At 43.6% G+C, this 72,089-nt stretch overlaps 3 protein-coding genes across 3 annotated transcripts; all 3 read right to left on the minus strand.

The window, feature by feature from the left end:
• Positions 1-23,701: 23,701 nt before the first annotated feature.
• LOC136525540 (uncharacterized) lies at positions 23,702-26,637 on the minus strand. Its single transcript, XM_066518491.1, is given in 9 exon segments — positions 23,702-23,860; positions 23,954-24,066; positions 24,699-24,797; positions 24,800-24,899; positions 24,985-25,055; positions 25,153-25,226; positions 25,454-25,676; positions 25,679-26,463; positions 26,465-26,637. Coding segments are annotated over 9 exon segments (1,662 nt in total). The 5' UTR covers positions 26,503-26,637.
• Positions 26,638-27,017: 380 nt separating this feature from the next.
• LOC136525541 (uncharacterized) lies at positions 27,018-27,861 on the minus strand. The gene is made up of 2 exons (XM_066518492.1): positions 27,252-27,861; positions 27,018-27,136 (listed from the first exon to the last, which is right to left on the minus strand). Exons 1-2 carry the CDS (start codon positions 27,859-27,861, stop codon positions 27,018-27,020), a joined length of 729 nt encoding a protein of 242 aa, XP_066374589.1.
• A 12,401-nt stretch (positions 27,862-40,262) lies between these two features.
• On the minus strand, positions 40,263-51,249 carry LOC136527493 (kinesin-like protein KIN-UB). Its single transcript, XM_066520250.1, has 19 exons — positions 51,056-51,249; positions 49,336-49,436; positions 49,136-49,258; positions 47,112-47,297; positions 46,796-47,017; positions 46,532-46,697; positions 46,270-46,419; positions 45,340-45,428; positions 44,987-45,190; positions 44,345-44,437; positions 44,118-44,255; positions 43,893-44,024; positions 43,604-43,745; positions 42,931-43,023; positions 42,374-42,499; positions 42,136-42,261; positions 41,532-41,675; positions 40,964-41,092; positions 40,263-40,879 (listed from the first exon to the last, which is right to left on the minus strand). The coding sequence occupies exons 1-19, from the start codon at positions 51,243-51,245 to the stop codon at positions 40,719-40,721; spliced, it is 2,715 nt and encodes a 904-aa protein (XP_066376347.1). The 5' UTR covers positions 51,246-51,249; the 3' UTR covers positions 40,263-40,718.
• Between the last annotated feature and the right edge of the window lie 20,840 nt (positions 51,250-72,089).

Genomic DNA, 72,089 nt, shown 5'->3' on the forward strand with positions numbered 1-72,089 from the left:
TCCGTCCTTGTACTGTGACGCAGTAGTCGCATGCATGCAGACAGCAGACGTCGTCGTCGACGTCGCGTCTTGTCGTCCCGAGTGACCGCCATCGCACGGAACTGATGATCGATAGCTAGGCTACTTGGGATCGGCCGGACACGCTAGAGATCATTCCTCAGAGAAAGCATGCTAGCTTTGTGCCTTGTGGCCGGCGCCTGGATGCCTGAATTGAAGCCCTGAACCCAGCAGTCTGCACGCACGTACGACGGACGGCCCGGTCAGGTCTACCTAGCTAGCCATAGAGGTATAGGCTCGTAGCCTCCTCCTCTACGGCTCTTCTACTGTTGCGTGCAGGTAAAGTGGACCGAGAGACGGTCTTGATCATCCATTGGTGCAGCGTCGTTGACTAACCATTAGTCCATTACTACTTAATCTCAACGCGCGCGGGCTGTGCGACCAGCGTTTCACGTCGCTTTCGTCGATCAGAGCAGGCGACGAAGCAAGCGCACCGCTGCGCCGCTCGCTGCTGGGTTGTTTGTCGCTACCTGCCTGCTCTGGGCGCGCGCGAGCGTGGAAACAGTGGTGGCCACGCCATATCATGCATCGTGGCGGTGATCGAGATACAGGTGGCTGGCCGGCCGGCCGGCCGAGAGCCAGCCTGCCGGATCGGATACACAGCAGGCGCGGCGGCGGTCGTCGTCGTACACAAGCATGCGCGCGGTTGCCCATTGACCCGCCGGCGGCCAGCGCACCCGCACCCCACGTCGTCGTCCGATCGATCGACCCCAGCGCGTGGCCGCGTGGGCGATCGATGTAGATCACGGTGGATCTCGGTTACACGTACGAGGTCGTTAATTGGGCGCCGGGCCTGCTGCAGGGCGACGATCGCGGGCTGCTGACGGAAGCCGAAGCCTCGTGCGAGCGAGATTACGGGGCCGTGTCATGGGACATGGGCAGGTGATCTGATGAGTGATGAGCCGCCGGCGCGACGCCGTGACGTGACGTCTCCACCGCCCGGCCGCCGGCCCCGCGCGGGTAGCCCTCGTCAGGAGGTTACTGGTTGACGCGGCGCGCCCACCACCACGAATGTAAACGCGGACGACGCGAGGCCCCGGGACGTGCCGACAACACCCGCGGGGTGTGTGAACCAGCTCAGCCTCAGGGTCGTGGTCGTGTCTCTTGGGTGGGCGTGAGCGGTGGAGCCGATCCGCGCATCCGCGTGCGCCCAGGGCGGCGGTTGCGGACTTGCGGGACGCGCCGCGCCGCAACACCTGTAGGTCGCCCGCCTGCCGGCGCCGAGAGTGCGAGAGCACTCCCTGGAGGTTCCTTGATTGACAGAGGAAAGCAAATACTTACTCCGTAAGAGTTTGTTCAGACTAACACACCTTGGGATTGCCAGCTTACAGAGTATTAATTAGCACTAGCTAGCTAGCTACTTCCTAAAACCCGATCGAGGAGTTCGACGACGACACAGAGAGCTAGCTAGCTCCAAACACTAGCACCAACCGGAGAAAGACAAGGCGAACGGATTCCCTGAACGACCAATAGGGCAACAACATACATGAACTCATCAAGTCTTCAACGGCTTCCTGCATGCTCGATCAATCCAGTTTGCCCGGCCCACAGCTGAAAGCTAGGAGACTGCCGTCTATATATCATCGTCATCGGTAAGCACCGTCTGAAAGGAAACTTTGAACCATGTACGCTTCTGAGGAGATGTGTTCTAGCCTAGGAAACTTTTGTTTTTCAGTCAGCATTTTGTTTCTAGTGGTCCAAACAACCTCACCGAACATATATGAGCACTACACTCTTTGCGACCCAGAGGAATCCAACACTATATTTAAGCAGTTGATGCAAGTTTACTGGAATTTTATCCCAGACCAACGCTTCCCCTAAAATAAAATTACTGCCAAGTGCATGTTGATTCGGTCCTGTGGCGTGGCAAATGCGTCGATGTTCACTCGATCCAGCGAACGAACGTCCTCCTCTCCATCACTGCTGGGCCTGGGCCACGGTGAAGCTGCCGCTGCAACTGCAACAAGGTAGCAGGGACCCGCGTCCACTCCAGCTGCAAGCCCATATGAGAGCTGATGCAGCAGCCCACGTCTTGCCGCTACCTTGTTGTGGGTTCGAGCGGCAGCCCATATAATGAGGCACCCAAACCAATAGAGCACGTTTGCTGGAATATGCTCGTGTCCGCTGGCCACCAGAGACACCAGACACAATGCTTGCAAATTCACTCACGTCTAGTCACTTCGTACTAAAAAACTTGCACTATCTCACCAACTTTAGCAAAATCCTAAAATCAGGAAAAAAAAATCTATGTACGAATCCACTGACACAAAAGTATTTTTGCAATGTACACCCATGCAACAATATATATGTACATACCAAATGTTCCAATAAGTGGCATCTCAACTGAATTTATACACCTATGCTCCTAATTAAGTACTAGCGAATTGATGTTCCCGTCTGGCGTCTGGCTCAGACTACTTTAGGTTCTGTTCCAGGACATTAAAATGTTCTGTTTACTTAATGGAACACTGATGTATTAAGCTTAGTATGTTTGTTTTGGATATCTTAATTAGGCATTTTCTATATTTCCTTAACGAAAATTCATCACATCTCGCTACTCACAAACATGTTGTACCTATTACACACACAAACAAGATGGTTTTCAGCAAACAGAATCTTACCTTCTTACCTTAAAGCAATCCTTCCTACGGAGGATGCGGAGGACTGGCCACCTAGGTTCGGGCCAACCAAGTACCAGGCGGACGCTAAGGCATACGAGGTGGATCTGACTGCTTCCAATGTCGAAGCGTTGCGCGTCCTATTTCAAGATAGCGGGGCAGGGACGAGCAAGAAGCAGCGTCGACGGAAGGCCGTTTCCTAAGTCGAAGTGCCGCCCGTCTTTTAGTTGTTTAGCTTCTAAGCAATACAATATTTGTATCAGTGCATAGGCCAGTCTGGCCTTGCGCTGCTACTTCTAGACCTCCTAGGGAGCTCATTTGAAGCGTGATGTTTGTATGTTTAAACTCTTCTACCTTAATACAAAAAATACGCAAATCTTTTGCGTATTCGAGAAAAACTTTAAAAGAGTCCATATATACCTAACACACCGCTTGAGGGGCTGTTTCTCTATTCTTAAAACACAAAGTCTTCTCATGAGGGTTTTCGCCTTCTTGTAAGTATTTCCCACACCAACCTCAGGATGCCTAATCTTTTTTAGCTTTTCATAATTCTTGTTGTTGGGTGCAAAGCCAAAGTTATGTGCCTAACACCACGTGTGAGGGGTTTGCTTCATGATTCCCACACAATTTCAGAGATGCACAATGCGCCTAATGTAACAACTTAACATACCCAAAGAGTAAAACCCACCATGTAAGCACATTCATTTATTTCAAGCTCTAGTCAATCAGCGCAAAGAGTTTGTCTTGTCGTGATCTTATCTCACCTTTCGCTTGGCCTTATTTGTGACGTATGAAATTTTTACTTTTTCTTAAAGTAAAGTCGCCAAGGTAATCGAAGTACCTGCAACGGTTTTAGATGATGATTAAAAATTGCCCAAAAAGTTCTCCCTTAACCCTAGAGGCCTTTCTGAAATGAGCATATTTTGCATTTTATAATTTTCTCTCCAAAATGCAGGAGTCCACCATTGTAAGTATCTCTCACCCTTTCTCAGCTAATCCATTTATGTAGAATGTTTGTTCCTCAAATGTAGGATTATACACAAGTTATATTGCTCCCCATCTAGTACGGGTTTTCATAAAGTCATTAACCTACTTTGGCATCATCGACTACCCCCCTTCGCCATCGACTCTAGTGTCATCGACAATGCTTTCACCAACGTTTAGGAAAGGGGCTTCACCACTTACTTTAGCGTCATCGACTATGCCTTCGCCAATGTTTCGGCAAGGGGTTCCCACCTACTTTGGCATCATTAATGCCTTCGTCAGAATTTCGGCAAGGGGCTTCACCCCCAACTTCAACGTCATCGACTATGCCTTCGCCAACATTTCGACAAGGGACTTTGCCACCTACTTTGCCATCATTGACGACGCATTCGTCAAAATTCCAGCGAGGGGCTTACCCACTAACTTCGGCATCATCGACTATGCCTTCGTCAAAATTTTGGCGAGGGGCTTCGACTTTGACTTTGGCATCATCAACTATGCCTTTTCCAAGGGGCTTTACCACCTACTTTAGCAAGGGGCTTCGACTTTTACTTTGGCGTCATCGACTATGCCTTCACCAACATTTTGGCAAAGGGCTTTGCCACCTACTTTGGCGTCATCACTATGCCTTCATCAAAATTTTGGTGAGGGGTTTCGACTTCGGCGCCATCGACTTTGCCTTCGCCAAAGTTTCGGTAAGTGGCTTCACCACTGACTTTGGCGTCATCGATATGCCTTCGTCAAAATTCTGGTGAGGGTCTTCAACTTTGCCCTTGCCGTCAATTTGGATCGGTAGGATTCTCCATCGGCATCTTTGACTTCACCCTCGCCGACAATTTAGAGCGAGTGAGGGGATCGCCATCAGCATTTTTGACTTAACCTTCACCAACAGTTTGGAGCGGGGAGTCCACTATCGGCATCTTCGACTTCACCTTTACCATCAATTTGGAGTGAAGGGAAGGGGTAGCCATCTATGACATATGTCACAACAACCACACCTATGTCGTCTGCTTCAAGCACTCGAAGGGAATAGAAGTGCCAACTAAGAAGGGCTAGCGAGGAGCACATTGGACAAGCAATCCGCTGGAAGACACAAGACTTGCCTGGTGTCGTGAGCAAAAGATTGAAGACGTGCCATGACCATTGTCTACATTGCCTACATCGACTACATGCCATCAAGGACTCAAGGCTAGGCAAAGGAACAAGCTACCAAAGGCGAAGCCTTGGAGGTTTGAGCAAAGTTTCACCAAAGATAAAAAATATTTGTAGATGATCTCTATATGGACAAGTGCCGCCGTGTGTGTGTGCTCTTTTCTCCATCCCCTTTTTTCCACTGGGTTTTTGGGATGGTGTTTTTAGTGAGGCACACATGTATAGGTTGTGAAGGACGATCCTTGCAACCAGGTATTGTTGATGCAAAAGTGGATCTGCAAACACAAAGGGCTAATACCCGAATCAATATCCAAAGCGTGCCAGTCGATTTGACCTGTTAATCGACAAGGATGAAGATACGAGCACTTTGGTCCTGACAACAACGATACGCCCGGAAGTCACGGCCAAGAGGTACTCACACGGAACTCGAGAATCGTCGAAGGTCGCACTGAAGCTATGCAACTCGCCGAATCAATGAGAACTCGTAAAAAGGAAAAATATGCAAATTGACGAAGTCGCCGAAAAGTAAGTAGATGCAAATAGGAGTAAAAATTGGTTTTGATATTGATTCTTTTTTTATTACATTGCCCCTCAATCTATATTTATACCCTGATCTAAAGAGACATAACCAAATACAACTAGGACACCAAGTCCATATCTAAGGAAACACGTGACTCTTACATGAATCATACTCTAATAAATATAGAAAAGGAAATCAACTCCTATCTATTTCCCTGTCCGTCTCAATTACGATGGAAATCTCACCGACCTCCTTTCCATCGGCATACTTCCTGTTTCATCGGCAGTAGTCTTCAAGCCTTCCTTCATCGGCATCGACAATAACATCTCCAACCTTATCGGCAACGCCCAAGTCTAAATCAACCTTTCCATCGATCACCATCATTCATCGGCAACCATCTTTACAAGCTGATTTTCATCGGCTGTTAGCATATACAGTAACTTTCCTCCTGTCGATTAGCCCACTCTGATCATTTTGACATGTGCAAAAAACGGTGTCAACACATGCCCCCCAATTTCGGAGTATAAAACCATTAATGCTCCGAAATTTACTCCAGATAACGTTTGCCTTCGCCCAATTACCGTAACTCATCCTTCAAGCCAAAACTTGATCTGTTATCAAATCTAATCAAATCTAATCCTGATTCACGCACCTCAGTAAATATCGCACAATTGCCAACCACTCTTGCCCTGATTATGGTTAAAATACCGAAACAATAATCCATCGGTAAGATCCTAACATAATAGTGCCGCCATTTTCAGAATTAAAATATCCTGTACCGAGATCTCTTCCAAGTCATGATTACTTGCCATCAAATCATCTGTACAATCCCTTGATTATCGTGCGAACAGTTACCATATCCATCTGAACCACCTCGACCTACATGCGCGCGGCATAGAGATAAGTCTAGAATACCCCTACTCCAAGCGGCTTATAAATAGATTTCTCCGGAACGCTCGTCTTCTACCCTCAGACTCCAATCTTTGACATTCTCTCTTTCCGGCGGCGACTCCGACGAACAACTGCGCGACCTCAACCAACAAAAACTTTTCTCCAGCGTCAACCTCGAGTCTCCGGCTCATGCCCCCATCTACCTCAAGATAATGGCAATCAACTTTGACGTCCCTGCGGTTCGTTTCACTTCCGTTACCTTTTACCTCGATTCCTCTGGTCTTTGCGAGTTCATACAGTTGGTAATTTTTTCTCTTTTCTTTTGTTCTTCGGATCCTCTAAACTTAGGAACTGCGCAACAAATTAGTTATTCCAACCGATCAGCCGCATATCCAATGCCTAGGACCAATGGGCAACCCAGATCCAACGGATTTGATTAATGCAGAGGTTAACAGAATCCCTTTTAGAGCCCAAAATTTCTCTATGAATTTATGGAAAGATACATTCCGATCTTGGCCCAAAACCACCAAAGGGTGGAAAGATTGGTACTTGAGGGTCAATAGGTCGATGCAAGTACACTGGGCAGAACGGAAGCTAGACCAATGCATTAGGCTATCCATTGCCGATATGCAAAAGAACAAGTCAATGATGATTGTAGCTGCTTACTTCTGGTCAGACACAACAAACACTTTTATGTTTGGACATGGCCCAGCTACTCCCACACTTGCCGATGTCTACATGCTCACTGGCTTGGATATTTCAACTGCCGATGAAGGCTCCATCTATGGCAGAAAATCTGAATATAGGATGAATACCCGCAACATCGGCGGTTGGACGGGATACATTCAAGAATGCCAGAGAACCGGGACAGTTAACCAGAGGGAACATGCCACATTCTTGAATATGTGGCTAGAAAAATTTATCTTCTGTGGTCGATCAGTAGGACCAACCAACGCCTTCCTCCCCGTGGCTGAACTCTTGGCTAATGGTGTAAGGTTCCCTCTTGGCCGATACCTTCTGAGCTCCACTTATCATCTTCTTCATCAAGTGTCTCAGAAACTTTTGCTTGGCGAACCCATCGGCAACTTAGGAGGCCCGTGGTGGTTTATCAACATGTGGCTGAATGCCCATATGCACAAACGTTTGCAATGGGACTTCTTTGCCCAACAATTCCCACGAGAAATTGCTGAAGACCATGTGCTTGGGGATGAGGAATCGGCAACACGCTCACCCCTCAATTTTGGTGAAGCCATAATTGTCCTCCCTAGAACAGAGGCCAATGAAGACCAGATCAGCAGATTCTTCCAAAGCTTCTACAATGGTCTTTCTCGTGATCATAGGGCCTGGGTACCTTATATTGACGAAGAAAACAGATTCCCCCTTCTTTTCAACTTTGCCGATGACACTCTGAATTAGGATAATGAACTCATGATGGCCATCATTACTCCCAGGGCAATCCCAGTAAACACATTCGGTAGCGGGAAAAAACACCAATATCACATATGAATTTTACAACCCATCGGCAGTATCCCGTCAATTGGCTTTTGGGCAACTGTCAATCAAACTTTGTTTTGCCGATATGATCAAACCTAGAGAAACAATCACCTGCGGAATAGATTGGAGCAGGGTAGTGCGACTCTCCCCCGATACCGATACTACAGATATCGATATATCCGTCTGGACGCCAGTATCTTTCATCACCGAATCATATAAGCAATGGTGGCAAGAGTGGAGGGAACAACTGTTTGCAACATCTGCTCACACATATCGGCACATGATCGACCCTGAATACACCATTCCTGATGATGCAGTAAGTTTCTTTTAACTCCCTTCTGCTTTTTCCTTTCATATATCGGTAACTAACTTTCTCGTGACAGGTTAACAACCCAGCACCATCTATGAGCAAAAGTGGAAAACCCTTCGATCTTCGACCTGTTTCCCCGATATCACCGATCGGCTACAACGCCCCCACCTTAGCTGCTTTGACTCACCAAAAGACCCGTGCCAAGACCATCACCTCCAAGTCCAAATTGGCTACAGCTAGGGCCACTCCATTGGCTACTGCTACAACCCTGATCAAGGCATTCAAGGTAACAACCCTGTTTATTTCTACTCATGCCGATCATAAACTGTATTAACATTAATCATCAGGGTGTAAGAGCCGCTGCTGGATCGTCATCGGCAATTCCTCCGACATCAAGCACCACTACTTCTGACAAACCTTCAGAGGTATTCCTTCGATTTTATATTTTATCTGTTAAATATCATACCTTACACTTATTTTGCAGCAACAAATGGGTACATCGGCAAGCATACCAGATGTCCAAGCTCCACAACCAACAAGTGCCGATGCCCCCCAGCCAACCGTTGCTGAGGCCCAAGCAAAGCGCAAAGCCTTAACAAATGCCGAGGCACAGCCAAAACGACAGAAGTCCATACCGATCCCCACATCTGCCCCAATGTCTGCAATTCGACCAGAATCAGTCGATGCAACCGAGCAAGCAGTTAATCCTCCTGTACAGGACATACCATCGGTCATCATACCCCAAGAGCCAACCACCGATGAGGCCACAGAGGATATCCCATCGGCAAGCTCAGCCGATCCTCCACATGGCATACTCCAGGCTGCTTCCTCCAGCCAAGTACAGGAAATTGCCTTAAAACAGGTAAGCTGATTGACCTAGTCGATTTATAATATTCATACTTATCCTTAACTGACCTCTTTTTCTTTTTCTCAGGAACAAGACTCCCCAAACAGCCTATTTTCCTTTGCTATTGACGTTTCTGACAATGATGGAGAGGAAACAAGTTCTTCCCTTGCACTGGGAACAATATCGGCAGAAATTAAGTCCAAGTTGGAAGCTCTCCTGAACTTGTTACAGCAGGATACCACCCAACTGGTAGATGACTCGGACCCCACAAAGGCAATTTTCAAAACAATCCGTGGCCAGGTCCCTGCCGATGTTGAAGAAGTACTCTTCCCAGCAGCCCATTTAGAAAGCCATCAACTGCAATATCAACGGGCTGCTCAACGCATTGCCGATAGAGCAGCTCAGGCTCAACTCAAAGAAGAGATGCTACAATTGAAACAGATTGCCGATGAGAAGCACAAGGGCATCGACAACTTGTAAACTTCGAGCGCTGAACTTAAGCAGAAAATGTTAGACTTATCGGCAAAGATGATGGCTCTATTGGCTGAATTGAAAGAAGTCGAGGCAGCCTTAACTCATGCCCAACAAGAAGAAAGCCGGCTACCCAATGCCATCAAGGCCCTTCAGCAAGAAAGAGACATCCAGGCTCACAAAGCCTTGGCCATGAAGAAAAAACTCAAGCCTATGGAGGGTGCTGCCGATGAAGACATCAAAGAAATGAAGGAAGCCGACCAGATTCACCTGCGTGCGATATTGGCTATCCAATCCTTGTTAAACTTGTAAATCTTGTCTATTGCATTGGCACTTTATGAGACATTGACATCCTTATATAATTCTAGCCGATAGGACTGTTATCGGCACTTATACTTTTATGCATCCATCTAGATACTAGGGTAATATTTCTTTAAATATTTTTTATTTAATGCTCTGGGAAACACAACCCCTTCGAGGGTTTCTAGAATATATGTGTTACCAGGAACAGACTAATTTATCCGATATGGACCTTCCCAATTAGGAGACCACTTTCCAAACTTTGAACTTTTAGTTCCAATCGGTAAAATCAATTTCCAGACTAGATCTCCATCGGCAAACTCCTTTACCTTCACCTTCTTGTCATACCATCTGGCTACTCTTTTCTTATTTTCTTCGATGCTAACTAAAGCCCTTAACCGATGACCCGCCACATCTTCCAACTCATCCTTCATAAGAGTATCATAATCATCGGCTGTCAGCTGATTTTGAGAACGTATTCGCCTAGAGCCAATTTTAATTTCCCAAGGTAATACTGCGTCGTGTCCATATACTAACTGATAAGGCATTACTTTGGTTGCACCATGACATGACATCCGATATGACCACAAGGCTTCATTTAATACTGTATGCCACCTCTTAGGATTTTCTTTAATTTTGCGCTTAATGAGTTTGATGATCCCTTTGTTAGAAGCCTCAACCTAACCATTAGCTTGAGCATAATATGGAGAAGAATTTAAAACTTTAATTCTCATACCTACAGCAAACTCATCAAATTCTCCCGATGTAAACATAGTACCCTGATCGGTAGTGATAGTTTGAGGAATACCAAATCGGTAAATAATATGCTCTTTCACAAAATCGATCATATTAGCCGATGTCACCTTTTTTAAAGGAATTGCCTCAACCCATTTTGTGAAATAATCGGTAGCAACCAGAATAAATTTATGTCCTTTGCTCGATGGCGGATAAATTTGACCGATGAGATCGATAGCCCATCCCCGGAACGGCCAAGGTTTAATTATAGGGTTCATAGCCGATGCAGGCACTCTTTGAACATTACCAAACTTTTGACACCCCTCACATCCTTTAAAATACTTAAAACAATCTTCAAGAATAGTCGGCCAATAGTATTCATTCCTTCTTATCATCCACTTCATCTTGAAAGCCGATTGATGCGCTCCACACACTCCTTCATGAATTTCACCCATCAAGCTTTTTGATTCATCACTGCTAACACATCTGAGTAAAACTCCATCTATAGTTCGATAATATAATTCATCATCGAGGAGCACATACTTGGTAGCTTGGAACCTTATACGTCTTTCAACCTTTTTATATGGATCCTTTAAATAATCGACAATCTCCTTTCTCCAGTCATCGGTATCGACCGCCGATGTTAGCACTTCCTGAATAGGCTGATACCCTGAAGCATGCTGAGCTAGTCGATTAGCCTCTTCATTATACAGTCGAGAAATATGTTCAAGATGAAAATCTCTAAACCCTTTCAACAATTGCAAACATCTTTCATAATACGAAATTAAAACTTCACTTCAGCATTCATAAAGCCCAGCCAATTGATTTATAACTAGCATAGAATCACCAAAGATTTCAACAGCATCGGCACGTATCTCCTTCAACAATTCTAACCCTTTTATCAAGGCTTGGTATTCAGCCTGATTGTTTGTCGATGTAGCAACAATCGGCAATGAAAACTCATACTTCCTTCCTTAAGGTGAAATCAACACAATGCCGATACCTGCTCCTTCACCACATGTGGACCCATCGAAGAAAAGTGTCCAAGGAGCAACCTCCAGAGAGTCCACTGTATTACAATGCTGAGTGACAAAATCAGCCATAACCTGCCCCTTAACTGTCTTAGTCGATTCGTAACGTAGTTCAAATTCTGATAATGCTAAAATCCACTTGCCGATTCTACCACTTAATATCGGCATCGACAGCATATACTTAACTACGTTGTCTTTGCATATGACCGTACATTCGGCAGATAACAAATAATATCTTAATTTGACACAAGAAAAGTATAAACACAGACATAATTTTTCGATGGCCGAATACCTTGTCTCAGCATCCACTAATCTTCTACTCAAATAATAAATAACACGTTCTTTCCCTTCAAATTCTTGAATAAGAGCTGAACCGATAACGGTATCATCAGTTGACAAATACAACCTGAAAGGTTTCCCGTGTTGAGATGGAACTAGCATTAGAGGATTTATTAAATATTTCTTAATTTCATCTAGGGCTAACTGCTGCTCAGCTCCCCATATAAATTCCTGATCGGCTGTCAATTTAAGTAATAGACTGAAAGCCTTGATCTTACCTGACAGATTAGATATGAATCTTCTAATGAAATTAATCTTACCGATCAAAGATTGCAATTCGGTTTTATTGGCAGGAGCAACCACCTTGTTAATTGCATCAATAGACTTCTTACTGATTTCGATGCCCCGCTGATGCACCATAAAACTCAAGAATTGACCTGCTGATACACCAAATGCACATTTATTAGGATTCATCTTCAATCCATGCTTCCTTGTGCACTCCAGTATCTTTCATAGATCGGCTAGATGTTTTGTGATATCTCTAGACTTAATCACTACATCATCAATGTAGATCTCCACTAATGTGCCGATGTATTCATGAAAAATAAAGTTCATAGCTCTTTGATAAGTAGCGTCGGCATTTTTCAAACCAAACGTCATGACTATCCACTCAAACAACCCTACATGACCTGGACATCTGAAAGCAGTCTTGGGAATATCTTCTTCAGCCATGGATATTTGATTGTAACCTGCATTACTATCCATGAAGCTGATAATTTTATGTCCGGCTACAGCATCAATCAACAAATCAGTAATCGGCATTGGATAGCCATCCATCGGTGTTGCTTTGTTAAGATTCCTGAAATCAATACAAACATGAAGTTTTCCATTTTTCTTATAAACAGGAACCACATTAGAGATCCACTCTGCATATCGACACTGCCGAATAAACTTCGCCTCAATTAATTTAGTTATTTCGGCCTTAATGTCAGGAAGTATATTAGGGTTGCATCGGCGCGCTGGCTGCTGATGTGGCCGAAATCTAGATTTGATAGGTAACCGATGTTCAACTATCGATCGGTCTAATCCAGGCATCTCAGTATAATCCCAAGCAAAACAATCTTTATACTCTTTTAACAAATCAGTTATTTGCTGCTTACACTTAGAATCTAACTTAGCACTAATAAAAGTAGGTCTTGGCCTATCGCCATCACCAATATCTACTTCTACTAAATAATCTGCCGATGTGAACTCTTGACCTAATTTTCCATCATCGGCAAACCTATCCATTAAAACTCTTCTTCGGAACCGACTGCTTGGATCGGTGGAATTTCATAATCAACCACTCTAAGGAATTCTTTTTCCCAAACTTCTTCTGATATGCATTTAGTTCGCTTATAAGTATCTGATTCTGCCGATGCGATGATATAAGAAGAATCACCAGGGACAAACTTAATCTTATCCCCAATCCACTGTACGAGGCATTGATGCATTGTAGAAGGAACACAACAATTAGCATGAATCCAATCCCTCCCTAGAAGCAGATTATATGCACCCTTGTCATTAATAACAAAGAACGTCGTCGGCAAGGTTTTGCTGCTGATAGTCAATTCGACGCATACTGCCCCTTTAGCCGGTGACACATTACCTTCAAAATCCTTCAGCATCATATCGGTTTTGGCCAAGTCTTGATCTCCCTTACCAAGTTTCTGATACATCACATAAGACATAATATTAATCGCAGCCCCTCCGCCGATAAGTATCTTAGATACAGGCTGCCCATCAACTCTGCCTTTTACAAACAAAGCCTTAAGATGCTGTCTCTCATCATCAGTAGGTTTTTCAAAAATAGCCATCATTGGATCTAGTGTCAACTGAGCTACTTGATCAGAGAGAACAACTTCTTCCTCATTATCAGATAGTGCCAAAAACTCCATCGGCAACATGAATACCATATTAACATCTGTCGATGGACCTTTATTTTTGTGTTTTACCTGCCACTGCTGATGACCGGACCTCTCATTAGAGGAATTTTCCTCTCGGTATAAATCCTCTTGATGCTCATGTTGCATCCTTCTTTTCTATGTCTTTGTCAGACCCTCCGGGCACCATCGAGAAAACTTGGTCTTCCAAACCGGCTGATAACAGGTCCTAGTTGATTCTACATGGCATATATTAGGGTCCCTGTAGAATATTTCTTCATCGGGAACTCTTGCGTTTGCCATCTCCTCAAGCTCTTCTTGATTCCTTGGAAAATATCCAGCGCGTTTACCAAGCCTTTCATGTACACTAAGTCTGCCCCCAGCCGATCATGCACTGATGCTCTGCCTCTGATCGACTCATTGATAAATAAACCCTGATTGCCAGGTTGCAACCTCCTTTCTGACCGATTGACCCCATAATAACCATTGCACTCAGGGCAATTTTCAACAGTTGGCAATTTAATACCTTCTTCCCAGCAATGGATGAAAAACAGGCACCTCCAATGATTTTTATGCCGATACCATTCTTCCCGACGTCTCTCTTCTTGCTGTTGTTGATATCGGTCCTTACGCTGACGTCAACCCTCCTGCTGCCTTCGATGGGTAATCACAATGCCAGGTCGAGGAGGGTTTTTGGAACTACTGCTTTCTCCCAGCAAACCCTTACTTTTTGCATCATCGGTAGTTATCCGATGTTGGGGATCCACTGATGCATTTTTCTCAGCAGCCTCTGACGTCAATACCTTGGTCTTTCCTTTGGCCTCCAACATATTTGCTGGAAAAGGGTGTTGATCAATTTTCATCGGCTTCTGGGCCTTGGAAGTACCAAACTTAATTCTCCCAGATTCAATAGCCGATTGTAACTGTTGCCTGAACACCTTGCACTCATTTGTACTGTGTGAAGTTGCATTGTGCCATTTGCAGTATAAGATCTTCTTCAACTCTTCTGCCGATGGGATCACATGATTAGGTGCCAGCTTAATTTGGCCCTCTTGAAGCAGAAGATTGAATATCTTATCGGCCTTGGTGATATCAAAGGTAAACTTTTCTGGTTCTTTCTGACCAAAGGGACAAGATATCGGCTTTTTATTCTTAACCCACTCAGCTAAGCCGATAACTGGTTCTTCATCAGAATCAGAATCTCCTACTTTTTCAACAAATGATACTTTTTTACTCCAATTCTTTTTAGGTTCAAAAACCCTAGTATCTTGATCAGAGATCCTTTGCACAAGATGACTGAGGCTTTCAAACTCCTGAGAAGCATATATGTCTTTAAGATGTGGCAATAACCCTTGGAAAGCCAGATCGGCAAGCTGCCGATCATCCAGCACCAGACTGTAGCACTTATTTTTTACATCTCGTAGCCTTTGCACAAAGCTTTCTACCGATTCATCATTACGCTGTCTCAATTTTACTAAATTGGTAAGCTTCTTTTCATGGATTCCAGCAAAGAAATATTTATGAAATTGTTTTTCTAGATCAACCTAAGTAATAATAGAATTTGGTGGTAATGAAATGAACCATATAAATGCCGATCCAGACAAAGATGATGAAAATAATCAAACTCTTAATTCATCTCTGCTAGCTGCCTCTCCACATTGAATAATGAAGCGATTGACGTGTTCCATTGTTGATGTATCATCTTGCCCAGAGAATTTAGTGAAATCTAGTACCTTGTATCGATTTGGGAGAGGAATTAAATCATATGCAGGAGGGTATGGAGTCCGATAAGAATAAGTATTGACCTTGGGCTTTATCCCAAACTGATCCTTCATAATTTTTGCTATCTTATCGGCCCAAAAAGCATTAGCCTCCTGCTGACGAACTGACTGAATTTCTACGGGAGGTGCCTGCTGATATCCCTCCACATATCTTTGTGGCCCATGATCTCCAGCAATCGGCATATTTGCCGTTACTTGTGGTCCATTAACCTGTTGGAAAGGATTCATCGGCTGAGCTGCCGATGCTTGATTCTGAAAACCAGCTTGCATATGACCTTGTTGAATCCCTGCAACCTACTGATTTTGCTGAACTGTATGTTGAACAGGTAACTGTCCTGACCAACCATTATTAGAACTCATCGGTACAAAACTTATCGATGGCTGGTAATTTGCTGACATTGTTGGATAATTATAACCAGCTTGAGGCATGAACTGAACCCCCGTTTGACTCATAGCAGGGGCTTTCTGCTGCATCGGCAGTAAGCTTGCCGATGGACTTGAATTGGGTGTTTGAACCAAAGGCATCTGGAAACCTCCTGGAGTTGGTTGCATAGTAGTTGCTGTGGCATATTGAGGCACTTGAGCCATCGGCGAAACAGCCGATGGTATAGGAGCTTTTCCTACTGCATCAAACACTTGAGGTAACTCAGGATTGAAAGCAGATGACTCCGGAGGCATACCATATCCCCACCAATTAGCAGGAATCTGGCTATTCTGAGACACAGGGCCTGACATAGCTGATGCCGATAGATCTGTATTAAGCTGAACTCATCCTCCTGGTAGTACCGGATCTGATCGTATCGGTGTAGATTGAATATTAGGTAAGCCTACCGATACTGGACGAGAAGTAACTTCTGTACCCACAACGGTCGAGGAAGCCGATGGAGTTTTAACAGATGCCGGCTCTGGTTGGTGATAGGCAGGCCCAACATAATGCGGTGACGTTTGTCCTTCTTTGAGAGTTCGAACCACAGCATTATGAACAGTATTGGACAACACATTGGAATGATTAATCAAAGCATGATTTACTGCAGAATTAACCATCTCTTGAAGTTTACCAGGATTGGAGTCAAAGGTAACCTGCCGAGGCAACGGCAAATCTTGCTTCTGGATGACTTGTCCACTCTTGTTCAGGCTAAACGATTTCAGATAAAGCTGCCTGTATTCTTCTATAGCCTTTTCCATAGCCTGCCTCTGCTCTTCCTTAAGATCTTCTGATACCGCGATAATGTTCCCTGAATCGATCTCGGAATTGAACATATTGATCGGATTGATTGGTCCCACCAGGCGTGCTAAAAGATGTGTTGATGCAAAAGTGGATCTGCAAACACAAAGGGCTAATACCCGAATTGATATCCAAAGCGTGCCAGTCGATTTGACCTGTTAATCGACAAGGATGAAGATACGAGCACTTTGGTCCTGGCAACAGCGATACGCCCGGAAGTCACGGCCAAGAGGTACTCACACGGAACTCGAGAATCGCCGAAGGTCGCACTAAAGCTATGCAACTCGCCGAATCAATGAGAACTCGTAAAAAGGAAAATTATGTAAATTGACGAAGTCGCCGAAAAGTAAGTAGATGCAAATAGGAGTAAAAATTGGTTTTGATATTGATTCTTTTTTTATTACATTGCCCCTCAATCTATATTTATACCTTGATCTAAAGAGACATAACCAAATACAACTAGGACACCAAGTCCATATCTAAGGAAACACGTGACTCTTACATGAATCATACTCTAACAAATATAGAAAAGGAAATCAACTCCTATCTATTTCCCTGTCTGCCTCAATTACGATAGAAATCTCACCGACCTCCTTTCCATCGGCATACTTCCTGTTTCATCGGCAGTAGTCTTCAAGCCTTCCTTCATCGGCATCGACAATAACATCTCCAACCTTATCGGCAACGCCCAAGTCTAAATCAACCTTTCCATCGATCACCACCATTCATCGGCAACCATCTTTACAAGCTGATTTTCATCGGCGGTTAGCGTATACAGTAACTTTTCTCCTGCCGATTAGCCCACTCTGATCATTTTGACAGTTGTAATTGGGCCACACTTAGTTGTATTCAGCTGTTGGGTCTTGTACTTTTAATCAAAACTAAATAGCTAAGGGGCTACTATTCGGATGTATCATATGTTAGGGACCCCGTTAGTATGTTCAGAGCCCAATTACATAGCCTAAGGGCTTGTGAGATAATGTTTAGGGCCTAATATATTGTAGCCTCTAGAGATTATTTTGTAAATACAAGTCCCACCAAGAGAAATAATGAAAATCTCCATCCTACCTCTCCTATAAATCGAGAGAGTTGGAAGGTGGAGGGGTTGTTGGGCCCTTTCGACTCTCTCACTTGCTCTCTACTCTCACCTCACTATGTCTAGTCATAGATAACAGTAGTCCTCTATCTTTCTCAATATAATGTTGTGAAATATAAAGAAAACAATATGAATTTGCTGTTATTGTGATATTTTTAAACAAATGAAGATATACTTTTTGACTAACTCTTTCATATGATTGACCCTAAATATGTTAGATCAAGTTTAAGGGTTGTGTTTAGCTCTTGTATAGAACAGCGAGTCATTGGCAAACTTTAGAAAATTCAACACGCTCACAAATACAACAGAAGTCTTATATCAACACAACATGAGATTTCACAGAATTCAAAGTCTCACGAATCCATACTCGAGCACAAGTCATACATAGAATTGCACAAATTCATGTTCACAGAATTCAAAGTCTCATGAATCCATACTTGAGGACAAGTCATACATAGAATTGCACAAATTCATGTTAAAGCTTATTTGATATGCCTAAAACCGAAACCTAATTCTAAATTTGAGCAGAATTTCAGAGATTTGATGCCACAACTATCCACTTCTATCAAAGTTCTCTAATTCCATCAATACCCATGACATTTTCTGCACACGAAACAGAAGAATATTGGGGATGCATACCGGTTTTTCTACCAAGTTTGAAAAGGATTAAAGCATGGCCAGTGTATAGTTTAGCAATGGCTGAGTTAGAGTCGATGTCCTGGGTACAAAGGTCCAATACAACCTTGAAGTCACCGTTGTTGAATGTCTCTCTCTATATCCTCAGACTCCTAACCATTTTAGAAAAAGGCGTTAGTCTCCGCAAAATCCGTAGAATACTTTGAAAAGGTATACTAGAGAGTGAGAGATCATTCAATTAAACTAGTCAATCAAATATCTCTATGTCAAGAATATCTCATCGTCAACATGCTTTTCGCATCTCTTTAACAAAAAGGCAAATGTAGAGTATTCGGATGCATAGGAAATTCCCAAAGCCAAGAACAATCGTTGCACCATGGTAATCCTCCATCTTCGTCAACACGACTCTATGAAATATAAAAAATATATGTATTTGATGTTACTGTGATACTTCTAAACAAATAAAGATATCTTTTTTTACTAATCCTTTGATAAGATAGGCTCTCGGAATGAAAGGATCAATTTCAAGGCATGTGTTTAGATCCTGTATAACATTTGCGTGGTAGTATTAAGATTAAATCAACATCAGTCATTGACGATTTTAAAAAGATTTAACACATCCAAAATGGCAACATGGGTCTCACTGAAATACATACCCAATTCAGATTTTATTCTCAGGATTCGAAGTTGCACGAATTTATGCTCGGGCACGAATCATACTTAGAATCACACGAATTCATGCTAGAGCTCGTTCACTGTGCCGAAAACCACATTTTCGTTCAAAAAATAAGAGCAGAATTTCATATATTTGATGTTGATATGGAACCTACACCTATGAGTAGAATTGCTGATATTTGATGCATTTACATTTCATTAGTATGCACAACCACCATCGGGCGGAGGAGGAAGAGGCACACATAACATATCACATCTTATTCTTACTAGCACTAAAGCGAATCAACAATTTCCATAAGCACGCTGCACACATCACATAAATCAAGACTACTCGATGAAATTAATCAGTTGACAATTCTGACTAGATTTGACCGATAAAAACAAAACAACAAGCACGTAGATGATGAGATCTGAATCGAAGGAAGGATGGGAAGCTGTTGATGGACAGAGATGAGAAAAAACGAAGATCGACGAGGCCACCCTAGGAGGAGCAAAGATCCCCTAGGGCCAAGCAGCACAAGAGAGGGAAGGGTGAAGGCTAGATCTTAACCTAGAGCTTTGATACCATGTTACGAATAAAGAGAGACTAAACTAGATGCCTAATAAGGACTATATATAGAGTACATGAGAGACATAAGAGGGAAAACCCTATACTAGAGAGATTATATGTTAATACCCTTAACTATTATCTCATGGTTGTTTCATAAAAAATGGCGAATCTTGGCGGTTTGTTGGACATGGACGCGTGCTGGCCTCCGATTCATTATATGTTACGAAAGTAGTAGTTTACATTATGTGTTCTGGTTTCTAGTTGTTATCTATTTTTTGCAGCTCGATTCCAAACTTTTTTGTGTTGATGCCTGGTTAGGCAGCTAGGGCATGTCCAACGCGGTGAGTCAACTTGTGGTCTCGTCAGACCACGTACGATCAGATGCCACTAGAAAATAAAGTGGTGGCTTGCAGAGTGTCAGTGGTTCTACTGCAGATTCCTATAGCTTAGGATTAGGAGAGATAGAGTGTGGTCTATGAAGAAAAAGTAGAGGAGCGAAAAAGAATACTTGAGATAATAAGAAAGGAATATGATGGGACGGTATAGTAAAAAAGCAAGGATCCTATGGGACTCAGGGAATATGATGGGACGGTATAGTAAAAAAGCAAGGATCCTATGGGACTCAGGGCCTGTTCGGCTGGTATTAAAGCCGACTGAAGTTGGTTTATTGTGAGAAAAAAATACTGTTCGGCTGGTGATAAGTTAGCATGAGATCATAGCTCAGGGCTAACAACAGTTGCTGCCTGGGTTGGTGGTGCCCTTAGCCTCACCAAAATACTATGAAAAGTAGGACTATTTGGGATCTGGGACCACTTTTCTGCCTATTCTAGCAGAAGCAATTCCCATTACCGTGCGGACTATTTACGAACGGGAACCGGTTTTGCACCGATTCTGGCGAAGGCAATTCCGACGACCGTGCAGCGAGACTGATTTTCAGATAGAACTTCAAAATGTTGAGAAATCGTTCGATATGTACACACGGATGCAAGTATGAGGCCTGGTTTAGTCCCAAAAAATTTCACCTCAAACAATCACATCGAATCTTGCGGCACATGCATGAAGTATTAAATATAGACGAAAAAACTAATTGTACAGTTTGGTTGAAAATCACGAGACGAATGTTTTAAGACTAATTAGTCCATGATTAGCCATAAGTACTACAGTAACTAACATGCGCTAATGATGAATTAATTAGGCTTAATAAATTCGTCTCGCAGTTTTCAGGCGAGCTATGTAATTAGTTTTTTTATTAGTATCAAAAACCCCTTCCGATATCTCTAAAACATCCGATGTGATATCCAAAAATTTTCATTTCGCGAACTAAATACAGCCTAACACAAAGAAATAGGGAGGAAACACAGGAGCTCTTTATTACTTCTGACTGCTCGGTTACAGAAGAGACGAGCACGTCTCTTTATAGAGAGACCGGACCGGCAAAGCTGTCCGGAAGCTCCTCCCGCTAATCACCCTCTTAGAGTCATTACGCATCCCATATGTTTTGTGTTTTAGTGATTAGTGAATCACACGGTTAACAGCGATTACGCATATCGAGATTGATCCACATCGAGGTAATTGTTGTTTTAATAACAGAAAAGAGCTTTTCCACATCAATGTCTGCTCCTAGCATTTTCCACGGCGTGGTTCGCTTCTTTCGCCCTGTACTTCATCACCCCCACAAGCGTCTTCCAGAGGCGGGACGCCTGCACGGAGTCACCAAGCAGCCGGCGCCGAGTTCTCTTCGCCTCTTCCTTCTTTAGGGAAGCGACTCCCAAACACTACGGTGTTGTTTAAATTCAAAGAGTAAAGTTTAGAGATATCACATTGGATGTCAGTGTCACGTATGAGTGTAATCCGCGAGACGAATTTATTAAAAGTAATTAATTCATCATTAGTACATATTTACTGTAGCACCACATTGTCAAATCATAGACTAATTAAGCTTAAAAATTCGTCTCGCAAATTAGTCGCAATTTGTACAATTAGTTATTTTTTAGTTTATATTTAATACTCCATGCATGTATCCAAACATCCGATGTGATAGGGAGTAAACTTTAAGGGATGAACTAAACAAGACATAAATTTGTTGCTGCTTTTTTTCGAGAAAATTTGTTGATGCTTTGATTCTTAGGGAATTTAGCTTAGAAAAAAAACTACAGTTTTGATTCATAGGGAATATTTATCACATCATCATCATACTATAAAAGAACGAGTTTTTTTTGGGCTATCCTCTTTTATAGCCGTTTGATCTTCACACTGTTTTATATCAGTCTTCCGTCGTCCGAGATCTTACTCTCCTTCGTTAATAACCGTTCGATCTAGACACCGTGACATATGAGCCTTCCGTTGTCTAAGATCTTATATTACCCCATGTCCCCCTCAATCCCATGGCTCGACTCCGCGCCAGCGCAACGCAGACACAAAGGGAGTCTCGGTCACGTACGCCTGCGTACGCTGCGCATCACAGCTTGACCGGCACACGCATGTCTGCCGGAAAAAACAAGCAGCCAAGCATGTTTTTTTTTTCACTGGTGATTTCCTTTACCCGCTTCGGCTACTGTTGCTGTCGCGAAGACCTGTCCCGGACGCTGGCCACACCTCTCGGGTCTGCGAGCCTTTACGTTGGTGAAGCTCAAGGCCGTCAGGCGGGAGCGCGGGGCATCTCCATCAGTAGCCTCATCCCCACTTCATCGACAACAGCGGGTTCGGCCGCGGCCGCGGCCCCGTGTTATAAGAACCTGGTTGAACTAATGGTCTACCTAATCAAATGTGAACTAATATCTTGAGGTGCTTGTTGTTAGTTCATTCTAAATAAATTTGTGTCTCAACTGTATGAATGCACCGGTGTAACTCCTGACGAGTCTTGCAATGTGCAAACTAGAGAGAGGTCTACCGTCATAATTATCGGCGAGCGGACCACTGCTACATATCGACAACTAACTCCTTGTCAACTTGAACTAAAGATTAGAATAATATTCTAGATTTTTATGAATCCTGAAACAAAGTCACGAAACTTAATATTTAAGGGTACCAAAGCATGCATAGTATGAAACTGAATTTATGATATATTTATGGCTTCTAAATTTATAAAAGGTTATATATACACATAATTTGTGTTCTCGTTTTCCATTGCAATCTGATAACTTATTTTCTCCCGCTGAACTTAATATTTAAGGGTACCAAAGCATGCATAGTATGAAACTGAATTTATGATATATTTATGGCTTCTAAATTTATAAAAGGTTATATACACACATAATTTATGTTCTCGTTTTCCATTGCAATCTGATAACTTATTTTCTCCCGCTGCAAACAAAAAAAACTAGCTTTAAATGAAAGCGTAACCAAATAAAACTGTTTCAACCAAATGCAAAGTAAACATGGTTCCCCACCAAAGTTTATCACTATTCATTGTACGGATTTTAATACAATTCAGATTTAATAAATTGGTTGTGCACCAAAGTTCGTAAACTATTCATTGTATAAGAAATTGCATGGAAGGGGGAAAAAGATAACGCTAGCTGAAATTGGTTCCCCACCCAAGTTTATCACTATTCATTGTACGGATTTTTATACAATTCAGATTTAATAAAATTGGTTGTGCACCAAAGTTCGTAAACTATTCATTGTATAAGAAATTGCATGGAAGGGGGAAAAAGATAACGCTAGCTGAAATTTAAAGATGGTAGTCCAAATTGATTATCAACATGATTTCTTTTCTTTCACATTTAGTGTACTCCAATTTTCTTTTATTACAGTTTAGTACTTACCATCGACAATACAGATCTCCTTTCGTTTGACTACTATATACATATTCACCATCAGACATACTGTTCACAATCAAAACACAGCAGCCTAACACAGCCATGACCCTGCCACTTGCAGGTGCAGCCATCCTCAACCAGCCTAGATCTTATTAAATGACTTTACCACATGCCTTTCATTTAAAAAAAAAACAAAAACAAAAAGGTCGCCACATGCCTAGATCGATTTCCCTTTCACTTTGGTGTCTCACTGTTCAGCAACAAATATTACTTGTATGGCAGCAACAGTAGTAGTTCACAGAAATACAACCGAACCAGATCAGAGAAACCCTGTTTCCCCGACTCATAACCCACTCCAAGATATGCCTATACACATACGTCTAACACAATCCTTGGCCTGTGCCCCACATTACAATCCTCTACAACGTCGTCCACCTCCTCATCATCCCCATCCTCCCCGTCGTCGTCGTCGTCATCGTCAATGTCAAAGTCGTCATCATAGTTATCATAATCGTCATCGTCATCCTATAGAATTGGGGAAGCACACGCAGTTAGCAATAAGACATCAAGTGTGAAGAGCTCCTGAAAAAACAAAACTGCAAAGTGAAGCGTGCTTACGTAATCAGACAAAATAACCCCAGGACCGTCAACAAAGTGACCTCCAGTATATGCATTAGTATTCTTGGGGTGTTGCATAGGATCCCTGTTGTTTCTACAGCCATAGTGATCACCTTCATAAGAAAAAAAAAATGCACTTGTCAAATAACTGCTAAATCATCAACCAAGCACAAGATGTTCATAACTATCAAGTAGATGGAGGTAAAGAAAAATGTACATGCAATCAATACATAGGCCTGTGCATAATAAATCGGCTTATGATAATTGTGTACAGCATGAACACTAAAATGTAACAATGGGGAAAACAACTCCTGTTTGGGAATTCTGAATAATTTCTACATTTAGCTGATATTTTTTTACATCTAACAGAAGAGTTAGCAACAAATCAGCAACCATGCACGGACAGAGGAAAATTTGTATGAACAAAGTACCTGAACTGTTGAATATAATATAAATAAACTGATCTCACTTTGATTAATAACTAGACGTCATATCCTGCATTTAGCAAAGAAAACTACAAATGCTGTTGCAACATACATTCCATGGGTGTAATGACTTGAGATGCAAAAGTGTGTGACCATGTAATATTATATGAGCATAAACACAACACCGAAGGCCATGCGTAACATATGACTTCCATATAGGATATAAATAAATTAATATTCCTCCATATTTGATGTAAAATTGTACATTAACCACTATGTTAAGCATGCAGAACATAATGTATAAACATAAGTACGAATACCATCATCTTCAGTTTCAATAATGCAGCAACAGTTGATCTCAAAGGCCTTTTCTCCTAGAAGATGTGACACTTCAGCAAAGAATAGTTTGTTGCCAGTGCATCAGCCTGTTGCTTCGTTGTGAAATTGAAATGATAATACCACCAAGGATTCTCATCAATCCAGTGCATCTTCACAAAATCTTTAAGTTCATGTGCAAGATCCTGAAACAAGAAGATCAGTAAACCATTGCATTAGTGTGTGTGTGCCATGGGCGTGTAGAGGGAGGGAGGGAAGGAGGGATCAGACCCCAAAAAGATCGTTGTCACCATTATACTGGTCCAGTAAAGCTTGAACCAAATATTGTTTTTCATCTCGCTCTTCTCAGTAATAAAGGACACCAGCTATACGTGGTCTTTTGCGGGAGGGAAAGTCTTATCCCCCTTTGGGTTGCTCCAACTGTTGGGAGTAATTAACCCCCGTTTTTCTTTAGCCTGTGCAGAGTCTCCGCGCTAGGTAGGCTGCGCCGCTCGCGCATGTAAAACTGATGTCTGATTTTCTATCCCTCTTATTAATGAAATGCCGGGAAACCGGGTCTTTCAAAAAAAAAAAAAGAAGGGGTAGTATATATCCATAACATGAAACCAATGAATAGTAACAAGGCATGACATACAAGAAAGCCTGTGCCTATCTAGTCCTTTGGGTGCATTATAACCAATAATGGTTGCTTGCAGTTTAGAAAGGAACGAGCTAGAACAAAGTAAAAAAGAAACTTTACCTTGCTCCATGCCGCAGTTCATCAATAAAGTAGATGATAGCAACGTCTGCTTCGTGTAAGCTGGGAAATGGTCCACCTTCGTCAGGGTAAGTCCAGAAACATCCCATTCGGTCCATCCTAATGTAAAATGCCTGATAGCAATCCATAGGACGTCGGATCAAAATTTTAGAGCCAATAGATGAAGCAGGTTGCTGACAGCCATTAGTGGCATTATGGGGCACTGTCGTGGACTGGCAGTGGTCGACTCTTCCAATGAACTGTCAACAAGCTCGCCGATAAGCTCATCGATAGCCCTATTTAAAAACGAAACATATCGGTCTTCCAGTGCAGGTATGGTCTCTGCAGAACCGGACACAAGCTTCCCACAACTGGATTGGAGAGTGCTAGGTGAGCCGTCAACAGTGTTATGTGACACTGTCTTTGGAACGGCAGTAATCGATTCTTCCAATGATTTAGTGTCGGGCAACTCCTTTGATGATGCAAAATGTTTATCTTGCAGTGCTTTTCCAGATGCAAACTCAGCAGCACCTGCCACAAACTTCTCACAGCTAAAGATCGAAAAGCTGGACAATCCGGTGTTGTGTGACACCGTTCCTGAACTGGCAGTAATCATGTCTTCAGATGACCCAATAGATGAAGCTGATTGCTGAAAGCCATTGCTGGTCGTAAACTCGTCAATAAACTTGTCCAAAGATGAAACATCTAGGGCTTGCAGTGCAGGTAGGGATTGTGCGCTACCCGCCACAAACTTCTCATAACAGGATGGGAAAGTGCCAGGTGAGCCGTCAATGGTGTTACGTGGCACTGTCTGTGGAACAGCAGCGATCGACTCTTCCAATGGTGTAGTGTCATGCAAGTTCTTCGAGGATGCAAAACATGGATCTTGCAGACCTTGTCCAGATGCTTGTGGCTGGCAAACCGCCCGTTCAGGAGAGGTTGGTCCATGTAGTATCGGCCTTCCTCGTAGCGAAAGACCTTCACCATTGCCGCCGAAGGGAAGCCTAATCCGAGTGCCGGTGACCTGACGCCTGACGGTGGGGGCCAGCCATCGCCGGCGGTTAGCGGAGGAAGACGGAGGATGGGAGGCTAGGGTTTGGCGAGAGATCGTGCTCGCCAAACGCAAACTCAAACTCGCGCGTTCAGGCACTCGCGCAATCTCTCCTCGCGCCCGCCGGAGAAGAAGGATCCTGGCTCGTGCTGCCCCTCCCCACGCCGCCGCCGCTGTGTCGTGTGTCATGGGCCGGAAGGCAGGTAACGGGAAGCCATGGAAAAAGTCGATATACCCCTCTCAACTATTGCACGATTCTTTCCTTAAAAAAACACTATTGCACGATATTTTTTTTAACCGTCCATTTTTTTTTGACTGTCAACGGGGGAAAAGGCTCCCCACCTGATTTTTATTTCATTGATCTAGTCCCCTTGTAGGGGGCCATCTTGTTTAAAGTACATCATCAGACATTGTTATGTCAATTACATATGGGAACTAAGTATTGACACCATGCATCTGCTACTGCCCGGTCCTTTTTTGGCAGCCTCATCACCCACAGTTTGGCATCTGCTGTTATCAGTAGGACTGTCTGCTGAATTGAGACTGCCTCCTCTCTGAATACAACCCCATTTCGTCACTTCCAGAGGTGCCAGTAGCATAGGGCCACAAAGGTACTAAAATGCTGTTTTGGGAAGCTTTGAGGACATTGAACGTTGATCATGCGTTCAGCAAGTGGCGGTTGATTTGTTTGGAATCCAAGCCGTTGCCAAAACTGTTGGGCAAACGGACAATCAAAGACAATATGTTCACCTGTTTCATCCTCAAGGCTGCAGACTTCACAGATTGAGCTATCCAGAATTGTCTTGCGGCAAAGGTTTACTCTACATTGCACCCTCCCATGAATTAGAAGCCAGACAAAGAACTGAACTCTTGGAGGAGCACGACTGTTCCAAATGAACTTGGCAGCAGGGTGTGGTGGTGCCGTTCTAGATTGTAGCAGGCGGTACAGGCTACCTGAATCAAACCTTCCTTGGCCGAGGCAGAAAGGACCCCGACGCTTGTCTCTGTTGTTGCTGAGGCTAACCATGCTCACAATATGTCCCAGTTGAGCCAGCTCGGAGTTCGCTTGTGCAGATAACCTTGGTACCAAGAAGCTTGGAGAATCCACTCCCACTGCAACTACTTGTGCCACAGAGAGTTTTTTCTTGGTGCAGCGACTGTGCAGAGCTGGAAACCTGTCGGCCAGTGCATCCTCATTGTGCCAAGCATCGTACCAGAAGGAAGTATCCTGTCCACCCCCAACATCAACCACGGTTATGGCCTGGTAGAGTGGCAGCAGAGATCCTACCACGTTCCAGTGCTCACCAAAGAGGTCCCCCTCTAAGCTTGCTAAGGAAGCGTGTTTCCTTACCCTGCCCATGCCGACTCAGAGGAGCAGTGAAGGCGGTGCAAAAGCTTCAGCAGTAAGCAAACATTTTGTAGGCCGAGGTTTTTTATGCCCAACCCGCCCTGGTCTTTGGAAAGGCATACCCGTTCCCAGGCGATCAAACTCTGAGCAGGAGAAGCAGTACTGTCCACATTCCAAAGGAAGGAGCGGCGGCGACGATCCATCTTGTGTAGCACGGTCACCGGGATAGACAGAGCACTCATAGCATATACCAACTGAGAGTCTAACACAGAGTTAACTAGGACCGCCCGTCCCATGGAGTTGAGCAGGGCTGCTTGCCACCCAGCCAGATATCTATCCGTCTTGTCAATGTAAATGTTGAACGCTGAAACCGGTAGTTTGTGTGTTGAGATTGGTAACCCGAGGTAAATTTGGGGGAAATCTTCCAATTTGCAGCCTAGCAAGGAAATACATTGCTGCGTTTTATGGTTATCCATATGAACAGGCACGGCGGTGCTCTTGTTGTAGTTGATACACAAGCCCGTTGCATCTGCAAATAGGTCCAGCAAGCGCTTGAGGGAGGCAACATCTTCCAGTTCACCTCTGACGACGATTAGAGTATCGTCTGCGTACTGAAGCACCGGGCATGGGCAGCCATCACTGATCGGGTGCCGAACCGTGTCCTAGTGACTCTTGATCAATTGCTGCAGTGTATCGGCAACCAGCAAAAATAGGAAGGGAGATAGAGGGTCTCCCTGTCGCAATCCTCGTTTACAGCTGATCCACGGACCCGGACAACCATTTACTAGCACGGCTGATTTGGAGGTTTGGAGGATATTCTGAATCCACGAGCACCAGATGTTGTTGAACCCACGGGCCACTAGAATTGTCTGCAATCCATCCCAATTGACCGTATCAAAAGCCTTTGCGAAGTCCAATTTTATAACAAGGGCAGAAACTTTCCTCTGAAGGCAGCACTGCACCATCTCAGCCGCATAGATGAATGACTCCGAAATTGATCTTCCACGCAGGAACCCTGTTTGGTGGTTATCTATCATTCCAGAGATCTCCTTCTGTAGGCGTTGAGTTAATATCTTCGAGATTATCTTCACTGAGCAGTTTTGAAAGCATATTGGCCTGAACGAGTCCACAGCCACCGATCCTGGTTTCTTTGGCAGTAACACCATATATGATCTATTTATGCGCTCAAGTTGCACTGTCCCTTGGTGAAAATTTTGCAGCAGTTCCAAGACCTGTGGTTTGACACGAGTCCAAGCAGCTCTATAGAAGCTAGGACCAAAGCCATCCGGGCCAGGTGCACTAGCTCGGTTCATGTTGTGAACTGCTATTTTGGCTTCCTGCTCCGTGAAAGCCGCAGTGAGACTAGGACTAGGTCGCTGGCATTGAAGAAGCAGCCGCTGCACATCGAAGTTCCACATGTTGGTTCCTGGACTTCCCAGAATTGAGTTGTAGTGAACACTGAACAGTCAGTGCTTTGACTTTTGCTTCATGATTTGCAACAAGTATCCCTCCAATCTCAAGTATGCCTGATGTTGTTCCATCTCATCCTTGCGGTTGCTTGAGCATGGTGGAAGGCAGTGTTGGCACCACCTTCCCTGATTGCTCGCTGTTTGCTTCTTTGTTTCCAATATGCTGCACGATCCTTGATCAGCTCCACCAGACGCGATCTGCATGTTTCCCTGACCTGCAGTTCCTCCAAAGACAGGCACCGGGATTCTTCAAAGAAGTCGAATAGTGAAATGATGAATTTGCAGTTTTGAATTAGAAGTGGAGGCGCCCTGTAACGCCGAGCCCAAACCTTTGTCGCTGCTCGTGTCGAATTGAGGCAGCCAGCAAGTCGACCCGCTGCATCATCCGTGTTGGAACCAATCGAGGGAAGGAATTGATCGTTGTGTAGCCAGCAATTTTCGAAACGGAAGATGGAAGATTTATGAATTGGGGTGGAGAGGGTGGCCAAGATAGGAGTGTGATCAGAAGTCGGTTTAGGCAGCGAGGTTAGAGTGGCAGAGGGGAAGACAAGGCTCAAACAATTGTTGATGAAGGCCCTGTCAAGGCGCGCCAAGATCGGCTGGGACTGGCCATTAGTCCATGTGTAGCTTTTGTCAAGAAGGGGGAGTTCCTGGAAAGCAAGAGAATGAATGGCATCGTTGAAAGCAGAAGTAAGGGTTGGGCTGAAGATGCTATTATTCTTGTCCGCTGAAGAGCGGACCAAGTTAAAATCTCCGGTAATCAGCCATGGTCCAGAAACCAGAGGCAACAGATCGATGACATCGTCCAAAAAGGCTTGGGAGTCACGGTCATCCGCGGCGCATAAACATTTGTGACAGTTAAGCTGATGTCAGAGGTTACAGAAGAGAACACTGTTGTAAGAGAGTACCTACGGTTGATGAAGGAGTCAAGGGAGAGGTAGGAGGGATCCCAAGCCGTGACAATCCCCCCCCCCCCCCCCCCCCCCCCCCCCCCCCCCCCCCCTAGTGCCATGTGCACTATTGAACAGAAAAGTTTCAGAGAGTTTAAAAGAGAGGAAGGTTTTCGCTTTAAAATTGGTTATGTCCTGAAGTTTGGATTCTTGCAAACAGGCCACAGCCGGGCCTGCTGCCTGAATGGAATCACGCACAACTTTGCACTTATCCGGGTCGTCCAACCCACGAACATTCCAGGACATCACAGACAAGGTTCTAACATTTGAGTTTGACATAAAACAAGTCACAACACCAACACGCCAGCTGCAGACACAAGCTTTGGAATTTCACTCGGTCCCAAAGGCAGCTTGTTCCTTGACAGAATGTTGTTTTTGGTGACATGCTTCTTAAGAGTCGCTGAACAGCCTGACAAGGAATTCAGGAGTGCCTTTCGCTGCTTAGCGATGGTGGCCATGTCCATAAATTTCGCTGGAGCCTGAGCAGCAATCCTGGCACTCTGGCGCTGTCTAACTGCAATCGCCTTCCTTCTGCGGCCAAGACGTGGAGCCACCTCCAAGGCAGAGATGGTGACAGGTGAAGGGTGTGGCGCAGGGGCGGGGGGTTCAGGCGGTAGCTGCAGAGTTTCAGGCGTTGCCAAGGCACAAACACTGGAGCAGTTGTTGGTAAGCAGTAGTGAATCATTGGGTGTATGCGCTGAAGTGAGGTTTGCTACCATTATGTGGGCAAAGGTGGTATGCTGGCCAAGCACTAGAGCCGCCGAAGGAGGGGTGGGGGGTTGTTGAGGAGTAGGCGACCTGCGGCCACGCACCGAAGGAGCAGCGAGGGAAGGAGGAGCATCCGAGGGTTCTTTCCCACGGCCATTGACAGCGGGGCGAAAGGTTTTTGCAGAGGCGAGCGCACGCGGCTGGACGGAGGGGCGAGACGGCAGCTCGAAGTTAGGCGTCGCATTGCTGGAGGACGGGATCAAGAAGATGGGGTTGTACGCAGCGGTTCGCGTGAGATGGAGGTTGGGTGAGGGCGGCGGTGGCGAGGTGGGGCGTGGCTGAAGAGCCACATCGTAAACGGCGTGGCGAGAGGCCGGAACCGGCAGCGTGGGCCTGCGACGGGGCGAGCGGGACATGGCGCACTCACGTGCGCGGTGGCCGAGGCCTCGGCAGGAATGGCAGCGGATGGGGTCCCTGCAGTCCCGGACAAGGTGGTCCAACGCAAGGCAGCGGAAGCAGGCATGGGTTGTGGGGAGAGGCAGGAGGTGTTTGGTTGCTCCTCCTAAATTTTAGTCGTTGTCCTATCGAATATTTGAATATAAGCATGAAGTATTAAATATAGACTAATTACGAAACTAATTGCATAGTTTGCGATTAATTTACGAGACGGATCTTTTAAGCCTAATTAGTCCATGATTTGATAATGTGGTGCTACAGTAAACATGTGCTAATGACGGATTAATTAGGCTTAAAAAATTCACCTCGTGGAGTACTGACGGATTATGTAATTTATTTTTTTATTAGTATCCGAACACCCCATGCAACATCCTTCCGATACACCTCCTAAATTTTAGTCACTGAATCCAAACACCACCGTAGCAACAGCAGGAGCGAGGCTGGGGTACAGGAGGTCGTTGGACTGATGGTTCATGGCGTCGGTAAGCTGGCTGAAGTTGTTTTTGTTAATGAGAGAAAAACATTGATAAACCAAACTAAGTTCAAGCGAACAGGGCCAAGCAGGAGAGAGAGAGAGCTGCTTGAAGGTAGGTTCGTGGCCTCGGAGTAGCCCGCATTAGGCCCATCCAAACCTTGAGTTGATGTTGGGCCAGTGGAGAAAAGACTAGGCATTGAATCCACAGGATGCAGGTCTCGAGCCGTGCGCGTGGTCTGGGCGTCAGGGAGTTATTACTTGGGTGGTTGCACCAATGGTCAATTAGGCCCTTGGATCCACGCCCTGATCGAAGGCGTTCAACCATACATGATTGGTGGGCCTCCGTCACACTGCGCTATAAAGAGAGGTGGGAGCCGGCGGCTCTCTTCACGAGGTTGAACCGAGCTACACTCGCCCACCGAAAAACCCTAGCTCGATCGAGACAGGGAGCGCAGCCAGTGACGGAAAGCCGCCACCGTCTTCACTGCCGGGACCCGACGCCGCCCCTGTACCGCACCACTTCACTGCTACATCGCCACCGCCTTCATCGACTCGGACCGCACCACCGCCATCGCCATGGACGGCTTCAGCAGTTCCTCCCAACCCTCTGATGGTCGGCAACCTATCACCCCTCTCTCCCTCTTCTCTCTATCTTCTAGGTTTATATGAACTAGGACTTATTTATCACGAATGTAAGGTCTTTTACCCACTGATCTACACCTAGATGTATCCTAGGGTCTTAACAATGGTATCTGATCTAGTTTGGGGTAGTACAGTAGAAGCATTAAGGAGAGGATTCGAATCGATTTCGGTTTCAAAATCCTAACCCTGACCCTAGTAGAAAGAAGGACGGAGAGGAATGATCCTAACTGGGGTTTTCCCCGCCGCCACAACCGCTGTCGCGCGGGCAGAAAGGGCAGAGCCGCTGGCTCGTCGGCACTCCGCCGCGTAGTGTGCACCAGCACGCGGCCTGGCCAAATGGACACCACCGCGGTGCCACTCGACGGCGCCGCACGCGGCTCCGACCGCACGCGTGCACTGGCGAGAGGTGTCGAGGCGGCGCCACCACTCCCTCCTCCGGTCGCCACTGGTGGCTGCCACCACTGCTGTCTCACTCGATGCGGCGCTGAGGAGGAAGCAAGATGAGGAAGAAAGAAATGTCTAGGGTTTTCAAGGGCAGCCGCGGTGGGGGGTTTTGATCCAGCGACATCATCGCTCGGCCGTTGGATCAAAGTGGATGCCTCAGATTGATTGGGCCAGCATTCGGCCTAGGCGGGTGCACGCGGCAGGCGATTTTGTCAGCCCAGGCCTAGGTTGCGGCCTGGGAAGGCGCAGCGCGCGCGAGAGCAGAGCAGGCCATGTCGTTTGCAGTCTGGGCCAAATGAACAGTGAACTACGAGTTTATGTTTTATTCATTTTCAGAAGGAAATTTTGATGATTTTTTGTCCAGTTTCAATCCCTATCAAAATTTGAACCAACGGGATAATCTTTTCAGAGAGTAGATTAGTACAGTAAAACGCTTCTGAAAAGTAGATAAAGTATTTTTCATGTTTCCGCTGCGAATGATGATGTTTATGATCTTCTCATTAAATTCGAACCAACGGGATGATTTAATTTTGAGGAGTAGTTATAATTTTCAGTAAATTTATGATTTTACTATTTTCTAACCAAAATTGTTGATAGCAATATTATAAATGTTTAATTTATGAGTTTATGCACTAATTCTATTTTCTGCCCAACGGTGATGTAGAATTAATATAGAAGAAGTTGTATTTTTAATTTTGACCAACGTTAAATTAAGACATGCAATTATTTTGTTATGTTTTCTCACTTTCTCTGACACTATTTTTCAGGACTCAACCCAATGGCTTTTATCTCGCATATTTCGCCTCTTGAAGGGGGCAATTACAGAGTATGGCGAGAGAAGTATGAGCTCACACTTGCGCTGTCCAAGAATGACTTAGCACTTACCTCTCCGTGTCCTACTGAGCTAGAGGACCCGGTGAGGGTAGAAAATGAGACTGATGCTGATTTCAATGCTCGAAAGCGAGATCATGCAGAAGTTAGAATGAAATACGATCTTGATCGGAAGAAATAGGACATCTCAAACTGCAAGTGCTTGATGGTGGCCAAGTCCACTATCTCAGAAGCTATAAGGGATCAATCCCAGATTATGATACCGCCACCGAGTATCTTAAGAAAGTGGAGAGTCAGTTTATTGGCTCTTTAAAGGCTTATGCAAGCACCTTGATAAATAAATTATTCAATGAGAAATACTCTGGTAGAGGTATAAGAGAACACATATTGAAGATGAGCAACACAGCTTCGAAGCTGAAGCCAATGGATTTAGGGCTCAAGGATGAGTTCCTGATTCATTTAGTTTTTGCTTCCTTGCCAAAGGAATATGAAACTTTTATTGTTAATTACAACATGCAGCTCGATAAGTGGGATATAGAGAAGCTCATCGCAATGTGTGTTCAAGAAGATGAGAGGCTAAAATCCTTACAGGGTGACACTACTAACCTTGTGAAGGACAACAAGAAAAAGAACTTCAATAAAAATACCAAACCTCAAGGGAAAGCCCCTCAGAATAACCACATCCGAAGAACAATAATGTTCAAGTTGAGAAGGATCAGTGTAAATGGTGCAAAAAGCATGGACACTACCAGAGGGACTGTCTAGACTTCCTAAAGAACCTTCTGAAGAGAGGTGATGATTTTATTACATTCATAGATGAATCCTTGTATTTAAGTTATGCAAAATCTACTTAGTGGATTGATTCAGGTGCAACTGTTCATGTTGCAAATTCATTACAGGGATTTCGTACAAGGACCCTGCAAAGAGGAGAAAGAAGATTTAAAGTTGCAAATGGAGTTGAAGCTGAAGTTGAAGCCATTGGAGATCTATCTCTAGAATTAGATGATGATTTTATACTGTAGCTCTCAGATATTCTTTATGTACCTTCTTTGTGAAGAAACTTAATAAATGTTTCACGTTTAGATGATGATGGATATGATTGCCATTTTGGTAATGACAAATGTAGGATTGTGATTAATAATAAGTGTGTTGGTCTTGCCTTCCGACAAGACAAGCTTTATTTATTATCACTTTCTAAGAATGTGAATGATGTAAGTACTGAGAATGATAATCCCCCTTCGTTTATGAATGCAACAAATAAGCGGAAGAGAGTGCATGATATATCTTCGAAATTATGGCACTATCGTTTAGGCCATATTTCGAGGGAGAGAATAGAGCGATTGATTAAGAAATCAATTCTTTCGCCCTTAGAATTTTTAGATTTAGAACAATGCATAGATTGCATAAAAGAAAAGTATGTTAAGAAAATAAAGAAATATACCAAACGAAGCGTAGGAATTTTAGAAATAGTTCACATAAACATCTGTGGTCCTTTTCCTGTGAAGAGTGTGGATGGTTATGATTCATTTATAACATTCATAGATGGCTATTCATATTTTGGCTATATTTATCTAATTAAAGAAAGATCATAAGTATTGGATAAATTTAAAATATTCAAGGCTGAAGTAGAAAATCAGCACAACTTAAAAATTAAGGCAGTAAGGTCCGACTGTGGGGGAGAGTACTACGGTCGACACATCCCATATGGCTAGGTTCCTGGACCCTTTGCAAGGTTTTTAAAGGAAAATGGCATAGTAGCCCAATATTCTACATCGAGCGAGCCTCAGCAGAATGGAGTAGCTAAAAGACGCAACCATACCTTAATGGATATGGTGAGAAACATGATAAGTTACTCTTCTTTACCGATAAGTTTATGGATGGAGACATTGAAAACTGCCATTCATATTCTTAATCTAATGCCAAGTAAGTCGGTGCCCAAAACACCATATGAGTTGAGGACAAGAAAGGAACCCTCACTAACTATTTACGTGTGTGGGGTTATCCAGGTGAGGCAAAAGTATTTAACCCAAACATAGGGAAGCTGGACTCTAAGACAGTTAGTTGCTATTTCATTGGCTATCCAGAAAAGTCAAAAGGTTATCGCATCTATTGTCCTGACAGACAAACGAAGTTTGTAGAAATAAGACATGTTGTCTTCATAGAGGATGATATCATCAGGGGGAGCATGGTAGTGCGAGAAATTAGTTTTGAAGAGAAACGGGTATATGTGCCCACTCCTATGGTTCAGGAGTCATTCTTCACGCTACCTGTTGTTGTTGTACCAACGGTGCAAGACACTATAGTAACAACACATGTTGTTAGTTCTCCTGTGGCAACAATGAATGAACATGAGGAACCCATCCTTCAGGATCCCCAAGAACCCATTGTCACACATGAGGGAGAGCAACAATGGCCTCATATAGAACAAGCGTCATCTAACGAGGCCCCTAGAAGGTCTCAAAAAGTCAGGAGATCAGCCATTTCTGATAACTACGAAGTTTATGAATGTAAAGAAATTCAAATGGAGGGTGATCCCACATCATTTGAAGAAGCCATGAGAAGCGCTCACTCATCCAAGTGGCTTGAAGCCATGGAAGATGAAATAAAATCAATGAAAACCAACGGTGTTTGGAACTTAGAAATAATTCCTAAAGTAGCCAAAACAGTAGGCTGTAAATGGGTCTACAAAACTAAACATGACTCCAAAGGGAATATAGAAAGGTTTAAAGCATGACTTATGGCGAAAGGTTTCATGCAAAGAGAAGGCATAGATTACAATGAGACATTTTCTCCAGTTGCATATAAGGATTCTTTTAGAATCATAATGGCGTTTGTAGCTTATTATGATTTAGAATTACATCAAATGGATGTAAATACGGTGTTCCTAAATGGGGATCTGGAGGAAAATGTTTACATGGCACAACTGAAAGATTTTGTTGTGGTAGGAAAAGAACGCATGGGATGTTGCCTGAAGAAATCCATATACGGATTAAAACAAGCTTCAAGACAATGATATTTGAAGTTTGATAGTACAATAAGAAAGTTTGGGTTTCAAGAAAATGTAGAGGACAATTGCGTTTATGCAAAGTTCAAGAATGAAAAATACATTTTCCTAGTCTTGTATGTGGATGACATCTTGCTCGCTAGCAGTGATGTTAATCTACTACTAGAAACAAAGAAGTTCTTGTCCTCAAAGTTTGATATGAAGGATCTCGGTGAAGCTTCGTTCGTCCTAGGAATAGAGATTCACCGAGATAGAGAAAAGGGGGTTTTAGGATTATCACAAAAGGCATACTTAGAAAAAGTTCTAAAGAAATACAGTATGCAAAATTATAAGTCATCACCTGTTCCCATAGTCAAGGGCGACAGATATGAGGAATTTCAATGTTCTAGGAACCAAAATGAGATCGATCAAATGAAAGTGGTTCCATATAGTTCAACTGTCAGAAGTTTACAGTATGCTCAACTGTGTACTCGCCCTGATTTAGCATTTGTTACCGGGTTGCTTGGCAGATATCAAAGTAATCTAGGAATAGAACACTGGAAATTAGTAAAGAAAGTTTTACGTTACGTGCAAGGTACAAAGGGTCTTATGCTAACATATAGAAGATCTGATTCCCTACACATAGAGGGGTATGTAGATTCTGATTATGCGGGAGATGACAGAAAGTCCACGTCAGGATACATATTTACTCTCACGGGAGGAGTTATATCGTGGAAAAGCTCAAAGCAAACCGTCACTACATCGTCCACAATGTATGCCGAGTTTGTAGCATGTTATGAGGCCATAGGGCAGGTGAATTGGCTGAAGAAATTCATGCCCGAGTTGAAAGTGGTAGATGACATACATAAACCACTCAAGTTATACTGCGATAATAATCCGACAGTATGTTATGCTCACAACTATAAGTTAAGTGGTGCTGCCAAACACATTGACATAAAGTATTATGTTGTGAAAGATAAAGTCCGGGATCATACAATTAGTCTTGAGCATATAAGAACAGAAAAAATGCTCGTGGATCCGCTTACAAAAGGCTTACCACCCAGTGTGTTCAGAGAACACTTAGTCGGTATGGGTTTAAGAGAAAGCCTATGATTCCTGGACAATAAGGGCCTAGTTGAGAATCTGTTTCAAAACAGAGAGGTGCATTATAGCTGTTTAATCTAATAGCAACTGACCGTGATGATGAGACACGCTCTATGCACTGATCTGTGATGGAATGGGAACAAGATAAAGCAAGTAAGTTGAGATTAAGTCATAATGTGAGATCAAGGGGGAGAATGTTAGATGATCTCCAACCAATTGGGCCCTTGGATCCGTGCCTTGATCGGGGGCGCCCAACCCTACATGGTTGGTGGCCCCCCGTCACACTGCGCTATAAAGAGAGGTGGGGGCCGGTGGCTCTCTTCACGAGGTTGAACCGAGCTATAGTCGCCCACCGAAAAACCCTAGCTCGATCGAGACAGGGAGCGCAGTCAGTGACGGGAAGCCACTACCGTCTTCACTGCCGGGACCCGACGCCGCCCCTGTACCGCACCACTTCATTGCTACATTGCCACCACCTTCATCGACTCGGACCGCACCACCACCATCGCCATGGACGGCTCCAGCAGTTCCTCCAAACCCTCTGATGGTCGGTAACCTATCACCCGTCTCTCCCTCTTCTCTCTATCTTCTAGGTTTATATGAACTAGGACTTATTTATCATGAATGTAAGGTCTTTTATCCACTGATCTACACCTAGATGTATCCTAGGGTCTTAACAATGGCAGCTTGGCAAAGGAGCGTTTGGCGGCGTCCATGGAAGGGTGAATGAAAATCCGCGATGATCCAAGCTGCAAAACACCGACTACCACCAGACCATTTGCAACATTTAAGCTAGCAACTAGGACCCTGAACACACCCCTAGAACAATGGACAACCTGAAGGCGACCCAGACTCATGGCCAGCAGGAGCTGGAGGGCATTGTGCATAAAAGTAGATGTTGAAGCGAGGATCACACGACTAAGGAGTGACCCAGATCGACGCAGGAGAAGGCGAGGGGGCGAGCAAGGAAGGAACGATGGTGGAGTGGAAGTCATGGAGGAAACGATCCTAGAGGAAGCCAACATACCTGGCGTTCGGTCCTTCACGGGCTTGTCGGCGGCGGCGTTCGTGGTGCTCAGGTCGAGGACGGGCAGGCGACGCAGGCGAGGAGCAAGGTTGGCGGTGGTGGTGGGATGGCTGGGACGTGACGACAAGTGTGGCTGGGGATGGAGGTCCGGCAGGACGGTGTCGCCAACAGCGTCGCCCATCGCTCCTCCTCCTACGGTAGCATTCTTCCTTCTAACCGTCCAATTTACCTCCATCAACGGTTTTGCAAACAGTTGTAGATGCCACAGTGCCACACCAGTCATCCTACGGTGGCGTCATGTCACCCACGAGAGAGGTACATCAGATTTTCATGATAGTTTGGAGAGGTTGATTATATTTAAATACTTTCTAGAAAAAACATGTATTTAAAATACTAAAATCATATTTAACATTAGAAAAGTCATAGAAAAATTGTTTTAACTCAGAACAAATATGAAACCGGTTTTATATTTTTTTATATGATCATGCTCTAAGAAGTTGCGACGCTTGAGGGATATAGGCCAGCAGTTCAGAAAAGAGCTTCTCTAAGAAGCTGCACAAATGAATGAAAAGGTTGGTCAAAATACATTGGTGTAACTCAGCTTGTACGTTTTTTTAATAAATGATGGGCATGGGAAGAAACATGGCTAGAAAAAAATATTAAAAAAACGTAGCATTTGGCCATAAAAGCTAAAAAAACATAGCGTTTGGGTTCAAGTTCTAGCTTATATTGTCCATAAGCAACTTATAAGTTATACTGTTGTACACCATCCGTTTCAAATTATAAGATGTTCTGAATTTTTTCTAAATATATTGTTTTTATTACTCTTTTCGTTATAAATTATAAGTCGGTTTGGCATTTCTAAATAATTACAAAAATTATGTATCTAGATATAATATATGTCTAGATACACAGCAGAAGCTATATACCTAAAAAGCCAAAACGACTTTCAGTTGGAATAAGGGGAGTATATCTAGATAAATATCTTTAAATGCGTAACAAAAACTATATACCTAGAAATGTCAAAACTTCTTGTAATTTAGAATGGAACACCCATATAAACCCAACTTTGTATAAGCTGTTGACAGCGCCCACAAGGACGCCATGTAGGCATTGTGCGGTTGATGCTGCCGCCAGGCAGCCTCTTTCGCACAAGTAATAGTGTTATCCTATTGTGCAAGGTGAGGGTTAGATCTAGGTTAATATAAAATATATTAATTAAAAAGGGTTAAATATATAGAAAGAAATCTAGTGTCGCTTAGAATTCCAAAAGTTTGCCTCACAAAGATGATCTGAGAGCAGATCTGGTAAAAGAAATGGCAGTGTCAACGCTTAAGAAATAAAATCACAGTTAGCAAATATGACTCATATGCAGTATATAGATAAAGTTAAGCCTTCTAGGGATCAGGGAATACAGGTATACTTCAAACTGCGAAAGCACTCCTTTTGGCCTTGGTATATTTTTACAGCAAAACCTTTACTAACGCTGCATTGGGTAGGTAACATCTGCTATGCTAGGATTATTACAAATAAATGAATTGCTAGTGCTGTCCAGATTTTCAACTGCCCCCTCAAAACAAAGAAAAAAATGAACTCTCGAGGAGAAAGTTGGTGCAATGCCTCTTCTGATTAGTCAGTGCGGTGCCTGCTCTTGTATGCCTGCCAAAATTAGGTAAATCAAGCGAAGATGTGCTTGATTACCAGCACTCAGAGCAATGGGCACCTCTATGTATGCACGAGATATGAAACTTCTGAGCCCCAGCTGCACTTTGTTCTGTAATCACAATTTTATTCCCAATCTCCTTATCTCTGCTTGAAGAGTGGGGCTGGATGTCACTGTCCGATATGCCAATTTCCTTATATCTTCTCGAGAACAGTCCCTTGAAATCCGAACAAGTTCCCATAGGGCACCTTCATTGATAATGTCTTTTGAATTTACTTCTGCGAAAAAGAACAAATTCAAACTTACGCATGTAGTATTGTGTGCACGCGCGCAATAAAAGGAGGGATCATGGGAAGGATTACCATGTTGTGCCAAATGACACAGTGCAAGCTCAATGTGCCGCCTAATTGGGGCAGCTTCATTATTAGCATTTTTTACAATCCAAGGAAGCGATCCATCATCGATTAATAGTGATTTTCCCACCTTATTTCCTAAAAAAAGGAGCAAAAGGCCACTTATAACAACACAAATGCATTGGACTGCTTTAAGGATCCATCAATTATTCTTCTCAATAGCACACAAGTATATTTCTCAAAATTATATCAAACATGAAAAGGCATGCCATTCTTAAAATTTCACATCAAGCATTCTAATACTGAGATTAGCACAACAGGAAATTCAGAGTATCGCCTCAAAGCATTGAGTTTTCAAATTTTATTTTACTTGAGCTTTTTTTCAGGCCAGTTTAGTTGTGCATTGATAAGTTCATGTTATAAAACACTTCTCATGAGTTATTAATACTGGAAAATCTGTCACAAATGCTAAGATTTGTATTCTGCAGTATGCTCCCTGTTCAAACCAAACTGCATGCAATCACCCTAATAAGGAAAACAACCACAGTACCACACAGTATAAGCACAAATACATTACCTTGAGTAGCTGCTCTAGATTCACATTTTGCAAAATTTGCAATGCCACGTGCAACTTGAGCAAGGACATCAGGGTGCCCACACCTAACCATCCCTAGCAATGCTTTAATTCCACCTTCTCCCCGCAACCGTGTTTGCAGTTTGTCTGCTTATAAAGAAAAGGTTAGTTTTTGGATAAAACAACAACAAAGCCTTTCAGTCCCAAGTTTAGTTTTTGGATACAAGCTCGTGGATAGAAGATGATCATCTAATTCATCTTATGTTTATATATATATATATATATATATATATATATATATATATATATATATATATATATATATATATACACATATATATACTCTAGGGTTAGCTAAAATAATGCTGGGGCAATGACCTGCAAGATTGACACAAGTTCTGTCAATCTAACTGAACTTTAAGAATCAAGACTCGTATATGTATTTTCTGTTAACATGAAAAGAAGGAATCTAAATGTTTATATAGGTAGCAGCCACAACCTATAATTGGCTCATCCAAAGTATTAGATTTCTGATGTATACCATTCAGTGCATTACTATCTTGCAGTAGACCAAACTCTTGCATAACAAGCAAAAATTCAGAGTTACCATTGCCACAAAGGTTAGCTACTGCTCCAGCCACCATTCTAAGAGTTTGTGGATTCTCTGCATCAGATGCTGTCATAGACAACAAGGTTACACCTCCTTGATCCATGATAAGATCTTGATTTGTTTCTGCACGTATAAATTATTATAAAAAGATAATGAGACCAATTTCTACCACTGAGAGAAGCTCACTATCAAAGGATCTCTGTCATGAATTACAAAACAGTACTGGCCCACTGACCATTCATTGCAAGATTAGCAATTGCTCCTGCTGCTACCCTACGAATTGTCTCATCCTCAGAGCTCCTAAGTAGCATAAGGAGGGAAGTGAGGCCACCTGCTTCTACAATCTTTTCCTGATTTGCCTCTGAAGTACACAAGGTTGAGGGTAGTTAATTGATGATATGAAATACAATTAAAGACACAATGCTGTCAGCCCATCAAGTAAAATCAAGTACCCCAGATATAGCTAAGAATCTTTATGGGGCATTTGTACATAACTATTACAGCAGTATGCTTCAACGTAAAACTTTAAAAATTCAGGAGTGAGGAGTCCATTGCATGCATATAGAGAAATGCTGTTTTACTACAAAATATGTTGGGAATAATAAGGCTTCATTGGTATGCGTCCAATCCAAAATAGTTATATACTTATATGCACGCATAGGATATAAAACAGACTTTACACATAGAATGAAGCCGCTGGGTGCTGCTTAAAAGTTATGCCTGTGGCCGGAAAACATGCTCAGATAGAAACTCCATGGACAAACAAAACAATTATGAACAAGTAGCACTCACCTTCAGCTGCCAGATTTGCAACAACTTTCACTGCGTGAACGCGGACATCAGGTTCTTCAGATTCAAGCAATGACAATATCTTTTTTAACCCAACTGAAATAGAGTGAGGAAATTTTAAGCGCCATATGTTTTGACAAAAATAGTTGGGATGGTATCATGGTAAGGCTGCAAAAAAGGGACAGGGTGCTTCACAAAATTCTATTTTAAGTCTATCATCTGACATTTTCGCGATGTCATCTTAAACCCAGTGATCTTACCATTCCTCATATTTCATATTTTTATCAATAGCGTGTCTACACAAGTATATTTGCATCCAAATACGTTACAAAAAAAAGGTAGCACAGTGGGACAGGTAGTATTTTAACTTGTGAGAAAATTGATTCATCATATTTCATATTATAGACAGTGCATCTGCACAAGTATCTTTGCATTCAAATACGCTACAAGTAGCACAGATGGACAGGTAGTAGTTTAGTTTGTGGGAAAATTGAAATTGCTAGCACAATAAATCCTTTTGCACACCATTTATTGTATTTAAGGAGTTCGGCAATCACTAAAATTAACTCTTAAGCCTAACAATTAGTTTACTTTTACTTTTGGAGATTGCTTACAGAGTTACAGGAAATAGGCAGATCAAGTAGAAACTGTGAGAAAATACATAAGGAACAAATACCTTGTTCAAAGAGTTTGGCAATTGGTTGCTTTGGTCCATTGCTCTGCTCTCTGGGTTGCGAACCTCGAGTCTGAGACACCAATGAATCTAAACCAGGAAATATTTTTCCTGGCCCATCTCCTTTATCAAGACTCCTCCTTGTCTGATGTGACCAAATTGGAATGAAGAGAAAACAGACCGATTATGTTAGGGTAGCATCACAGTTCAAGTCAGAAATAGAAATAAGTTACAAAGAGATATAGCAGCTCCCCCCAGGAAAAAAATCCTTGACAATGATAGTAACAACTACCTCACCAGCTTCCATACTCATCTGCAATAACTGACTTCTCAAAACATCTATTTCTTCTTCAAGTTTCTCTTTCTGACTAGCTTCAGCATCTAGCATTTTCCGGAGTTTTACTACCTCAGCTGTAGCTGTAGCCTACAAGATGAGCGAGGGAAGCCACTTTGCTATCAGGACACTGAGGCAATAATTTGACACAAAAAGAAAAGGTTTTAAGCTAATAGCTAACACCTCCAGCTTTTTCCAGTGTGATACTTGATTCTTGAGGTCACTGGCCTCATCTTCAGCTGATTGACGTAGCATTTTCTCATTCTGCAGTAAGTTATGCACTTCTCCGGTATTATTGGATGTAGACTCAGCCTCTTTATTCTACAATGTGGAAGGAGAAAGAAATCACATTTAGAATTTCCCAAATAGCATGAGATTCACAAATTTGTAAAGCTCAATTAGGTGTGTACTTGTTTCTTGGGTGATTGTTGATGTACTTTCCACTTCTCCTCCATTATTCTTATCGAGTCTAAGTATTCTTGGTGATACTTCATTTTCTCGTTCTGCATGAAAAGGAAAACTGAAAACTGATAAATATAGCATAAATCAAGCATGATAGAGAGATAGTAATTAATTTAGGAAGCTCTAAAGTCTAAACTGAAGAGATACACTTCCTATCCTATTAGGATTAGGATATATATAAGTGTATGCAAGCAATGTGTGAGATTAACAGAGAAACATCTGATCTGAACCTTTACATATTAACATAGTTCACTTCAAAACAACAAATGGCAAGCAAAGGAACCAATATTGCAGCTGAATAGCCAACAAAAAGATATAAAAACATACTGACACTTTTCCTATTCTTTTTCTTTTGACTTGTTTTTTTTTTGAGGAAACAGTAGGTTTCCCATATACGCATAGACCCATATTGATCATAAACATACAGATTTGCCGATCTAAATAAATTCAGTTTGGATCACAGCTTATATTAGCTTGTGGACAGCAAATTACAAAGAAAAGTGGCGTCAATATCCAAGAATGAAGTGGCAAGGCTAATTAGTCTACACAAAATATCAAGGTATAGTAGAATATGACGACGGTAAACAAACCTCTAATGTGATTTTGCATTCCCTTTCAGCCTCAGCAATGCGGCATTGAGCATCAGCTCTTATTCTCTCAACTTCATCATCAAAATATTTCCTTTGCCTTTCATTTTCTGCAATCAATTTATCCAATTCAATATCAAGTCTCCTACATAAGCTCTTGTAATCGAACTCTTCCTTCAATTTCACCATGTTCTCAACTTTCATTGCCTAGACATGACACAAATAAAATATTAATCACCCAATTAATGAAAAAACTTGCAGCTATTCACCTATTCTGCAAAACTAGAAATTGTCACTACTTCACAACTTGAAGATGAAAGACTATAAAACCATCAAAATGTACGCGGAGGATGTACCCTTTGGCCAAACATTATTGTACTTGTAGTTTCCCCCCGATGTCTTGGTGATGGACCAATTGTCACAACCAATGATGTTCTTGCAGTACCTATGAGATTGAACACCAGGTTGACCACCTTGATTAGAGCAAATAAAAGTGACGGGCAACATTTTGTGGAAATGTCAATGCTATAATGTCATTTTTATTGTACAAAATTCCACAACACCTCATGCCATTGTCAAATTTCAGGAGAATATCAATCAAAAGTTTTGTACATGTTCTTTCCAAATGTTATTACAAGATTCTTTATGATACGCAGCTCTCCTGCGTGTTCGAGAAAAACAAGATTCTTTTTAGTACAGAATAGTAGGATGAGTACTTTTCTGAAAAGAAAGAATGAAGTACTTTCACTGTTTCGCAGTAGTCCTTTTCTGCATCACACCCATTCACTGCTTACTAGTGTATGATAATCTACAAACCATGATGTACTGCATTAATATATGGTGGAAAAGGTCAAATCATTAACACATACCTCCTTTCTAGTTTCTACCCTTCTTTTGGGAAAACTGGAAATTAATTTTTGGGGTACTGTGACAAGAATTCATGCCTACATTTCAGTATGCTGATACTAAAGTGAACCTGCATTATTGTGTGGCTATTCATATGCAACAATAACACTTGTTCCAATGAGGTAAACAAGTGGCATCACCATTCAACTGGGTGATAGCATGGAACACATTGAAGCTAAATTTAGGGTGCACAAATTTTCTTTTTTTTTAACTTACTTTGCAGGTTTAATTGCTCTTCTAGAATAAGCATGAAGAAAAATGGAACAGTGCCCTTTAGAATTGATCATAAGTATAGCACATTTATTCTTTCTGGAGCCACACGTGCAATAATCATCTTATTATTATTGTAAAAGAAGTATATAGAGCATAACACATCTTACCTCCAAATGAATCTTTAAGCAATCTTGTAAGCTTAGAATCACGAACAGGTACATGAGGACTGCTTTCAGCAAGTGCATTGATGCATTTTCCCAGAGCACTTAAGGACAAGTTGATAGACTTTGCCTCTTCCAACGTATGACCCTCACTTCCTGCAAATATTAAGTCACAATATTATACGGTTGCAAATTACAAGAGACCATTACGTGGACATACACCTGAAAGGTCAGAACAAGTGTATACCATTGAGAAAACAAGACTCACCTGACTTGTCTATCCGCTCTGATCCAGCCAAGTCGACAACTACAAGCTTGCTTTTCCTAACAATAGGCGGTCTCAAAGACCCCATCATGGACGATGAATGCCCATTTTCACCAGAAATGCTGACATCCATTTCAGTTCTACCTTTTACAGACCTCCTGACATTCACCTTCACAAAGGATTTCATTTCACGATATCAATCACCAGAAATACTATAGTTGTAAAGGCGTACAGATAGGTAAACAAACTCAAGAAACATAAGCATACCATGAGGATCGCATGACTTCGTGATGATTCTGTGTTTAACTTTGTATTTGCAGCAACACGATGAGCCTCACCCACCCTTAGAAGGTCCACAAAGCTTTTTTGATCCCTAACTTCAACTACTGTGGCTCCAGGCAATGAAACATCCCCAGTCCTTGGGTCTTCTACAATGGCTATATTATCATTTACAGGATCAAGGAGATCTTGTATCATCTCCATGTACAACTGTAACAACCATCCAGTATACATTGTTACAACATCCCAAAGGGACTAGACTAATAGATACAACCACAACCACAAAAGGCCCATCATCACAAACCTGAAGATATGATACTGAGACAGAATCAGTCCCAGGTGTTATGTCTGCTAGAATATCCTCCATAGCACGAACCATGATTCCCCTAGCAGCAGTGTCTTCTTCACCAAGTCTTCCCAGTGTAAAAGTTTTCCCAGTACCAGTCTGGCCATATGCCATAACTGTACCATTATATCCCTCCATAACACTCTGCAAAACACAGAGAATTCTATATTGGTATAGACATTGATAAGGAAGTAACACATAAAAGTAATCAACTATTAGTAATGGCCAGAAGAAAAATATTAAAGGGGCTGAATGGTTGCTTTGTCCTTTCTTGTCAACTACTCCATCCATGTATTAGGATTAAAAACTTCATAAAATGTTGACCAACAGCCAGTGAAATTATATGCATGCTTAGTGTATAAAAGTTATATGAATAGATTTGTTTAATATGGCATTAATTTTGCAGCAACCGATGATATATTGTAAGAGAAACTGATGGTCAAAGTGTACCTCTAAAGACTTTAAAATCCTAATACTCCTACTAAAAATGAACAGATCAAGTATAAGCTATAAAAGATGCTGTACTTTCAAAATAACAACAACAACAACATAGCATTTAAGTGCCAAGCAAGTTGGGGTAGGCTAGAGTTGAAACCCACTAAGAGCCTCAAGTCACGGTTCAGGCACTTCAATAGCTGCTTGCCCGCTTTCCAAGCACTCCTATTCAAACATAGATCTCTAGGTATATCCCAAGCTTTCAAATCTCTTTTTATTGCCTCCCCCCATGTCAATGTCGGTCTTCCTCTATCTCTCCTCATATTATTAGCTTGGCTTAGGACTCCACAATACATTGGTGCCTCTGGAGGTCTCCTTTGGACATGGCCAAACCACCTCACCCGATGTTGGACAAGCTTTTCTTCAATTGGTGCTACCTCTAGGCGATCACGTATATCATCGTTCCGAACTCGGTCCATTCTTGTGTGACCACAAATCCATCATAACATACGCATTTCTGCAACACTCAGTTGTTGAACATGTCGAATGTTTGTAGGCCAACATCCTGCTCCATACAACATAGCCGGTCTAATCGTTGTTCTATAAAACTTGCCTTTTAGCTTTTGTGGTACCCTCTTGTCACAGAGAATGCCAGAAGCTTGTCGCCACTTGATCCACCATGCTTTGATTCTATGGCTAACGTCCGCATCAATATCTCCATCCCTCTGTAGCATCGATCCCAGATACCGAAAGGTATCCTTCTTAGGCACTACTTGACCTTCCAAACTCACATCTCCCTCCTCCTGTGCAGCTCCGCCAAAGTCGCATCTCATGTATTCGGTTTTAGTTCTGCTCAATCTAAAACCTTTAGACTCAAGGGTCTGCTGCCATAACTCTAGTTTCCTATTTACTCCCGCCTGGCTTTCGTCCACTAACACTATATTATCAGCGAACAACATATACCAAGGGATATCCCCTTGTACGTTCCTGGTAATCTCATCCATTACCAAGGCAAAGAGATACAGGCTTAAGGCTGACCCTTGATGAAGTCCAATTTTAATCGGGAAGTAATTTGTGTTACCATCGTTTGTTCGAACACTAGTAACAACATTGTTGTACATGTCCTTGATGAGGGTCACGTACTTTGATGGGACTTTATGTTTGTCCAGAGCCCACCACATAACATTTCTTGGTATCTTGTCATAAGCCTTCTCCAAGTCAATGAAAACCATGTGGAGGTCCTTCTTCTGCTCTCTAAACCGCTCCATAATTTGTACTTTCAAAACAAATTCTAGGCAATTACAAAATTGCTTCCATGTCTGGAAACCTTATCATGAAGCAATTTGCAATACCATGCATGCTCACAAAAACGAAAAAAGGGGCATTAAAAAGATCAGGAGCATTCAATACACAACGTCACATCATATGTAATATTTCAGTAAATGAATCATATAACTTATTATGACTACCTTCAAATGAGAAAAAAAAACAGAAAGGTCAAAATAATGAACTCCAAAAGTTGCGATAAAAGCTTGAGATTCATATACCTCCACAACTGGTTTCGCGACAACTTCATACACTCGCTTTTGTGAAGAAAACTCTGTGAGAACTTCATCGAATTCGTATGTTTCTGACTCCCAATTATTTTTACGAAGCTTTAACCTTTTGAGCTTCATAACAAATTTCCATCAGGTTAGACAACAAAAAAAAAATTGTCACAGCATGCTAAAGAGAAACCAAGCTACACCTCTGGCTGAAGTTCAACACAATCACCGAAATCTGAATCTGCCGCCAACTCTTCTGCATTCCTAGGTCTAAGCCTTACAGCAACCCTTACTCTACTAGAAACTGCAAGGACCAGGGAGGGATAGATTCTTCAGTTGACCAAAAATATAGATACTCGATCAAATCAAAATAGCCAGAAAGCAAAACAAGAACAGAGAGTTATTTATAATTTCAGCATTACACATAATGCCAACCAACAATTCAATCCTAATATTTGGGACCATCAATTAGGAAGTAGTTGCGCACAGCATGGAGTTTGCAATATGAAATTTAACCGTCTATGCACTAGCAGAGTAGCTATCAACATTGCAAGATGCAATTTAAATATTTAATAGCTTACGCACTAGCAGAGTTGCCATGGACCAACAATGGGAGACAATTTGTACATTTGGCCCGCAGTAAAAAAAAATCTAAGAAATGAGACAATTTAAGCAACCCAATAGAATTCCTAGTAATTCTTCTATTGGGTAGATTAAAGAAGACTCAGATAGGAATGATCATATCACAGCATATAGTAAAGCAAAGTAGGCATAAAACGAGTGTAAACTACTACTCATTAGTCAATATCATTACTGCTTAGTAGTTCTTCTGAAACATCTACTACCATAAAGCAACTTTCCATAGGGTACTTTTCTAGGCATGGTAGTACAGTTAAGTACTTAAATAGCCATGTACAATCTCACAGGCATGACAAACTGACAGAACACAAGAGAACGACCAAACATAGTAGAACAGGAACTTCAAAACACTGCATAGAAGTATCCAAAGCAAACTCAGAAGAAATTTTAAACGATATCCAAAAAAACGAGTCATTTTCCACATGCACTTGACCTTAGCTGATAAGAAATTCACTGGGACTGGAAATCCACATCCGTTATAATTAAGAGAGTGTTACTGCTACTGGTTTCATATGAATTTAGGACAGTCTCTTACATGGAAGAGGACTGAGCTATCTTAATATAAATTGTAGCTCACTAATTCTACACATAGTAACAATTGGGTGTCATCCTCTCCAAGGTAAACTAACCACGAGATGAGTACTGAGCCAGCAAGAAGACACATTTACCAACTGCGGCTCTTCATTATTCTCAACAGCTGTATCAGTTTTGCAGCTTACAGTGAGATGGTTGGTTGTGGAGGGGTGCAGGGAGCTCGTGGTCATCACGACATGTATGCAACAACAAAGATATCATGCCGTGACCAAAACAATATCCCTCCCGAGTCAACCAAACCGCCATTCCATTCTGGAGGTAGCTGAACAACGACATTTACCTAGTGAAACGCACAACGTCAGTTCCGAAATGGGTGCGATTGCTCTGCAGATACGTTACACACTTGCACCAACACAAGCAAATCGCTCAACTAGCAAGCCCAGAATCTGGATGAACTCGACAGGCCGATCGCGCTATAGCAAAACATTAGAAATCAAATTGGTACTAGCGATCCGCAGCTAAATTTACGTACGTGAATGAAAAGAGTAAAAATCCCCACAAAATCGCGTGAGTGCAAGCAGCGACTCGGAAACAGCGAAGCAGGCCAAGTTACCCAAATGCAGATCAGAGCAGCTCCGAATCCATCCACAAACCCACCGAAACCCCCGCAGAGCCAAAATCCAAATCCGGATCCCACTCCGCACGACCAGAGCGGCGGAGCCAGAGCAAGAGCGAGCCACACGAACCCACCTCCATCCGACGCCGCGCGGCTGGGGAGCGGGCCCGAGCTGGTGCGCCGGTACGCGCCGCCCGCCGCCGCCGCTGCCGAGGAGAGGCGTTGCTTCCCCGCGGCCGTCTTGGGCGTGGCGCTGAAGCCCTGCCGGTCCGGCTTCGCGCTCATCCTGGGGCCCACCCCGTTCCTCACCCCGCTGCTCGCCATTTAGCACCCCCCCCCCCCCCCCCCCCCCCCCCCCACTCCCACGTCCCACCACCACCACACGGGGCTCGTGAGGTGAGACAGAGGGAGAGGGAGAGAGAGAGAGAGAGAGGGAGGGAGGGAGACGGCGAGATCACGATTCACGGGCGGGGCGTGAGCGCGGAGAGGGGGGGAGCACGGACGCCGAGGATTAAATGCGGGGAGGACGATAGCGAGAGAGCGGATGCGAAGGGTCGCTTGGCCGGCGAGCGAGTTGGTGTGGGGAAGAGCCGAAGAGGCTAGGACGGGGAGGACGAAGGCGGAGCTGGAGAGCGCAGCCTTCAGCTGTGTCGTGTGCTCGTGTCGCGGGGTGTGTGTCCCGGGGCTCGCCGTGTCGGCTCAGCCCCCAGTCACTGCAAGGTGGGCCAGGGATCCGTGGGTCCCACCGGTCAGTGATGTGGGTGGGTGGGATCCGCCGACGTGCGAGGCTGTTCCGTGCGGCCGAGGCATGTATGTACCCGTGGGGCCAGGTTAGCGGGCTGCATTTGAATTTGGCTGGCAAACGTTTTTTCTTGAGGGTTGGGAGTGGGGAAAGAGAGGTGTGTAGAAAAGCTGTGACGACTGTTGCTTTCTTTATGTGTTTGGGCCCTTTTCGTCCTGGGATTTGATCAGTTTAATCCAACCTTGGAGGGGTTTCGATGGAGGGGGAATGGTTCAAAAATTGGAGCAACTTTTTTTTTAGATTCCTTTTTGCGGGTGTTGTGTAAACTCTTTTTTTTTTCTTTTGAAAAACGCACGTCACTAGGACAGAGTAAAGATGACCTTTCTTCACTACAACTAGTTCATAAATAAATTGCCAATCAACAACCTGTTCGTTTGGCCGTGCTGGTTCGTTGCTGGTTCGTGAAGAAGTACTGCTGGTTGGTTTGTGTGAGAGAAAAATACTGTTCTGGCTGGAAGTTTACGATCGTTTCACTCCAGCCGAACAGGCTGCAAAGATTTATGGAACGTCACCTATCAGGGTATCATGTGTTCTGTTGGATAATCAAAGAGCAAAGCATGAGATTTGCAAATTCTCAACTATCTCATGCAAATTCTGTTGGTATTTCTATGCTAACCTTATCGAAAAGAAATAGCGATCGCGTCGTTGTCAATGATACTGTCAAAGTGTGTATTGCTCAAGACATCAAGTTCAATCCAGTTGGTGCCATGTTTCAATCGGTCTACTAGTTTCTTGGGGGAGTTCACAAGCAATAACTCATTCTCCTTTCCCTTTTGAGGTTCAGTTGAATTTGATCCTACTGTCCGTCCTTCGTGAACCCCTGTTTTGTGTCGTCAAAACCCCGGAGGCAGAGGTAGGGCAGGTAGACAGCCAGCCTTGAGGAAGAGCCTGAACCGCCCTTTCTTGGCTTGCAATGTACTAGTACCATAGAGCTGAGACACCTAGCATCCGTGCAACTGTCACACTGAAAGACTTACGTATACCACACAGTTGTTCAGTTGGTAGCACATAGTACTGTGCTCTGTACACCATCAAGAACTCCATTTTGTCAAGTGTCTCCCAGGAAAGAGAGAGCTAGGAGCTTCAGATGTTGAACGGCGAACGCAACAGGACATCCCTTTCACCTTTGAGTTCGTCGGTCCCTGTAACGATTATGCTTACCGTGCAAGATCATTTTTTTCATGCTCACGTCAAGGTCACGTGTGCTTCTTTAAGCACGTACTGATTACACCATAAAACCTAGGACTAGGACTAGTCCCTAATGGCCTGATTCCCTGTAGTTTTATACATCTAGGGACTAGGCTACTTTGTGGTTAGGTTCAAGGTAACCTCTCTTGAAGGTAAAAACAAAATCGGTCGGTTCCATTTTTCTGAAGAATTATGATTCAATTAGTCAGGAAGGGAAGATAAAGGACTTAACTTTTGAAGCAATGCTTAGTGGATCGGAGTTGGGCTAGCTTCTCTGTACCTCCGGTGGTTGGGCCGACCAGAGACCAGAGGAGGGTCAAGAGGAGCTTGAGATAGAAGAATGATCGCCTAATCTAATGCGCTATGATCGATCTTCCGTAAAAGGCGTAGACAGATGTTCTTACACATTGCATGCATGATGGATGCATTATCAGTATTTGTTTGTTGACAGACAGCTTCCAAATTGAAGTTCCATCCTGATTTCTCTTCTGATCAGAATCCAGAGCTGAAGTGCGCTGCATGAAACAACAAGAAAATGCTCGCTGGCAACCTCACTTATAAATCAGGGGAAAAAAGATTAAGCTAGCAAATTCAGTGCACAATGCATAAATATATCAAGCTCGTACTTTCTCGGACGTAAAAGACCGGAGAATCCGCATCTAGCGCCGCTACCTGCTAGGTTTGTGTCTGTTCATGCAGCGCAGATTGTTGCCCTCTCCTTGGAGTCTTCCTGGCCCATTGCTCGATGCTCGCAAGTACTAGCAAGCATGCCGTTCACAAGCGCTGTTTAGCTAGCTAGACAAGGAGAGCAAGATTGAGGCCAAAACCAGAAGCTGCCTTGGATCCATCCCTGTCCGTGTTCCTCCGCTGAAAATTGGCAGCACCCGGATTGGCGGATTGCTGAAGTGAGACTGTCTTGGCTTGGACACTGTAGCTGCATGCAGGCGGACCTGTTGACCTGTCTGTCTGTCCTATCTCCTATGTACGGTTCGTGGAAACACAATTCTGAACACTAAGACAAAGATGGCAGGTTTAACAGATGAGGTGCAGGCGTGCAGCATCAGCTGCCTCCTGATGTACATAATTGATCATGATTCATGAAGAAACGGCTTTTGGCGATGGCGAGATCTCCTGGAATCCAAGAACGATGATCATGCAGCGAGGCAGGAGCGGGAGAGCACACTCCACCGTGCATGCACACGTGCACGGTCGGATCTGGAAAGGGCAGGCATGAAAAGGTGAAAGCGGAAGAAGGATGAACACGCCATGAATCCATCCATCCATCCATGGCCGAGTACCGAGCTTTTCAACACAGAATTGCACATGTGCGTGTACGTACTCGAGCTGATCACATGGCGAGGCAGGCAGGCGAGCGGATCGCATGGGCAGGGCAGCCGCCACAGCGCGGCATAAAAATGTCTCTTTTACCGTTGCCCCGATCCCTCTGCATTACAAGAACTGGAGATACAGGCATTGGAGAGATGTGGTCATGTCGAACTCGTGAAAGAAAGATGCTGCCAGTTGCCCAGTGGCAGGTGCATGGCCTTTGGCACATGAAGAGCAGGGATCGTGTGGGCCTCGGTGCAGTGCAGATGGGACAGGAAAGAGAAACCTCTACATTCCCTGGCTGCTTGCCTCTGCTGATATGATATCCCAACCTGTAGAGAGTGCAGCCGTAATCAGACTCATCAGAGAGACCCATGACCTGGTAGTGTAACCATAACCATCTCTAGTCCACTTCGGCATCGCATCTCCCAGATCTCATGATAGCTATTGGCTGCTGGCGTTTGGCAGGTCAGATCAGATCTACGCTCTGGTCCATGGCCAACACCTCAAAAGCCCTGGTGTGATGGACTGGTGGCCCCCTAAACCTTTCAGATTTCAGTTGAGATTTGCAGTACAGGTATAAAAAGACTGTATCTGAATTTCAAGCTAGTTCCATTAATTAAGTGTCATCAGGCGCAGTCTCCAATTCAGCTGCTGAAGCGACGACCCCCTGGGTGGTCTGGCCCGCGGGTTGGGCGCACGTTGCTTGGCGCGTGGCATGTCGGGGGCTCGTGGCGGCGGGCGCGGCGCAGGCAGCCACGACGACGACGGTTCGTGGCCGACGGGGACGGATCGGTCCTGCTCCCGGTCCAGTCCCTTTCCGGGCGGCCGGCGGATCAGATGGATGGGCCTGCGGCTGCAGGCTTTGCAGCCAGCAAGGGTACGGACGTAAGTAGGGTGAGTTGAGAGGCGTGCATTGCTGGAGACCTACTTCGCTGTTCCATTATCGGATAATAAGGCCAAGCAGTTGGTTGGTAAATCAAAGCAAAGGCATGTTCCTTCGTTGTTTTCAATCTAAGACTTATCAGTCATAGTATATTATTTTTCTTTCACAATAAATTAACACCAATCGAATTTATCATTTCAAAAACCAACCAATGAACAGGCTGATGGTGTTGATGGTGAACAGAACCGAGTCCGTTGCCTGTGTGTGAGTTCTCATGTCCGTCCATGGCCTGCCAAGTGCCAAGGGAAAACCACAGTTATCCCTCTATTGTTTTACGTTGCCTTCCATTTTCTTTCTTTCGTGCTGATTGAACGAGAAAATAGCCACAGTAGTAGCAATTTTTTTTTGTTTTTTAGAAACAGTAACTTTTTTGTTTTTTTAGAAAATAACTTTTTTTTGTTGGAATTGGGAAATAGGCTGTCGTGAGAGAGCAACCCAAACCCAGCCCAAATTTGTGGTGGATAAATTAACGGCCCTGTTAGGACCAACAAGAGCCCACCTCTTGCTTTATGGAGCCGTCGGGATCATCCTCAACATTGATTCATCGCCAGCCCCCTAGTTATCCGAGGAGGCAGATCGATAATGTCGATCTAATCGCTTCCATCGATCGGACTGATCAGAGTCTATCCAATTGCCTTTCCCTCGCGGAATCGGCTCTGGCCATGATTCAAATCCGATCGTCTTCCGAGGCCGACCCGAGGGAACGGCTGGCCAAGGCTGAAGCCAGGATCACAGGTGAGAAGGCTACCACAATCTTCTTAGCTTTTCTTAACTTTTGCTTTCGAGATTTTCTGATCATCCTTCCTTTGAATTTTTAGATCTAACTGCTCAGTTGGAAAGCCTTCGATCAGCCGCAGATCATGCGGCGGGGTTTGTCAATGCCAGGGGCGTTGTTCTGGCAATCCGTTTGCATGACATTCCAAACCGCGTCAGGGAGGTTGCTCTCCATGGTGTTCGCCATGGCGCTGCCACAGCGTTGGCCACTGCACAAGTCCGCTCTGGGCACAATTTTCAGCTTCTTCCTCATGGTTTCCCGCATGCAGTGCCCCTCGGGGATCATGAGTGTTTGACTGAGGAATTCTCTAGTGCCGCCAACTCTATAGCTTTCAATACTTCGGTCGACGATGTAGTGAGCAAATTGTTCTCCAGCCCGTAGCTTGTAATAAGTGATTTTTAGCAAACAATTCCCTCGTCATGAATGGTTTTCCTTTGTTTTCGCACTTTCGTATTATGCATATTACTTCATCCATGCTTGCTTCCCCCCTATAGACGATACGCATTGTACCAGCTTTTGTTCTTTTGGGTTTATTTTTGCACTAAAGGTGATACCTTTCTGATATCGGCTATTAGAGCTGTCAACCGAACAAATTGGCTTCAGATATTTCCCATTGATTGCTCGGCCGAACTCTTCTTCTCCTCCTAGTGTCTCCAGAATATGTGCATTACCAGGAGCACAACGTTTGACCCGATAAGGCCCTTCCCAATTGGGTGACCATTTGCCGAACTTGTTGTCCTTTGACCCGATCAGCAATTTCACTTTCTAGACCAAATCTCCTTAAAAAAATTGCTTATTCTTGACCTTTTTATTGTAATATTTTGCGACTCTTAGTTTATTGGCTTCAATATTTTCAAGAGCGCACAGCCGAAGGCAACTTAAGTCTTCTAAGCCATTCATCATAAGATTTTTGTAGACTTCGGCTATCAAATCGTTCTGTAACATAACACGCCTCGATCTAGTTTGAATTTCCTAAGGAAGAACTACGTTATGGCCATACACAAGTTCGTAAGGTGATGTTTTAATTGATCCATGACAGGCCATCATGTATGCCCATAGTGCCTCATTAAGCGTTGAATGCCATTTCCTTGGCTGTTCTTCAATTTTCTTTTTGATTAGCTTAATCATAATTTGATTGGACGTCTCTGTCTGGCCATTAGCCTGAGCATAGTAAGGAGATGAATTTAGCAGCTTGATCCCCATATTGGCAGCAAAATCTCTGAATTCCTCTGATGTGAACATGGTCCTTTGATCGGTAGTGATGGTTTAAGGAATCCCAAAACGATACACGATATGCTTCTTGATAAAATCAACCATATTTTTTGAAGTTACCATTTTCAGGGGAACTGCCTCAACCCATTTGGTGAAGTAGTCTGTTGCCACCAATATAAACTTATGTCCCTTGCTTGAGGGCGGAAAGATCTGGCCAATCAAATCAATTCCCTTACCCCAAAACAGCCATGGCTTGATTATTAGGTTCATGGCCGACGCAGGTGATTTCTGGACATTACCAAAACATTGACAGTCTTGGCATCCTTTGTAGTATTCAAAATAGTCTTCTAGTATCGTTGGCCAGAAATATCCAGTTCTGTGAATAATCCATTTTATTTTATAAGCCGATTGATGAGCTCCACATATCCCTTCATGCACTTCTCCCATCAATACTTTAGCTTCTTCTTGGTTTAAGCATTTGAGCAATACTCCGTCGACTGTTTTATAATATAACTGCTCATCCAACAAAACATATTTAGACGACTTATACCTTAGCTTCCTAGTAACTTTCTGAGATGGGTCCCTAAGGTAATTGGCTATTTCAACTCTCCAATCATCAATTGAGGCTTCACTACCCAATATTTCCTGAAATACTCGATACCCTGATGCACTTTGAGCCAGACGGTTAGCTTCTTGGTTTTGCGCTCTCGGGATATGTTGGAAAGAGACATGAAGAAACCCCTTGATTAACTTTTGGCAGCTATCATAGTATTCTTTCAAAGTCTCTTCTTTGCACTCATATAGGCCGATCAACTGGTTGATAATTAACTATGAATCTCCAAATACCTCAATTGCCTCGGCCTTTACTTCGTGGAGAAGTTGAAGTCCTTTGAGAATAGCCTCATACTCCGCTTGATTGTTAGTAACCATTGGTTCGGTTGGGAAAGCAAACTCAAAGCTTGCCCCCCGAGGCGAAATGATAACAATACCAATGCCACCACCCTGCTTGCATGATGATCCATCAAAGAATAGTGCCTAGGGCATCGGCTCTGCATAACTAATGCTTGGCTTGTGATGCTGAGTGATAAAATCGACCATTACCTGTCCTTTGACTGCTTTAGCCAATTCATACTTCAAGTCAAATTCCGATAACGCAAGAATCCACTTTCCCATTCTTCCATTTAGTATTGGCATTGATAACATGTGCTTAACCACATCAGCCTTGGAAACAACCGTGCACTTGGCCGATAATAAGTAGTGTCGTAATTTAGTGCAAGAGAAATATAAACATAAACATAACCTTTTGGTGGGAGAATATCTTGTTTCTGGATCTAGTAGCCTCCTACTTAGATAGAAAACAACCCTCTCTTTTTCTTCGAATTCTTGCATCAGGGCCGATCCAATTGTCTTGTCGTCAGCCGATATATACAACTTAAATGGCTTACCTTGCTGAGGAGGGACCAGCACGGGTGGACACTTCATATATTCTTTTATTTCTTCAAACGCCTTCTGTTGTATGTCACCCCACGTGATTTTTTGATTACTTTTCAATCTTAGCAAGGGAGAAAATGGCAGGATCCTTCCCGATAAATTTGAAATGAATCTTCTGATGAAATTAATCTTTCCCAGGAGAGATTGTAACTCTGTTTTGGTGGTTGGGGGAACCGCTTCGTCAATTGCCTTTACACTTTTCTGACCAACTTCAATTCCTCTTTCATGAACCATGAATCCCAAAAATTGTCCGGCTGATACTCTAAAAGCACACTTGTTAGGATTCATCTTCAAACCATGCTTCCTCATGCATTCCAAGGTTTCTCGCAAGTCAGCTAGGTGTTCTTTGTATCCCTTGGATTTGACCATCACATCATCGATGTAAATCTCAACAATCCTGCCAATCAACTTATGGAAAATGTAATTCATTGTCCTTTGATAAGTTGCACCGGCATTCTTCAAACCAAAGGTCATAACGACCCATTCAAATAGACTGATTGCGCCAGGGCACCTGAAAGCGGTCTTTGCTATGTCTTCCTCGACCATGAAATTTTGATTATATCCTGCATTACCGTCCATGAAGCTAATAACCTTGCGTCCGACTGCTGCATCCACTAACATATCAGCTATCGCCATTGGATAACCATCCGACCATGCACGGCGGCTACCCGCCGAGGACTACGCCCACGCCTCCCGACCCGGTCTAGCGCGCTGCAACGAGGTACTCCGCTAATAAAGTTAGTAAAATTATTAAAGTATAGTTAGTATAGTTAGTAAAGTTAGTTAGTTTAGTTAGTATAGGTAATATAGTAAGTTAGTATAGGTAGTTTAGTTAGTACAGTTATTGAGTCTAGTTATACATTGGATTTAGTCTAATTAGTTGTTGTAGTTAGCCTTGTATAGATGTTAATATTAGATTAGTTAGTATAGTTATAATTAGAATATGCATTAATATTACTATAGACATTACGTACGATAATTTCGACGACTTGATGAAGTTTCTTGAAATGCTTTTGCAGATGGATTGTTGTGTTAGAGTTTTGTATGGAGGAAGTGTTAGGAGAGAAGATGGTATGTTTGAGGATATGAAAGAAGAATTGGAATGGTTTGATGAACCTCCTAGCTTCAATGACCTTTGTGTCCGTTTAAATGCAAAGTTTGGTGGTGATTTCACACTGAAGGAGAGGTTTGATACTGGGAAGACTAGGGCACACTATGTCCTCATGCCCTTACGCGACCTTGCTCACTGGTCCCGCTACACTAGGGTTCTTCAAGGTTCCAATGTGCCCATGGCTGAGGTGGTGGTGGAGAATGGGTACAGGATGCAGGGTGTTCAGGACGGCCCGTCCATTGACGGTGTTGGAGGCAATGAGCAAGAATTGGGGGTCGAAGGGGAAGCAACTCAGGATAACATGGATTTGGATGGTCAGTTGACGCAGGAGCAGTTTCATTCAACTGCATTAGGTTGTATAAGTAATGACTTCGATGTAAATGATTTCGAACGGGAAGAGGAGGAGCAGGAGGAGGAGGAGGAGGACAGGATCGGTGATGTAGTTAGCAGTGATTTAGACAATTCTAATGATGACCAAGGAGGTACAGATGCTATGCCAACACCGACTGATGCCATGCCAGTACCGGTTCATACTATACCATTACTAGTACCAATTGAGGTTTTGCATGGTGTGCAGGCTCAGGGTAGACTAATCATAGATTTGGCTGCAGATGATACCCCCTATGATTCATGGGCCAGAATTAGTGAAGCACAGCAGTATGTTCCATCACCACCTTACACAGCGACTGAGCTTGAGCAACTAAGGTCCAAGAACATACCTTTCATATGGCCGCAATAATGGCATATTCCAAACTCCGAAGGGACTAGACCATAGTTGGATTTAACACTACATTCACACTTGACTGGCGGTGCTTTGTAAATTAATCTTTCTTTCTTCTTTTGCTTTGCTTTTGGAGGTTCTTCGGGCCTTTTGTTCTTAGAACCATACAATCACTCCTTGAAACGACACTTCGCCATTGAATACACCTAAATAACGTGACATTAGTACATGACACATATAGCTCAACATTTCAACACATGCACTTTGCACTTACTTTATGCTTGTTTGGACACACAAACTCCAACATATTGTTAGGGTTTATCACGGCTCGGTCTCCGTAGTGGCATAGAGGAGGTTCCTCGAGTCGTCTAACTGTGGCTAAGTGCTTCTCCTTAGCCGTTATTGGAGGGGGTTAGGGGGAGGTGGAACCCACCGCTCGAAGTGCTCTCGTGGATGTCGCCCTCTCCACCAATCGTCGAAAAGAAGGTACCTGGGGTCAAACTTGTCTGCACCGTTGATCCACTGAAAGAAAAAGCACCTCTTATGGTCCTACACAACAAAAATTCAACAAAATATTAGTAACCTAGTAATACAAATGAAGAAGAAAAATATATGGAAATAATTAATTACATTAAAACGACTGCACGTGTAGAAGCAACGAATCGCTATGTCCGGATGTCTCGATTGAAACACGTCGCCCGGACGACCACAGTCACAGTTAGGGACAGGGAGTTCAGGAGGGACGGGGGCATCTTTGGTAGACTCGTCGGGGTACAATTCTCTAGGACGACCCTATTTTCGCCATAACTGCTCCCGAAACATGTCTTCCATCTAATAAAACGGTTCAAATTAAACATCAATCAAAACAACATAAATTAATGTAAAATATAATCATTTGCAATGCAACTAAAATAATATAACCGATAATTATAGCAACAAAAATATACATGGTAAACATACTTCTAACTAAATGATTAACCTTAACATTGACAAAATCACACTAATATCTTCCTTCAAACCGTAGACCATAGTTCTCAAACATAATTTTTCTTTTAAACTTAGCTCTCATTCATAATATACTATCCACCATTCAAACAAAAATAAAATATGCATCATTACCTTGCACGAGGACGAGAAGAGAGGGAGGCGGCTGAGGAATGGAAGGGAAGGGAGGGAGGCGGCAATGGAGGGCCAGGCAGGGGCCAGGCTGCCGGCGTTCGTGGCGTGGCAGCTGGCGTGCTCGGCGACGGGCTGGCGCGGACGGACGCGGGCGCGGCGGCTAGGCGGCCTTGCTGCTCGGGTAGCGGGACTGACGGTGGGGGTTTTATTCGGCTCTGCCGCGCCAAGGTCGGTGGCGTGGCAAGCCTTGCCCCGAAACGGTCAACGATTTCGGTCGTCGCCACGTCAGCCCTCTGTCGCGCCAACATATATGGCGCGGCACAGATATTTTGCCACGTCAGGGTAATATGTGCGGCCAAAAGTATTAGTTTAAAAAAAATCCGACCATGTTAGATTTAAAATTAGTTTCCAAAAATTGTTAAAATTAAAAAAAAATCACGTGTTGAGCGGTGCTGGCAGCTGTATTTTCCTGTTTAATCTTTATATACGTGGCGTGTTTGTGATAAGCGGTGTTGGTGTGTATGTGCGTTTTTATGGGATTGTAGTCAGAAGTAGTAGTCCTGGTCGTTATCATTTGGCGTAGCTGTTGTGCCATTGAGACGTCGGAAAATAAAAGAGTTGCTGAGTGGGATGTGGATGATCGTCCGATGAAGCTGCCGCGTGGGGTTGCGTCACGGTGGGCCAACTTTGCATAGAAAAAGTAAAAAAAAGGTGGAGCCCAATTGCTGCGGACGAAAGGAATCGACCAGTTCCAGAGGAGACACGCGTTTAGTTTGCAGTAACACGTGGTGGCAGTATAACATACGGCCAGTTTAGGCCCTGTTTAGTTTTCAAAAAAATTTACCTCCTACAGTAAAAAGTATGTTTGGACACATGCATAGAATACTAAATATAGACGAAAAAAAACTAATTGCATAGTTCTCGACAAAATCGCGAGACGAATCTTTTAAGCCTAATTAGTCCATGAAAAGCCTTAAGTGCTACAGTACCAACATGTGCTAATAACCGATTAATTAGTATCATTAGATTCGTCTCGCAGTTTTCTAATAAATTTTGTAGTTTGTTTTTTTTATTAGTATCCAAAACTCTCTCCCGACTTCTTTTTGACACATCCAATATGACGCCACCCTTAGCGAGAAATTTCGTCTCTCTCTCGAACTCACAGTTTCCTCTCTTTGGAGCACAGCCGCGCGCGCGCGCAACGCCTTTTGTTGGACCTGCCTGCTGCCGGAGTGCCGGTCCAGTACTAGTGGAGGACACAAAGCGCGCGGCGACACGACAGTAAACTTGGCAGCTGCTTCGGTAACTACTGTAGCTTCGTTCCCGTCTCCCCTCCGTCCCAAATTACCAGTTGTTTTGGTTTCCGTATCACAAGTTTGACTCGATTTATAAAAAATACGTGTAACATTTATATCTTTAAATAAATTTATTAAAAAACTATATTTAAAAATTTTTCTAATAATATCAATTATATACCATAAATATTAATATTTTTTAATATATATTTTGTTAAAGTTATTTCTCAGAAAGCGAGTACTCCACTCTTGTACTCTAGTACATCTCCATCATCTTCTCTCTGCCTGGCTGTTTTTTTGGCAAGAGATTTGCCAGTGAATATCACTACTATAAAAAGCATTTTTAGGGACGGCTGGTAACTCTTTGTAGGGACGGTTTGCCCAGCTGTTCCTACGCAAGGGTCTCTACAAATCATGTATTTGTAGGGATGGTTTTTAGGCTGCCCCTGCAAATCGATTTGTAGGGACGGCTGGTGATTGAGTCGCCCCTACAAATCGATTTGTAGGGGCGGTTCGTATGATCAGTCGCCCCTATAAATCTATTTGTAGGGGTGGCTTGTATTACCAGCCGTCCCTACAAATCGATTTGTAAGGGCGGCTGTAGTACCAGCCGTCCCTACTGAAGGGTCGAGATGGCGACTAGAGGGGGGGTGAATAGTCTTTTCTAAAACTTAATCGCGTCGGCTAACCGATACAAATGCGGAATTAAAACTATCGGTCTAGCCAAGACTACACCCCACTATATATGTTCACTAGCACCTTGCAAAGATAACAATTATGCAACAAAGGTGCCGGGCTAGCTAGAGCTCTCCTAAACAATTCTAGGAGCAAGGTCACACAAACCTATGCCACTAGTAATTTAAACAACAAGGGAGCTCCTACACATGCTAGTAAGCAAAAGCACAAAGCTAACTAAGCTCACTAGCAATGCTCAATAACAAGGCAACCAATGCCTAATTAGAGAGCGCAAATACTTAGTTACACAAACTAAGCAATGTGACTAACAAGGTTACTAAAACCAAATTAGCCACGCAAGGGAGCTACTTCTATGCTACACAAGCAAGAAGGTAATTAGCAAGCTACACAAGCTATCTAATTACAAGAGCAACTACACAAGCTTAATATGTATAGAAGTAATTGCAAGCTTGTGTAATGGGGATGCAAACCAACGGGAAGAACAAGGTTGACACGATGATTTTTCTCCCGAGGTTCACGTGTTTGCCAACACGCTAGTCCCCGTTGTGTCGACCGCTCACTTGGTGGTTCGGCGGCTAATTAGCATCACCCGCTAAGCCCGCACGTCGGGCGCCGCAAGAACCTACCCCTTGAGTGAGGGTAGCTCAATGACACGCTTTACTAGAGTTGCTCTTCGCGACTCCCGCGGGGCGAGCACAATGCCCCTCACAAGCACTTCTCCGGAGCGCCGCACAAGCTTCTTGCACGCTTCGACGGAGACCACCACCAAGCCGTCTAGGAGGTGGCAACCTCCAAGAGTAACAAGCACCACCGGCTTGCAACTTGATCACCTAGTGCCACTCGATGCAACCTCACGATGCAATCGCACTAGAATCGCTCACTCACACAATCGAATGATCACTATCAAGTATATGTGTGATGGAGGGCTCCTAAGCACTCTCAAGCATGGACACAAAGTCCCCCAAGGTGCTCCACACCAGCCATGGCCGAGGGCCACTTCTATTTATAGCCCCAAGGGCTAAACTAGCCGTTACCCCTTTACTGGGCAACGGTCGGGACGACCGGACGCTCCGGTCGTGTTGACCGGACGCTGGACCTCAGCGTCCGGTCGCCCGCAGACGACCACGTGTCCCGGTTCCAACGGTCACTTGACCTGACCGGACGCTCCAGCTTCAACTGACCGGACGCTGAACCCCCAGCGTCCGGTCGTTTCCAGTAAGCTCCCGAGCATGACCGGACGCGTCCGGTCGAACGTGATCGGACGCAGCCAGCGTCCGGTCACTCTCCAGCTACTGCGTCACCGTACGTCAGCGCGACCGGACGCAGCCTGCCAGCGTCCGGTGCATTCAGATCCAGCGTCCGGTCAGTTGACCGACGCTAGCATCTTCTCCATTTTCTTCACCCTTGCTCAAGTGTGCTAACCACAAGAATTTGCATTCGGCGCAATAGAAAATAGACATTCCATTTTCCCGAAAGCGCCGAATCCCGCCTCACAAGCTCGGCGGGAGGGAGAGAGGGACCCAAACCCATCTCACCCCTACAAACACCACCGCCTTTGTAAATGTGCCAACACCATCAAGTGTACACCACCATGTGTAAGTGTGTTAGCATTTTCACAATCATTTCCCAAAGGATGTTAGCCACTCAACTTGCCACGCCACTCGATCCTAGCGACAATGCAAAGTTAGATCACTCGAGTGGCACTAGATGACCAATATGCAAACAAGTTTGCCCCTCTTGATAGTACGGCCATCTATCCTAAACCCGGTCATAAACTTCTCTACACACCTATGACCGGTAAAATGAAATGCCCTAGGTTATACCTTTGCCTTGCGCATTCCATTCCATCTCCTTCAATGTCGATGCAACACATGCACCAACACGATCAACAATGATATGATCCACTTCATATCATCACATGATCATATTGGTTCATCGATCTTGACTCTACTTGCTCTTCACCGTTGCCATCGTCCATCGGCGCCAAGTCTTGCTCAAGCTTCACCGCCACGCGGTCCATCACTCCAAAGCCTTCGACTTGCCCTTCACGCTTGCAACCGGTCCATCAAGCCAAGTCTTGTCTTGATCTTCTCCACCTTGATCACATGACTCAATGTCATGTCTCATGTGCATTTAAGCTCCTTCATCATCACATGTGTGAGCTTTGCAACATCTCCAAGCCATTTTCACCTTCATGGCATATGTTGCTCACACACATATACCTGTGGACTAATCACCTGTGTATCTCACATAAACACAATTAGTCCACCTAGGTTGTCACTCAATTACCAAAACCAAACAAGGACCTTTCACCTACAAACAGGTATTTGTAGGGGCGGTTCAATCTAGAACCGCTCCTACAGTACGTTTTCCCGCAAAAAAATCAAATTTATAATTCAAGATCGCGTTGCCGAACGTCCCACGACCAACGTTCCGAACCGCGTTCGCGTTGCCGAACGCCCCGTGACCAACATTCCGAACCGCGTTCGCGTTGCCGAACGCCCCGCGACCAACGTTCCGAACCGCGTTCGTGTTGCCGAACGTCCCGCGACCAGCGTTCGCATTGCCGAACGCCCCGCGACTACAAGCACAAGAGTATTCTATAAACTACAATTACAAGTCCAATGCACAAGAATATATACAATCCATCATTAAATATATAAATTTCATACACATTGTTATCAACATCCTAGAGCTAGCCTTTCAGTCTCACGAAGGTGTTGGTACTGAGGATTTGTACCTAACTCAGACTCTCGGTCATGGTAGGCGCCTCTGACGTGTACAATCTGGTCCAATATGAAGTTGCAAAGGTCACCGACGAGCTCTAAGAGTTGGTCATCTTTGTATGGGTCTCTTTTCATTCCTTTCTCTTTTCTCCACTACAAGAGAACAAGTCTTGGTTTAGTATTTCATACCATTTACGAAGTTTTTATACTACGGGTGAAGAGGTTCAAACTTACCCTTAAGGGATGTCTCCTGTAGGCACCGGTGTTACTCATTATAGAACATATATAGTATCCACAATGTACACTCACAGGCTTCTGCTTGGGGCACTGTGTGTTTTGCATATGAAAATGTTAAATAATGCTTTTGACAGCCATATAACGGAGTACTGAAGAAGTTACACTTACCGCATATAGTGTTTTTATAGCCAGCTTTTCCTTCCTTGCTGGATCATGCCTTCCATGATGATTAGTGACATAGAACCTAAATGCCCTGTTTGAATTATTTTAGCAAATACAACTTGTTAGTATCCAAAAGTGAATGTTACAAATATGTATACAAACATATAAGCTAATGAGGATTGTCGATATGTATATGTCTTGAGAATCGATATGAAGTCTTTGTATGTCACCGTGTCCTTATCTAATGAATCAAAGACCCATGCCATGCTCCTCCCAACATCGACGGCTATACAAATCCAGTGGTTGCTGCATGGATTTAATCATAGAACTAGATAAGCTCTTTTGCATCGAATAAAATATATCAAACAAAGCTTTAAGTATAGAGTTGAGCTTACTCAAAGTTGTATGGTACCCATATAGTAGAGTGTTGTTGGAGATTTTTGAAAGCCAGGGCAATGTATGCCGCAACCTTAAGGGACTCTTCCCTTAGTTTCACCGTATGGATGTGCTCTTTCTCCTGAAGAGTCTTTGCAGTAGCTAGCTCTTTGGCATCCAGTGTCCACCGTTTAGGGTAATTAAAATTTGTTTGGGCTATAGCTTGAGGGTCCACATACCCAGCTTTCACACTTGGCATTTGTTTGACAATGTGCACTTGCATTCTACAAATCACGATGTGGGTTAGTTACAACAAAATTCAAAGATTACATTCATATTATATCGGGAGGACAAGGACTTACAGGCACCACGTGCGAATTAGATTCATCTCCATTTCTCCCAGGTGAAAGCATGTTTGCATGCCATTGAAGTCAAAGACAATTTTCTCTGCTGGGCTTCCAAATGTGCTGGTGGGGAAGCATGCTTGTATGATATCTATGCTCGTTGGGAGAACATGCAAGTACCAATCATGGAACCTTCTCATTCCAAGTGGTAGGCGTTGGATGTCCCAGTTTGGTAGGAAGGGCTTGCCTCTTTCATATATTTTCGGGCAATCCTTTGACCATTTGATGGCATCAACATTTGGATACCGCTTTGCAATTTGGTGGAGTTTACTAGTAATGGCCTCCTCAGAACCTCGTGATGGGACTTTTTTAACTTGATTCTCAGGCTTGAACTGGTAATGGGAATACCACTTGGACACCGACGAGACGTCTTTGATCAGAACATAAACTGGCCTTATGGTGATTGGATGCTTCTTTCGAAGTTCCCATTTAGGCATGTCCTCATCTTCTTGTGCTGTAGCTTCTTCAGGAGGCACTCATTGTTCATGTATCGGCTGTGCTTATTGAGAAGACTGTGGTATCTTATGATGCACTTGCTCGGTACGAGCTGGAGAAGATTGTGGCATCTCATTAGGCATATGCTCGCTAGGAGGCGGGGAAGAATGTGGCATCTTAGGAATGTGGGGGTCATGAGACGGTGAAAATATCTCCCCGGCCTCAACAACTCGCTTCAAATTTGGGAGAGGGAGAGGCGGCGAAGAAGTAGTCAATATAATATCCTGTTTGTGCCAGAGGATGAACTGCCCCATAACGTCTCCGAGTAACACCAGCCCCTCGGGAGTTGCGTAGTATATCCTCCACTACATGAACTTGGGCTTCACTGTATGCACCTCGACCCTAGTGTAGTCCGGCGGTATCTTATTATTGTGGTGTAAGCCACCAGGAGGATGTGCCACACCCATTGCCACCTCCATCACAGTGTTCTATCGGCCGCTGAGAAACACCAAGGTGCAACTAGTTGGTTCCCATATGTGATCGACTGGGGTTGTGGCTGCAGTGGAACCTTGATTGCTAGGAACTTTCGGAGGGCTACCAACTAATGCTAGTTCTACTGGCGACATCACTAATATCTATGGCTCCGTAGGCAGTCCTTACTCCTCCAGAGCCTTCGCAACTAGAGCCTTCACTTGGAGCTCAAGACTAGTCTCCAAGTCTCGGCCATGTTTCTTGTACATGTGCCTGTCCTCTTCAAATCCTTGCTTCCATGTCGTCCTTTTCCCTAGTCCCTTGGTGCGGCCTGTGTGCTCCTTGTTTCCCAAGCCAAGGCTAAGCTCGTTCCTCTCTCTAGAAGGATTGAATGAGCTCTTCTCCTTGTCTTCAGCATATTTCAGTATCCTTGATACCGCCTCTTGGATCTCTGGCTTATCAAACTTAAGATTACTGCCGGATGATTATATACTCCTCACATATATCCAGTTCCTTGAGCGTACCTTCAAATTCATCACATTGATATTCCTAGCAGCTGCGGCCTCTTTGTCCATCTTCTTAAACTGCTCTTCCTTGGCATAATAGCCACCGGGGCCTAGATGATGGTGGTGTTTGTTTCTCTTCGCTAGCTCGGTGTTACGGGCACTGAGCTCCAATGCCTCCGGTGAAGTCTTCTGAGCCACGAGCTCCTCCCATTAACTAGGAGTTATTTTGCCAAACTCGTTGAAGGGAGTTAACCCCTTTTGGATATACTTTATGTTGAGCTCCGACCTCCAATGTCGGAATGACTCTCCCATCATCCTGATAGCATTTTTTTTACCAATTCGTGCTTACCCTCCGGAAATCTAAAATTAACCTTCAGCTGCCTATCCCATAGTGCATTCTTTGTGTTCTCTGGTACCTCTTTCCAGTTAGGGATTGCTGGGTTCAATTTATCTTTTACTAGGGCTCCGATCGCATTACAGAATTTTCCTCTTAATTCCTTCGGCTCAAGGATCTCCTCTGCTAGTCCGACCTCCGTTATCACATAGCATGCCTTATCTGGATATAGATTTCCTTTTCTATCCCCTTGTTTCCTCTTAGGCTTGGTAGTCGAGGTTGTGTCTTGAGTTTGTGGAGCAGAGGCATCGTGATCCGTCTCTGTGGCTGTTGCCTCTGCTCTCCTTTCCTCTACTCTGTCTTGTCCAGTGAGATGTCGCGGACATCGACGTTGTCTTTTTTGAGTTTCAGGAGGGACCTGTATATATGACAGGTCAAAGTGTTAGCAGAGGTAACACAGCCATAGCTTTAGCAAAATTTACAAGCTAAGGCTTTTTTTCTACCTCCTCGTTCGGGTCAAAATCCTTATCCAAATCTTCCTCCGTTGGCCTCCTTCTGGCTTCACGTGGGAAAGGATCCTCGAGACTTTCATATCCCTCTTCTGAGTCATCATCATCATTATTCTCTTCTTCTTCGCCTTCAGCAGCCTCTCCTTCAGGGCCTTCCTCCTCGTCACACTGCTCCTGAGTAAGCATCACTTCTAGATCCTTTTCTACCTCGTTATCGAACTATTCCTGAGTAAGCTGGTCCTCTAGTGCTTGCTCCTCAAGGGTTGGTTGCTCATCAGGCTCGGGGCATCGGGCTGCACTGTCTGGTGTCCGTGACATTATTTCGCGCTTTATTCTAATAGATGCAAGAAAGTGTGTTTTAGGTACGCGAGAAGGTATACGAAATAAAAAAGGTCTATAAACCAAAGTAGTCCTATAAAACAATAATATATCAAAAAACGAGTAGTAGCAGTAGTAGAGGCCTCAGAAACATGTCAATCATCATTTGATCATGAACTTGGAGCATCAAGGCATCATAACAGAGAAGAGAGGAGAAGGTAATGTAGGGGCGGCTGCTAATGATGCCAAGTTCCTCACAAGTTCTTGATCATCATCTCATATTCCATATAATATATGGACTTGGATAATTTTATCATCGGCAAAACAAAGGAGAGGAGAGGAGAGGGGAGATTTGGCAAAAAAAGCAGGTGCTGCTTCCAAAACATAGAGGATAGGAAAGGTGGCAACAAATAGAGGAGAGGGGAGATTTGGCAAAAAAAAAGCAGGTGCTGCTTTCTAGAAAAAGCAACTTGACAATGTAAGAACATCATATGCTTAATATCTTCCGAACTTGATAAGCAGATCGGACAATCAGAAGTAGTAGACAGTAGTAGTAGGGAAGTGGTAGAAGTAGCAAAAAAAGCAATAGCTGCTTAGGAGAGGAGAGTGGAGTGGAGTAGAGGAGAGTAGTAGTCGAAGAGGAGTACAGAGAAGATTAGTAGCCACCGGCCACAATAGTGTATTTTTAATTTTTACTAAAACTTGAGGATCATCGTAATACTGACAAATGACAATGTAAGAAGAATAATATAAATACAAGGATTATTTCTACTCAACAGATATTTATTCCTAAAAAAATGAAACTGGATGAATCGAAGTCTCACTAATTAAACAAACAAGTGCAAGGCTGCAAGCATACAATGAAAGAAGAGCATCAGAGTGTACACTGTTGGTTACGAAGCATATAACTTAGACAACTTTGTCAATGAAACTTCAAATGCAAGAACATCAAATATGATTATCTAAATAGAAGATAACAGTATAGTATCTCAATTTCGGCAATTAAAAAGAACTGATGATAACAGTATAGCCAGCTCCACACAGGAAGGGAGGGATGGTAAATTTTTCTAACTACAGCTTGCCTCAACGGTTTGCTATATCAATTATAAGCAAATATCTATCAAAAGAACAGTGGAAACATATATAATCTGGTAAAGCACAATGTATTTGACATGTGAAAACATATATAATTATTAAAGTCGATCATATTGCATAATCTGGTAAAGAACAGTGGAAACATATATAATCTAGTACGAGTGGAAACATATATAATCTGCCAAAGTGCACTCTTGTACAACCAAAATGCTAACGAGTGAGGGGGCGTGATTTCTAATCGTAATATATAGCCGCCGTAAAAGCTGCTGCATGAGCAAGATGGTCATGATTTCATCTTAGGGCCAAAGGAAACGGGATCAAGTAGTTCGTGCATCATTTCTCCACCTCAATTTTCCCCCACCACTCGAATGAATTCAAAGGTTGGCCTGATTGATTATTACACCTAATCAGGTTGGCTGTGCCTCAAAAGGGCAGAGATTAAGGATCTTACCATCAATAACTACCACCACAAGTTGGGGAAAAAGGCACAAAAAAATGGCTCATCAATCATTTATTAAGAACTAGTAGATATTAGCAATTTTCGGTTGGGTGCACAATGCGTCCATCCCAATGAGGTATTGCTATTATTGTGCAAACGAGAATAAAAACTTCTTGTAAACACTGCAAACTTGCCCAACAGTGCTGCCCATTGCAATGAAGTTTGAATGAGATGAAGCATGTACTTCATTGCAATGGTCCTATTGTTTGTTCATCATGGGTATGGACTAGTCATCCTATAACAAAAAAGGAACGGCAAAGCTAGGAGGAGCAAGAAGCACCTGGCCAGTGGCAGTATACGTATAACAAAGAGCGTGCAGTCCAGATACCTCCCTTTCTTACTGCCTGCATGGGCCATGTGATGCTGAGGTGACTGCTTTTCATTCCCTCTCCTTTACTGTACATTTTACACGCAC

The sequence above is a fragment of the Miscanthus floridulus genome, chromosome 19, assembly GCF_019320115.1.
Source record: "Miscanthus floridulus cultivar M001 chromosome 19, ASM1932011v1, whole genome shotgun sequence".
NCBI classification, from domain to species: Eukaryota; Viridiplantae; Streptophyta; class Magnoliopsida; order Poales; family Poaceae; genus Miscanthus; species Miscanthus floridulus.

Coding starts and splice junctions, on each gene's coding strand:
- LOC136525541 (XM_066518492.1), bottom strand. CDS start 27,861: ATGGGCAGGGTAAGGAAACACGCTTCCTTAGCAAGCTTAGAGGGGGAC. Junction 27,137..27,251: donor CAGCCTTGAGGATGAAACAG/GTGAACATATTG, acceptor ATGTCCTCAAAG/CTTCCCAAAACAGCATTTTA.
- LOC136527493 (XM_066520250.1), bottom strand. CDS start 51,245: ATGGCGAGCAGCGGGGTGAGGAACGGGGTGGGCCCCAGGATGAGCGCG. Junction 49,259..49,335: donor GTGTTGAACTTCAGCCAGAG/GTGTAGCTTGGT, acceptor TTTGTTATGAAG/CTCAAAAGGTTAAAGCTTCG. Junction 43,746..43,892: donor TGAGTATGGAAGCTGGTGAG/GTAGTTGTTACT, acceptor TGGTCACATCAG/ACAAGGAGGAGTCTTGATAA.